We start from the raw sequence: 69,850 nt of genomic DNA on the forward strand, positions 1-69,850 counted from the left end.
TTGAAACCATCTTGGTCTACATAAGAACCCTGTCTCTCTCTTTTTTTTAATGTGTAGTTTGTATATTTTGGAATATCTGAAATTAAGATATAAACATATATATAATCAATAGGAAATTGAATGAAATATTTACTGTTTCTGGTGCTAAGTCATCGAAACCTGATTTGCTGTTTCTACTTAGCACAGACCGTTCTTGCAGGTGACCAATCACATCTCCAACGGGCAATAGTCCCACCTGGGCCCATGCTTGCTCATCTCCTCTCTAGAACTTGATTTGACCCGTGGAGGACAAGGGGGAAGGTCTCAGTGGCCTGTTTCACTGTCTCCTCCCTGCTCCCTTGCCACCCGCCTTTCGGAAAAGTCATGCCAAGGTAGCCTGTGTTTTCTCACCCTACCCAGAGAGGTCAGCCTCCTCCCCCCACCCCTGGCCCTCTCCCTCCCGGAGGCTCACCACCTGGGCCATCCTGCAGTTCCTGCCTATGCCGACTGCCTTCATAAGAGTTTTGAAACTATGTCCGTAACAACGAAGTGTGACATGCCAGGCATTCTGCTAACACAGGAGACACATCTTACCTAATCCTTCCTAACATCTGGAGGGCTGGAACCATTTGGCAAATAAGAGCTCTCCTGGCCAGCCTGTGTCCAAGGTCAGGGGGAGGGGCCGGACTCTCCTTAGGCAAAAGGACGCAGAAGTGGTGACATCCTCGACTCCCACTTGGCTCAGTAAGGGTGAGCTCCGTGAACCTGTCCTTAGGTGAACACTTTAACACCCACTCCACACACTCGCCTACAATCCTACCCTCTGAGTGGCAGAGCCCTGAGCGTGTGAAGACCTGGAGGCGAGGGCCACCTCTTGAGGTCTGGTCACCTCTCTACCCCATTAAGGTAGGCTCGATGACCTGGGGCAGATAAAACAAAACAAAAACAAAAACCAGGGAGCACTGGGTAGGGCGGGGCAGGAACAGGGACTCTCCCTTGGGGCGGGACCAACAGGAGACCAGCTAAGTAAAGCCGGTAGAGGGTGGCAGCGGCTGAGGCCCAGCAGAGAGCACCATGAGCGGACAAGTCGGGGACCTGAGCCCACAGCAGCAGGAGGCCCTGGCCAGGGTGAGGGGTGAGGTGGGAGGGAAGGCACAGGAGCCAAGCGGAACCCAAGCAGCCCACGTTGGCTACAGCTTTATGTAGGGAATGGTTGGTGAAGCCAGTGCTCCAGTGCACTGTTCTCAGGCTACTGCATGGTAGCAGCCCCTGGACTAGACCCCCTTCTTTGAGCAAGCACTGTGTGTGTGTGTGTGTGTGTGTGTGTATGTGTGCTCACGCGTGTGCAAATTTAGCCTTCCAGCACAGCCTGCCCCACCACCCATCCCTGGCCTCTGTTCCCAGCCGGTGACTACTGCCAGGCAGATTTGGAGATCCCTGCCAGATTGCGACAATGTTTGGTTTGCTTTGGTTTCTGTTGCCCGGGTTCCCAGTCTTCTCCTTATCGGACTACTTGTTTACTTTTAGTTATTACAGAGAAATAGAGGGTTGGGGGTCTGATTTTGAGAGCCTCCTGCAGGCTGTACCCGGAGAAGGGAAGGGGGGGCCCAGGTCTCAGGAGTCCCACCCAGGTTCACATTCAACCTTGTTTGAAGGGGAAGTTTAAGAATCGTGACAGGAAGCCAGGTACTGAAGGTGTGAGTCTGGAGTCCCAAGCCTTGTGAGACAAAGACCAGAAGATGGTGAGTTCCAGGCCAGCCTGAACATGGCGACACTGTCTCAAAGAACAAGAGATGAACGGCTTGTTTTCTAGTGTCTACCATGGGGAAGAACCTTATAGGGAGAAATGAGAATCCTGGGTGAAGAAGGAGACCCAGGGATTCAGCCATTAAGGGGTCCTTAGTGGAACAGGAGGGATCTTCTGATGAACCTCCCAGGGCTGATGGTCTCAGGAGGCACCAGGCACAATGTTCATTTGGACCTGGAGACCTGGTCTCTGGGAGTGGGTTATGGTAGAACCCCACCAGATGCTCTACTTTCTCCACTGACTAAAACTAACGAATGCTTGGCATTTCAAAATGGATAGGAAAAGAAAGGAGGAAGGCTGGGATGGCTACGGACGGCCCAGAGCTCGGCACTACCGTGCTCTGGATCACGGTCTTCAGTGTGACACTACAGGGTGGCTTCTCTCCAGGCTGAGTGAGCAGTCACCTGGAGGGGAGGACCGCGAAGCATTATTATTTATTAAGGGATACTGGCCCCTTTCACACCCTCCAACTCCCACCCCTAACAAAATTTCTTCTGGCCCCTGAGGCTGCAGCTGCTTCCTGGTGTGAATCCTCCCTTTGCCTGCTGGGAGTCAGGCTTTAATCCTACCTCATGTGCATCTGAGACCATCACACTGAATGGCAGTGGGACGCTAGCTACATGAGGCGTGGTGGCGGCTACGAATTTACCAAAAAATAAAAAGGCCAAAGAGAAGTTGGATGTTTTATATATATTTTTCTTTTTTTTTTTTTCTTTTTGGTTTTTTGAGACAGGGTTTCTCTGTGTAGCCCTGGCTGTCCTGGAACTTACTTTGTAGACTAGGCTGGCCTCCAACTCAGAAATCTGCCTGCCTCTGCCTCCCAAGTACTGGGATTAAAGGCATGCGACACCACCGCCCAGCCTGGAACTCACTCTGTAGACCAGGTTGGGGTGTTTGTTTGTTTGTTTTCTATAGACTTATTTATTTGTGTATATGAGCACTTTATCTGAATGTACACCCGCCTGTCAGAATGGGGCATCAGACTCATTACAGACCTTTGTAAGCTACCATGTGGTTGCTGGGATTTGAACTCAGGACCTCTGGAAGAGCAGTCAGTGCTCTTAACCACTGAGCCATCTCTCCAGTCCAAGGAGAAGTTGCTAAATACACAGCTGCATGGTGACAATCCCAGAGAAGAGACCATGCCAACTCAGGTGGTGCCGGCCGCGTCAGTCATAGCAGCTAACTGGAAGTTTAGTCTTCTCATGGGCTACTCGTGCGGGGTCATCAGCTGCACCTGAGGCTGGCTGTAGTAAACTGTAGGGCACCAGGTATTTCCAGACTGGCTGCTCGGTGTTAGGCTGCAAATGTTAGTATACGGCACTGTGCAACATCAGGCCCCAGTGCTCACGGTCCAACTGTTACAGGGTGGGAATTTGTACCTTTAGGTTTTTTTTACATATTCCTTTTTAATTATGTAAGCAAAGCCAAGTGCAGTCTCATTTCGTTCTTTGTTGGATTATTATTATTAGGCAGGCGAGGTAGCACATACCTTTAATCTCAGTCCTTGAGAGGTAGAACGATCTCTGCGAGTTCCAGGCCAGTCTGGTTTACACGGTAAGACCTTGTCTCAAAATAACAATTATTATTGCTACTTTTAAGAAATTTGGGGTACCTAGCCCCGGATGGCTTTAAACCCACAAGATCCACTTACCTCTGCCTCTTGGGTACTAGGCCCTGCCCAGGCTTACAGAGGTGTGTGTGTGTGTCTGTGTGTCTGTGTGTCTGTGCCTGTGTGTGTATATGTGTGTGCATGTGTATGTGTGTGTCTGTGTCTGTGTATGTGTGTGTATGTGTGTCTGTGTGTGTGTCTGTATGTGTATGTGTGTCTGTGTGTGTGTCTGTATGTGTATGTGTGTGTATGTGTGTGTCTGTGTGTCTGTGTGTCTGTGCCTGTGTGTGTATATGTGTGTGCATGTGTATGTGTGTGTCTGTGTGTGTCTGTGTCTGTGTATGTGTGTGTATGCGTGTCTGTGTGTGTGTCTGTATGTGTATGTGTGTGTATGTGTGTGTCTGTGTGTCTGTGTATGTATGTGTGTATGTGTGTGTATCTGTATGTGTATGTGTGTGTATATGTGTGTATGTGTGTGTATATGTGTGTGTATGTGAGTGTATATGTATGTGTGTATGTGTGTATGTGTGTGTCTGTGTGTGTGTCTGTATATGTGTGTGTGTATATGTGTGTGTGTATATGTGTGTGTATGTGAGTGTATATGTATGTGTGTGTGTGTATGTATGTGTGTGTGTATATGTGTGTGTGTGTGTAGCTATATGAGTGCACCACATGCATGCCTGGTGCCTGAGAGGGACAGAAGAGAGCACTGGATCTCCTGAAACTGGAGTTATGATGGTGAGACTCGATACGGGTGCTAGGAATCAAACGCGGGTCGCTGGAGGAAGAGCAGTCATCTTTGACTGATGAGCTAGCTCTCCAGCCCTGTAGGTTTTCTTTTTTTCCTCTTTTTTGAGATATGCTTTCCATTCTTAGTCCAGGCTAGCCTCAAACTCACGATCCTCCTGCCTCAGCTTCCTGAGTGCTAGGGTTACAGACCTGAAGCACCAAACCTGGTTTACGTGTATATTTCAAACTCATTCAAGCCTTTGGACAAATTTGACATTACCTTCATTTCACAAATGAGGAAGAGAAACTCAGAGGGAGTAAGTCTTCTCTAATCCCAAGCATCAGGATGCAGTTTCTGGGGTAACGTCTCTAGAGCTGTCAGACTAGCCTTCATCAGAATCACCCTGAAGCGAGGGAGAAAAGGCTGGGGCACTGGTACTTATGTACTCGAACCAGAGGGAAGGCTCTGGTACTAGCCAGAAAGGGAACTTGTCTCCCAAGAAGAGAGTCACATAGTTCTGATAACTCTTGAGACCACCTTGCAGGGCAGACTGGAGCCCACACAGTGACGGGTCAGTGATGGGCAGAACCACCCCTTGCCAGGACTGCTTGATTATATAACCTTTACCCTTTGCTTAAGCCTTATTCCTGGACCACAGACTTGTGATAGCGGGTCACTGGACCTCTTATTTCTCTTTCCATCATGGCCACACTGAGTAAATTTCCTGTCTCAGCTTTTCACTGTAGCTTGCCTAGTAACTAACTGGCCTGCTGAGGACAGGTGGCCACGACTGCCTCCTTAGAGCTGCCAGGGCCCAGGCTCTGACCCAGATGACCAGGAAGCCTCTGATCATCACATCCATCCTTTTCCTCCTAGTTCCGGGAGAACCTCCAGGATGTGCTGCCCACCCTGCCCAAGGCTGATGACCACTTCCTTCTGCGCTGGCTCCGAGGTGAGGTCAAGGGGTCAGGGAGGCAGAGAGCAAGGGAACGGAGAGAAAGGAGCATGGCAGCAAGAAAGTGAGGGGGGCACCTCCGGGAACAGTCTTAACAGTCTTGCTGTGACACAGGCTTCCCGTTGGCCTGCTCTGGGCTGGCAGTCTAAGCCCCACTACCATCAAAAGCACAGCACTGACTCTTCTGAACCTTAGTCTCTCTGTCCTGCATGGACATGAGTCACGTGAATGAAATGGGGACATGACTGTTTGTAGGGATGGGTAGAGGAGGCTCATTGTAGGCGTGAAGGAGAGCATGGGCAGAGGCATCTGGACCAGTCCAGACTGACCTGGGCCATGGGGGTGGGGTCAAGAGAGGAAGGGGCGGGGCAAAGAGAGTGCCTAGGAAGCTAGGGATCTAGAGCACCTAGAGACAGGGTAGGGAAAATGGCTGAGGTTATACAGAGACCAGAGGCTGGGAAAGGGGCGGGGGGGGGGGGGGCCGGGGGGGCGGCATGCCAGCCAGGATGACTAAGTGTCAAGATGGCTGCCAGGACGGCCAGGGTCCACTTTGATATTTTAAATGGGCACCTCAGTTAGCCATTTGTCGTGAGTTAAGACCTAGCCTCACTAAGTATGCAGGATTTTATTTATAGACTTAAAAAGGTCAAATATCACAGCACTGTGGTGTGTGTGTGTTGTGTTGGTGCACGTGGATGTCAGAGATGACTGCCGGGTGCTTTCCTTAATCACTTTATTTATTGGGCAGGGTCTCTTGCGGAACCTAGAGCTTGCTGATTCACTAGTCTAACTAGACAGTTTTGCCCCAGGGAATCCTCCGTCTCCACCTCCCTGGTTTGGGGATTACACATGGGCTGTTAGGGAGGTGCTAGGATATGAACGAGTCCTCGTTGCTGTGTGGCAGTGCTCCACTGAGCCACCTCCCTAGTCCTGGCATTTCCTCAGTCTGTCAGTCAGAACCTGAGAACCTGAGGCCTGGCCCCAGTGACGTGTGGGTTCTTATGCAAACACTAGAGCATAACTCCAAATGATCTCCGTGTCACTCTCCTAATGGTCAGTCTCAAGAAAAGAACTGGTCCTGTAAAATCTGTCCACTTTGTAAGTAGCCTGCTGTTCTGTCTAGATACGGAGCCGGGACGGACAACTAAACAACGCCCTTAGCTTTAATGAAAACCTAACTCCCACTCCTCTCAGGAGGCACTGCCCCTCTCTCAGAGCTCTTCGCCTTCTGTTTCTTCTAATCATGTGTTTTTTCTTTAATGAATCTGTTCCATGTCTGTCTGGGTCTTCTAATACTTTTACCCCAGTGCCTCTGGGTTCAACAGGGCCCAGGGCCTCCCCAGCCCGGCCTTGAACACAATCTGTAGAACTTGGGTCTGCCTTCAGTCCCCCTGGGGCTTTGAACAAACACAAAGAACTGAACTGAAGTAATTGTAGAGATGGGGCTTCTTCTAGAAATCACAGCAGTCTGGAAAAGTAATACCAGAAATGGCACAGGGCTGGGGGGAAATGATTTTAACTCACAGGATAGAGTTTGTGCTTTAGGTAAATCATTCCAGAAGGTGGCACAAGGCGTGTGGCTTAAATAGTTGTCAACAAGACAGGCTTGTGAGACCCAGCTCCACGTGTGCTGGTGGAGCCCTGGTGAGAAGCTGGCCTCTCAGCCTTGCTTTCTTCTGCTGTGTCACGGGGCGGGGCACTGATCCCTGTCTGCAAGATGCTGAATCAAAAGTGAGGTCACCAGGCTTTGTCAGGGAGGCTGCTCCTCCCCTCTCTGTTGCTCCTCCCCTCTCTGTTGCTCCTCCCCCTCTCTGTTGCTCCTCCCCTCTCTGTTGCTCCTCCCCTCTCTGTTGCTCCTCCCCTCTCTGTTGCTCTCCCCTCTCTTTTGTTCTCTCTGGTTTTTTTTTTTAAAGATTTATTTTATTTATTATATGTAAGTACACTGTAGCTGTCTTCAGACACACCCAGAAGAGGGCGTCAGATTTCATTTACAGATGGTTGTGAGCCACCATGTGGTTGCTGGATTTGAACTCAGGACCTTAGGAAGAACAGTCAGTGTTCTTAACCGCTGAGCCATCTCACCAGCCCTCTCTCTGGTTTTTTTGTTTTGGTTTTTTTTTTGGTTTGGTGGTTGGTTGGTTTTTTTCCGAGACCAGGGTTTCTCAGTGTAGCCCTAGCTGTCCTGGAACTCACTCTGCAGACCAGGCTGGCCTCGAACTCAGAAATTCGCCTGCCTCTGCCCCCCAAGTGCTGGGATTTAAAAGGCGTGCGCCACTACCGCCTTGCTCTCTCTGTGTTTTAAAAAAAACATTTTTAGAAAACTTTATTTTAAAACAGCTTTAGGTTTTCAGAAAGAAAAAAACCCCAGGGGCTCAACAAAAACTTGTGGAATTCCTGTATGAAGTAATATCCAATTATAAAATATAATGAGAACTCGGGTACAACTCAAACCAGCCACTAAACCTATAAAACTCCTAGAATTTTTAACTTAGAGCAAAAAGATCCACATGCACCGAACAAACCAAACCTTAAATGCTAATATATTTAAGCTGCCACATTCGATTTGGTAGTCTGTAGACATAATTAAATTACAACTTCAGACCCTCGTCTCCCTAGATGCCTTGGTTCCTCAGTAGCCGCATACAGCTAGTGACTGCCACTCTGAGCAGTTCAGAGATGGTGGGGGACCATTCCATGGACTAGCCCTGATGCCGGTGATGCTAATAAAACACATAGGCGGAGGGAAGGGTGGGCGGCAATCCCCAGCGCTTGTTCTCAGACACGTGTAGTGATGCTCACACTGACAGGCCACTGCTTACGATGGTCTCGCCTGTGGGACTGGAGCCCTTAGGAGGCAGGCTCAGGCTCAGTGGAAGCTGCCGAGAAATGGGATGGGCTGTGGGTGTGTGTGTAAATGCCTTGTCAGAGGAGAGGCTGGGTGAGTGGCCGCTGTGGTCATTTCTTGACGTGGTTCATGAACAGGGGCAAAGGCTGTCTGGCACGAAAGCCACCTTCCACTTGGACATCCCTGATGGTGCACTGCTACTTCAGCTCCGTCAGGAGAGACTTGGACAGCGAGCTAGTAGCATTTAAAGAGGAAGCTGCAAGAAGCTGCTAAGCTGAGGCAGGAGGATTACATGAACTCTCTCTCAGTTTCAAGAGATATAGAACCAGAAATCACATGTGTAGGTAAAGATACTCAAAACATATCCAAGGTCTGCTGGGAGTTGGTATACACCTTTAATCCCAGCACGCAGGAGGCAGAAGCAGCAGATCTCTGAGTTTGAGGCCAGGCTGCCAGCCTCATGAGTGAGTCCCAGACAGCCAGGGCTATTCACAGAGGAGAATATATATGTATGTGTGTGTGTGTATATATGTGTATATATACATGTATATGTGTATATATACATATGTGTATATATGTGTGTATGTATGTATATGTATGCACGTGTGTATGTATGTATGGTATGTATGTATATATGTGTATGTTTATGTGTGTGTGTGTGTGTGTGTGTACACGCACATGTGCACATATTCCAAGACTAGAGAGATGCCCGAATTCATTAGGTATATGCTGAGCAAATATAAAAGACCAAGTTTCTTCTCCCAGCACCATATAAACATCATGGTCTGTGTGTGACTTCAGACACCCAACATCGTCCTCAGGCCTCCATGTTCATGTGCACACACATGCACATGAGCAAAACACATACACTACACACAAAATTTCCATACCCAGAGTGCATTCTGAGGGTATCAGGAAAAATAAGGACACCCTAATTTTGTCCTCATGAGCCTCTGGGACCAGCTCATCCTAACAGTTTTAAATGATTTTTATATTTTTTATTTGTTATTTATTGGGGGAGTGGAGGACTCATGCAATCAATGCACACGGAGGCCAGAGAAGTTTGCAGCTTGGGTTCTTTCCAGAGATCAAACTCAGGTCATCAGGCGTGGTGGTTCAATGAAAACAAAGAAAAAGAAATAGAAATGGAAAAGGAAAGGACACGACTGTTTCTAGCTCTGGTGGAGGAGAAAGCTTACAGAAGGGACAGCAGAGCCAGAGGCAGGGACAACTGGGCGAGTCCAGAATGGATGTGACCCTGAGCCAGGCGTGTGACGAGCCGGGGGAGGGGAGAGTCAGACCAGAGGCCAGGAGGGTAAAGGGTAGACCAAAGGGTCTGGTAACCAAAATAGCTGTATCATACAGAGAAGGGCAGCCCAGCCCCTGGGCTGGAGATTTAGTGTAGGGGCCAGGTGTGCCAGCCATAACCTGTAACAGGCAGGGACTGAGCGATGCTGGGAGAACTTGGCATCTACGTCCACTTTGGGAAGTCAAGTGGTCACCTCAGGTAGCCTTTTGTTCCCAGTTTGAGACCTAACAGTAGGAAGCACTTTATACATCCGGAGCCATCTTGCTCATTCCCTATAACCAGCTCACTCTAGATTTGGCCTCTCCTTCCTATGTTTTTGCAGCTCGAAACTTTGACCTTAAGAAATCTGAGGACATGCTACGAAAGGTAGGATCCCTGTGTCCTGACATCCTCCATCCCCCATCCCCTATCCCCACTCCCACCCCCCACCCCACCCCTCCACCCTCTGGTGTGGATCCAGGTCTCTGGCCAACAAAGGTTGTCCCTTCTCAGATTTCCCTTTCCATCCTCTTGGATCCTGTTTTGAACAAAGCCCGAGCCCCTCCTCTTGAGCCCCTCTCCCACCTCCATCCCCAGTTCTGTGGAGCCTAAAGGGGCTCTGATAGAATCTTATGACTGTGAGCAGAGACCTGGCCCTGTGGCCTAATACTTGGGAAGACTGGGGTCAGATAGACTGCAGCTCCCGCATGTCTCTGCAGCATGTGGAGTTTCGGATTCAGCAGGGACCTGGACCACATCCTCACAGTGGCAGGCACCAGAGGTGAGCCCCTTGCAGTATCCCCTAGGCCTGCTGATTGCCTCCCCCCATCTCCACCACTGGATGGTGCAGTGTGGGCTGGTTTGAGTCAGGACTTTTGTTCCTGTGTCCAGGCGATCCAACTCTATGACTCTGGTGGTCTGTGTGGCTATGACTACGAAGGCTGCCCTGTGTGGTTTGACATCATTGGGACACTGGGGACCCCAAGGGGGCTCTTTATGTCAGCCTCTAAGCAGGACATGATCCGGAAGCGTACCAAAGTCTATGAGATGCTTCTCCGTGAGTGTGAGCTGCAGAGTCAGAAGGTGAGTGGTGCGGCTCAGGTAAGGGGTACGGCGGCCTTAGTGTGTCCAGATGGGACAGGAGGGTACCGCAAAGATTAGCACCTTATCTCTCTAAAACTTACAGCTCTCAGTATGGTTTTCTCCTTCTTTAATGCCTCAGTGAACATCTGTATGTGGTGTGTGTGTGTGTGTGTGTGTGTGTGTGTGTTGAGAGAGAGGAGAGAGAGGAGAGAGAGAGAGAGAGAAGAGAGAGAGAGAGAGAGAAAGGAGAGGGGAGAGAGAGAGAGTCTGTAATTAAGGTCACTAGTGTCCGTTTTCCTTCTAGCTGACTTTGTAAAGTGCCTGCTGAGCAGGCGTGAAGACAACACTCAGATTCCCAGCACCCACACAAAAGCCAGGCCCTGGCGCCAACCCTGGGTGTAGTGAGAGCCCTTAGCTCTGCTCCCAGGGACTTCTTGGGACAGCCAGCTTTGCTCGTGGCAAAGTCAGTCACCTCTGTCGATTCTCTAACTAGGGAAAACTGATGGCCGACCAGTGACTTTGTGCTTCCCACATGGGACTCAAGGAGAGACTACAGAGTTACTAATATATATAATTATATATGTAAAATATGTATCATATATATCATAGGTGTACTATATCATATATCACTATATATTTTGCATATTCATATATTCTATATATGAACATATTATATATATATAAATGTTCATATTTTCATATATACATGTATGTATGTATGTATATAATGTATGTATGTATGTATGTATGTATGTATGTATGTATGAAATCCTAGGGTCAGTGAGATGGCTGAGAGGGTAAAGACACTTGTAACCATGCCTGACAACCTGAGCTCAGTTCCTGGAACTAACATGGCGGGAGGAGAGAACTGACTTCTGCAAGCTGTCTTTTGACTTCCATACAAGCACTGTGGTGCTGTGATATGCACACGCAACACATACCACCTGCCACACAGGATGGATGGATGGATAGATAGATAGATAGATAGATAGATAGATAGATAGATAGACAGATAGATAGATAGGTAGATGGACAGACGGATAGATAGATAGATAGATAGATAGATAGATAGATAGATAGATAGATAGATAGATAGGTAGATAGATAGATAGATAGATAGATAGATAGATAGATAGATAGATAGATAGATAGATAGATAGGTAGATAGATAGGTAGGTAGGTAGATGGATAGATGGATGGACAGACAGATAGATACAGTTGGATCTGGCAGCACATCCCTTTAATCCCAGTACTGGGGAGACAGAGAGGCAGGTGGAGCTCTGTGAGTTTGAGGCCAAAGAGATTCTTTCTAGAAAAGCAAACAAGCGCATATGCATGGAACCCTCAAGAGTGCAGCGTCTGTTCCAAGAAGGCCTCGTATTCCCCTGGACAGGTCTCGCCTTCTGCCCCAAGGGTCCTTTTACCTCTGCATCTTTCAGAGTGAATTCAGTGCAGAAGGCAACCCTGTTCATCTTGTGAATAAAATAGGAGCCCAGCACACACCATGGTGTATGTGTGGAGATGGAGAACCATCTCTCCTTCCATCCAGGGTCCCAGGAATTGAACCCAGGTCATTGGTCTTGCCAGCAAGTACCTTTACCTGGTGAGCCATCTTCTCAAGCCCCGAACCCCCTTTAGTCACACTCCAGGACAGTGTTGAGCAAACTGTGATGAGACTCAGAGGGCCTACCTAGGGCTCACATTCAACATGCCCTCACATCTCAGGTGAATGCTGTCTGTTTGGGGCGTGCCATGGGCTCAACAGGTCCCTCTGCCATGGGTTGTGGGAGGCAAGGAGGAGAGGGCTGGCCAGGGTGCCCTGGGTGCATCGAGATCTAAGCCGTGTGTACATCTGCCCCACGCAGCTGGGCAGGAAGATTGAGAGAATAGTGATGGTGTTCGACATGGAAGGGCTGAGCCTGAGGCACTTATGGAAGCCCGCGGTGGAGGTCTACCAGCAGGTAAGGCAGAGGGCAAAGGCAGCGACGGGTCCAGGCCAGGAGAGACCCATGGCACATAACGGCTTCCCGTCCATGGAAAAGCAGAGACAGCTTCCAGGGGAACCTGTGGACCAGCCTGGCCTTGAGAAGCTGTTTGTGGGACCACCCTAAGAGGAGGAGGAGGAGGGGAAGGGGAGAGGGAGGAGGGGAGAGGGGAGAGGGGAGAGGGAGGAGGGGAGAGGGAGGAGGGGAGAAGGGAGCAGGAGGAAGGGAAGGAGGAGGAAGAGGAGGAGGGGGAGGAGGAGGAGGAAGAGGAGGAAGGACAGCCCAGAGGAGGCTGCACATGTCATGGGGAAGGCCAGGGTGGGTCTCTTGCTGTTGCAGCAGAGCTGCAGAAGTGCAGAAGTCTGGGCAGTCAAGGTGTTGGGCACAGCCATGACCGACATCACTTTGACTTGACAGTTTTTTGCCATGGTGGAAGCAAATTATCCTGAGACAGTGAAAAATTTAATCGTTATTCGAGGTGAGCCGGTGCCTGGGGAAGAGAGACTGAGGAGGGGCAGCGGTAAAGAAGTCTTTGAATGAGAACTTCTCTAAGTCATCTCTTGTAGGGAGCAAGGGTTTGGTTTGTGTTTTTAAGTCCATTCTTTCACAGACTGGAATTTTTGTGATGTGAAAAATCCTGCCCCGGTATGTGGCAGCCATGTTGGTTTCCAAATGTTTGCTGCTCCCCTCGGTGTAGATTGGGCAGGTGGCCACGAGCCAAACCAGCTGACCGATATTCTGTGAGAAAGGATGGTCCCCGTCTCCAATGGCCACCCCAAATTCCCCAGGTCCAGATGGCCTGGGTTCACATCTGGCTAGTGCTCTCATCTCAAGCAAGTGGGTTTCACCTCTCTGAGGCTCAGTCGTCCCGTGTTGTGAAGTGGGGACGCCATGGCACCCACCCCTGTGAGACAGCTGGGATGCTGAACGAGAGGCCTGCTAAATGAGAAGGTTACACACAAAACCTGGCCCACAAAGAGCACTCACTGAGTGCGTGTCCTCGGGGAGGGACAGGTCATCTGAAGCAGATTGCCCCACCTGTGTCAGGACAGGAAGGGGTGTCCTCAAGGAATCACCGTGGCCGGCTGTGGGTCCGGCTTGTGCCCAACTCCCTACAACTAGATTTTGGGACACCGCTGGTTGCTGAGGCCCAGGGACCATGCCGTCACTTTAAGGCTGACAGCCCTAAGACTGAGGTGGAAGTCCTTGACTAAAGCTCACACAGCAGGGCATGGTGGCATCCAGATCTGAGCCTCCTGCTCAGTGTGTGACCCTGGCTGTTTACACAGCAGCGTATCCGCTCGTCCAGCTTTCCAACGCAGGTCTGTGTGTTTCAGCTCCCAAGCTTTTCCCAGTGGCCTTCAACCTGGTCAAATCGTTCATGGGAGAGGCAACACAAAAGAAGATAGTGATTCTGGGAGGTAAGTGTCTTGACCCATGGTCCCCAGGTAGAGCCGGCTCTGTGCTTGTCTGGAAATCAGAGGCTGCTGCTGAAGGCCGCCTTCCACTGGGACATCTTCTTCACAGCCGTGGCCTGGCCTCATCAGCACACTTCCAGTTCCAGGTCATGGCCTAAGAGCCAGAAAGCAAGCTCACCAGACTCTCAGGGGAGCAAGCGGTCCCCGCGGTGGGCTCTCAGTCGGCCTCCTAGAACCCCTCAGAAGTCCCTGTTCCTCCCACAGGTAACTGGAAACAAGAGCTTCTCAAGTTTATAAGCCCTGACCAGCTGCCTGTGGAATTTGGGGGGACTATGACTGATCCTGACGGTAACCCCAAGTGCCTGACCAAGGTACAGAGGGCCCAGAGGATGGGGAGGGAGGAGACCACCAATGCCCCACTACTGTTAGCTGACCCACGTCTGACTCACAGATCAACTATGGAGGCGATGTGCCCAAGCACTATTACCTGAGCAATCAGGAGAGGCCACAGTACGAGCACACTGTGGTCGTGGGCCGAGGCTCCACCCACCAGGTGGAGAATGAGATCCTGTTCCCAGGCTGTGTGCTCAGGTAGGGACAGTGACTACCACACACCTGGGCACAGCTGGGAGGGCCTCCCGGCCCACACAGGAGGGTCAGTGGGCTCTTACCCGCTCCAGGTGGCAGTTTGCATCAGATGGTGGAGACATTGGCTTTGGAATTTTCCTGAAGACCAGGATGGGGGAGCGGCAGAAGGCCGGAGAGATGGTGGAAGTGCTGCCCAGCCAGCGCTACAACACCCACATGGTGCCTGAAGATGGGAGTCTCACCTGCCTCAAGGCTGGAGTCTGTAAGAGCTTCAAGTTTTCCCACAGTTGTCTTTGTGATAGAAAGAAAGCTAGCTATCGTGGGCCAGTCTGGTCTTTCTGGGTCTCAGGGAGGGTGTGGGGACTGTACATAAGGACTCCGGGGTTGCAGTCCTTCGGGTCTTGGATCCAGAGTGTAGACGTGAGGGAGGAGGTGCATTTTACAATAACCAGGGCTCAGAGCTAAGGGACAGCTAACTGGGTACCCATGATCTTTGTCAGAGGTCCCCAGAAGGAGCCTGCCCACTTATCTGAACTCCAAACATCCCAAAGAGGTGGCTAGAACTGAGGTCTAGAACTGAGGTCAGTTTCACCAAAATCAATATGGTCTAGTGTCTTAGCCAGCTTTCCGTATTGTACTCAGATACTCAGGCAATCAGCTTCGGCAAAAAAAAAAGTGGGGGAGGGGATGTTACCACGCAACTCTGGAGAGTCTTGTCCAAGATCCAGTGACCTTATTGCTCTGGGGCCCTGGCAAGGTTGGCACAGCATGGCAAGAACACCCAGAGCAAAAACACTTATGTCCCAGGCCAGGAAGCAAGAGGGGAAGGGAGAGGCCACGTGTGCCAGCGCACGGCGCTAATCCTAGCCCTCAGAGGACACTCAGTCAAGAGGATCAGAAGCTCAAAGAAAGCCTAGGCTGGAGATGAGACCTGCGAGTCCCCTCCTGGGTCCCCATTACCTTCTGACAGTGCTACCCTGGGGACCAAGACCATGACTCTTACCCAAACCATAGGGATGGGGATGGCAACTTTTCTTCAGAGGCTGCTGCAAGGAGGGACTCAGGAACTGTGAAATGCTGCTATAATGCTGAAGATCCACAAGGGGCCACACCCCCTGCTGTAGTCACTATGCTCCCAGGAGGCGGTCACGAGCAGTGGGCCAGGGCAGGGCAGTGACTGATGCACACACCCTAGCCACGGGCCTGGTCAGCATGTTCCCACCCTCACAGGGGCTGCCCTTACCCTGCTTCTCATCTCTCCATCCTTGCAGATGTCCTGCGCTTTGACAACACCTATAGCCTCCTGCACGCCAAGAAGGTTGGCTACACCGCCGAGGTGCTTCTTCCCGACAAGGCCTGTGAGGAGAAGTTGCAGGGCCTCAGGTCAACGAGCCCGCCCCAGGACAGCAAAGACTCTGGCCGCCTCTGACCCTGCTCCATGCAACTCCCTCACATACCCCTTGCGCCCCAGGCAGGGTGAGGCTGAGGATGCCCACAGAGATCTCCAACCCTCATCTCCATCTCAGCCTCCCTTGGGACCACTCAGACACAGACCAGCACTTTCATCCCCTGTGCCCAGAGAACGGGGCTGAGGGTGACATCTCATATCCCCTGAGAAAGGACCCTGCCTCTTGTTCTCATCCTCCTGAAGATCCCCAGCCACCCACCCACCCACCCACCCAGAATTCAGCCATGCCTGGTATCCCAGCTGGGATTGGGTACATGGAATCCGTGTCTGGTTCCCCACAGAAAGCACAGCTGCAGGGTGACTTCTCTCCAATTGGAGGTCAGCAAGGATGGAAGGGCCAGCTGGAGGCAGCTGGGCAGGCTGTGAAGGGGGGAGAGGCCCCGGCTCAAGCAGAGTATCAATACCTTTCAAAATCCACCCCACCCCACCCCCGCCTCCTTTGGAAGGAACAGCAGCCATGGAAAGGCAGGGCGAGGCGGGGGAACCCAGAGGAAAAGCCACACTCAGCCAGGAGGCTGAGCAGGTTGCTGAATCTAAAGAACACACACACACACACACACACACACACACTTGTGCATGTGCGCCCCCCCCCCATACGCACACCTGCTAGGATCCTACTGACACTCAGTTTTGACATTTCCTCTTTCTTAAGGCAGTTGCTCAGGCAAAGCCTCACGGTGTAGCCCAGGCTGGCCTTCTTCAGTGTCTTGAATGCTAGCACTGCATACGGGCACCACTATGCCTGGCCCAGGTGGAACTCAGGACCAAAGCTAAGCAGCAGGGAGGCACAGGTACTTGAGGGCAGAGTGAATCGCTCTGGGGATTTGTCCTGACCTCTAACTTGCTTCTTGGAGAACCTTCTAGCTTTCCACCCATCTGCGTGTCTAAGGAGAGGGTTGAGGCTGCCAGCATCGCTTCCCGGGAGACCCAGGAGGTGGCAGGTGATAGCTTGTTCCATGTGATATCTCAAAGGCTGGCCCTCCTGGTGTACACAGGCAGGCAGACAGCCCACTCCTGCTCCGTTGGGTGTACCGAACCTAACAGCAGATGCTGCTGAGCTTGATCCAGTGTGGCTCTGTGGACCAGCTCTGAGAGGCGGCGACCAGGGGCCTAGGAGCTGAGGCTGTCCTGCACTGCTCCCTCCTGGGCCTCTGGCTGGGACAGAAGACCTGTGTGTCCCATTTAGGGTGGCTTAGACACTGGCTTAGGTTACTGATGTTGCCTTCTTTGTTTGTCCTTCTGTGCTGCTGGGCCAAATGTCCCTGGAATTAATGATCTCATAGATGTTCCTGGAAAGGGAGTCCTTACTTCAAAGTGCCACCAGCCTAGAAGCCATAGCAGACACCGCCTTGTCGAGGCCCCTTGCAAGCAAGAAGTCAGACCCTGCCCTTTTCTGCTTCCAGATCCCGTCTTTGGTTTTCTCTGCTTGCTAGATGTCTTCATTAGCAAAGATATGTTAATGGAGAAAAACAGTAAACCTTGTAGATGAGGGAGCTCTTCGGGGTAGCCCCTAACCATGGTATCTGGACCAGTTGGACTATTTACAGTCAAGGTTTAGAGTCTGAATCAGGGGTTAAATGCCAAGAGGCATTGCCAGGAGAAATTCCTGCCAAAGATCAGCTTAAGCAGATTGTCAAGAGGAAAAAAAAAATCTATGTTTTTTTCTGGATCCAACGAGATAGCCTGGGGCTGTTAGGCAAGGGTCATGGGGCATTTTTCAAGTCTAGGGTTGCTCCTGCACTCGCGATGTGGCAAGCATAGAACCCCTCTTGTTTCTCTGAGGCAACCCAACTTCTTGGGGGTCACTTCCCATCTTCTGGCAGACAGGGTTGTCGCTGATTAGGAAAAGCTCCATCTCGTCTTGCTTCTTGTCTTGCTTCTTGTCTTGACAAGCTCTTGGAATGACTCATGTCATTGAAATAGGAGGCCTCTGGACTTGAACCCTGATCCTTGTCCTTCCAAGCACTCAATTTTCTTCATCAGTACACAATCACTAGCATTTCTTGTTGGTGATGGACACAGTACTGCCCTGTGCACGAGGACAGCTGATTCTTCCATCACAGAGACAGACAGACGACACCGGTTGCTGGGAGCACAGGGGTAGGCAGCAGGCATGAGATGCCAGCTGCAGGTACCAGCGGCTCTGGATCCCAGCGCGGGCACAACACACCTCACAGTTAAGCAAGGAGCACAGAGGTTGCCTGAGGAGGTGAGGCAGAACCGGCCTGGGAAAGGGTCACTGAGAGCTCAGGAAGTCTCGTGGGATTAACCCTCACTCCTGCGGCCTTATCTAATCCTGGGTCACTGCAGTGTGATGCTGTCGCCTGCAAAGTTCATGGCTGAGAGTCATGCCAACGGAGTTACGAGAAAACACCCACAGAAAACACCCGCACCATGTTTCACCCAACTTTATGGGTTCAGTGTTTGGTTAGGTTCCTATCGACTCTGGACCTCATGTGGCTTATAGGGTCAGGTTGGACACCCTGGTAGAGTGTCACTTTGGATTTCTTCCCTTCCCTCCTCCTCCTTCTCTTTCTTCTTCACCATCCTCCCTCTTTTCCTTCTTCGCCTTCTTCCTCCTCCATCTTTCACGTCTCAGTTCATCTTCCTCCTCCTCCTCCTCCTCCTCCATACGCGTGTGTGTTTCTATTGTCAGAACTCAGGTCCTTGCACACAAGGACACAAGCCTTTTGCTAGTGAGCTACGTCCCCAGCCAAAAAACAAAAACAAACAAAAAACCCTGATGCTTTTTTTTAACCAAAAATAGTTTCTGTCTTCCTTCCTTTCTTCCTTTCTTCCTTCCTCCTTCCTCCTTCCTTCCTTCTTCCTTCCTCCTTCCTTCCTTCCTTAGCAGTTACTGAGCATCTGTCCAGCACCTGGCATTGCAGGCCCTGGGGACAGTAGGCACCCTGGGCTGAGCCGACTCTGCCAACAGGAGGCTTGCTAGCACCGAGGGAGGCAGAAGTGACCTTGGCGATCAGAAGTCAAATGTGCATGCTGTCTTCTCGTGTCTTTGAGGGGGTGGGGACCAGATCTGTGGGACACACCCAGAAAAGAATGAGCTTTGGCTCAAGGAACTGACCATAGAAGGGCCGGGGTAGGGTGACCTAATGGGGACACTCCTCTGGGCTGAGGAATGGGGTACAAGTGGCCATAGGGTGTTTGGGCCAAAGGGGAGTCAGGGGAATTCAACTTAGGCAGACATCACATCATGTTAACAGATGTCAATAAATTGTACTTCAATGTAAGTTACGAAATGGCTGTAAGAGTGTGGTGTGTCAGGGGTGGGGTGGCATTTTTGTCAGGGGGTCGTAGATCCCCTGGGAATCTTGAGGCCTCCTCTATCCAGGGGCTGCAGACAAAGCAAGGCCTACTTGTCCCAGGTCACCTCCTTGTGAAAGTCCTCAGCGCCTTAGAAGAAGGCACCCGGTGCACTTATTTATAGGATTGTTTTTGTGACAGTTGAAAAAAAGCCATCTATGCCCATCCACCCCCAGATCCCCACCCAGCCAAGCTCATGAGTTTGAAAAGGGCACAACAGAGCCACCATGTTCAGAGCAGGTTTTCAGCTGTGTCCTCCGTCCATCCCTCCACAGTCTGCACAGAGCCTTGTGTCCTTGTGTGCCACCCTGAGGCTGGCAGAGATGAAGACCCATTTTACAGGACAGGACATGGAGGCTTAGCACCTTGGTAAAAGGGGTGTCTAATGGCAGGCGGAGGCAGGTACCCAGGTCAGCTGCTCCCTGGGTCCTCGTTGCTGCCTGAGAGGAGACAGTGGCCTCTGTCAAGGACTGTGTGGTGGAGCTTCAGTGTGGGACAGAGGAAAGCCTGGAATTTCACGGCCTAGAGAAAGGCCAACTCATTCTGAACTTGCTCTCAACCCAGTCCAGTCTGCAAACCTTATGTCCAGTTGCAGAAGAGGAGATTCAGGCTTGGACAGGAAGAGGCTTGTCCTGAGACACTGAAAGCCAAACTTGAGAGGCAGAGGCAAGTGAATATCTGTGAGTGAGTTCGAGCCCAGCGTGGTCCACAGAGTGGATTCCAGGACAGAGAAACACTGTCTTGAAAAGCAAGCAAACAAGGCAAGATGTGAACTTGATGGGTGGGGCAAGGGATGCAGCCTGGTGCTGGAGCACCTGCTCAACACGTGCGGGACCCTAGGTTCAATCCTAGAACCACGAAAAACAGCGACAGCCTGAAACCACGAACCTTGAGTCCAACTGGCTTGTGGAAGGTGGGAGGGAACAGGCTCTTTAGCTTCATTAGAAAAAACAACTAGGTCAACCAGGAACAGAGACGCGTTCCCATGGCCTTGTGATAGCTACCTTCCTCCACAAGGGGGCGGTGTCGGGCCAGGAGCTCAAGCTCACCACCCCAGATGTTTGAGGCTTCCAGCATGGCAGAAAAAGGCGGTCGATCCCAGTCAGAGCCTGCATCTGTAGCTTGTTCTCACTGCACTGTCTTGTCCCATAGCCTTTGCCCAGTCACCACCTGTAGCTTTAATTTTTTTTAAATCATATTTTTAATGATAGTTTTAAATGCTTTAACCTCTCTTGTAGCCCACCACCTACCAGAGGTAGTGGAAAAGAAAGGATACAGGGGGGCTGGGGAGATGGCTTGGTGGTTAAGAGCACTGACTGCTCTTCTGAAGGTTCTGAGTTCAAATCCCAGCAACCACATGGTGGCTCACAAGCATCCATAATGAGTTCTGACGCCCTCTTCTGGTGTGTCTGAAGACAGCTACAGTGTACTTACATATAATAAATAAATAAATCTTAAAAAAAAAAAAAAAGGATACAGGGAAAGTGGACCTGTTTAGAAAGGTTCTTCGGAGCAACTCCCATTTGTGTTGTCTGGAAATCGGCAGTTCAGTTCACAGGTCAGCAGCGGCAGCAGGTCGATCCAATCACAAAGACTTCACGGATACACCAGCTGTCCAGTTCGGTAGAGTCGGGTTAGCAGCCACAGGGACACACCCAGCAGAGACAGGCAGGCCTCAGCCTTGGCTCCAGTCAGCAGAAGGGACCAGCAGCAATACCAGGAGTTCTCCACTGTGCCTCTCTCAGGGAAGCGAAGATCAGTGAAATCATGAGACCCGCAGTGTTGCACAGCTGGAGCAGCGAACCGAGCTCTTCGAGGTCCTGTTTATACCCTCCGAGCACCACCAGAGACCCTGGTGACGCATCGCAATAATCCTTTGCATGTGAAAGTGTACAGACAGTGGTGCACTGTGGGACACCCTGGGACACGCTGCAGCTGCCATGAAGAGAGGGTTTTTATGTCTTGTTTTATTTTTTGTTTTTGTGTGTGTGTTATTTTCTTCTGTGAAGGAGGTTGCAAGGGTGAAGGGCAGATATGAGGGGACAGGGAGATGAGTGGGACTGGGGTGCATGATGTGAAACTCACGGAGAATCAATAAAAAGTTTTTAAAAAGGAAAGAAGTCTTTCAAAAATTAGAAACTGGGGGGTGGGGGAGGGAACGGGACAGGTGAGCCACAGAAGCAACAAAGCAGCCAGGTGTGGTGGCGCCTGCTTTAGTCCCAGAGTTTGGGAGCCTGAGGTAGGCGGATCTTTGTGAGTTTGGGGCTAACCTGGTCTACATGGTGCCAGGCTAGCCAGAGCTAGTGAGACACAGTGAGACTTTGTCTCAGGGGGTGAAAAGAGGGAGGAGGAGGGAGGGAGGGAGGAAGAAAGGAAGGAAGAAGAAGAGGAAGAGGAAGTAACACAGTAGAGTTGCTCTGCTGAGGAAGGCAGTGTTAGGCCTTTGTTTGCTGTAAATGACAGAGTGTATTTATACAACTGTAAATGCTTAGCCCGTGTGTGGCACAGCCCGTGTGTGGCACAGCCCGTGTGTGGCACAGCCTATGGTTTCCAGGCCTCACCTCAAACAGACGGTAGTGTGAACACTACAAGCTGGTGTAACACACTAAGTGTGTATATCCCTGAATATATCTAACTTAAGGAAAATGTGTAAAGTGCTAGGACTTTGCAACTGCCACCCCCACCCCACCCTTCTGGGACTGCTAACACTCCATGGTCTGTGCCGTAGACAGCCGATGGACTGTTGTTACTGAAGCGCGGACTTCACTGAACTGTCATGTAACTTGGGGAGTCTCCAGACTTCCCCACAAACCAGCATTTGCCCCCAAAATGAAATGGAGGGGCTAGAAAGATGCCTCAGTAGATAGAGTGTGGCTATGCAAACATGGCTTTGTATTACTAGTACCCACATAAGAGGCTTGCTTGGCGTGGGGACCCTCTTCTGTCACCCCAGCACTGAGAGAGCAGAGTGGCATGCTGGGAGCTGGGAGCCATCCAGACCCGTTGAGCTCCAGTTCCAGCAAGAGACTCTGTCACAAAGGATATGGTGGAGAAATGATACTGACCTCTGGATCCACACATACACTCACCAGGCGAGTGTACCTGCACACACATGTACACACACACACACACACACCACACATCGAATACACACAGACCACACATACGACACACACAAACACATACCACACACTACACACATACACACATACACACAACACACACACAACCATACACAGACCACACGTACTGCATACATACACACAAACACACACATGCACACCACACACACTGCACACACACACTACATACACAACCACACACAGACCACACACACTACACACACAACCACACACAGACCACACCCACACACATACCACAGACCATACACACATCACACACAAACACATACACCACACAACCTGTAGGACCGTGAAAGGCAGCATGGTTCCTGGTTGAGCAAAGGCTAGAAACCCTGGTGACCCTGAAGGGACAGAAGGAGTTTTGCCCCGCTCCTGGACACCCAGCTTCTGACACGTAGCTACAGCCCCCCTCTCGTATACACAAACACACACAGAGACCACACACACACTACACACAAACACACACAGAGGCCACACATACCACACACACACCACACACAAACACACACACCACACACTACACAGACAGGTACACACAAAAACATGCACACAGACCACACACATACTACATACATATACACACACAAACACGCCACACACAAACACATACCACATGCACACACATATCACACAAACACACATACACACACACCCCCCACCCCACACACCCCACAACAGAATTGGTGAGACAGAAAAGGATTTGCTATCCAGCTTGACTACCACGCCATCCTCTAGGACCTAATAAGATCCTAAGGCTTACAAGGCAATAACAAACTTGGAGGTGGGTAAAGAGGTATGCATATTACATGGGTGTGGCACAAACTTGCAATCCCTGCACTTGGGAAATCTGGGAAGGTTGGTCAGGAGTTCAGGGCCACCTGTGGCTACATAGTCAGTTCTGGAGAGCCTGAGCTACATGAGACTCTATTTGAAAAAGTTATGTATTCATAGTTAGGCATTCTCGGTTAAACTGTGATCTGTTTGGTTATTGTCTTGGCCTAAGTTCTGCCAGGTTTTTCTGGCTTTAGAACAATGTTCATTGCTTGAAGGGATACATAGCTTCCCTTGACATGATTATTCTTTCTTGGTGGAGGCAGCTTCAGTTCCCAAGACAGGCTAGCCAGTGGCACTCTGGGTGAGGGGTAGAAGCACCCTTGCTTGAAGAAAATAAACTTTGTATTGCCAGTTTTTAGAGACTCTAAGATTCTTTCTGCTGTGTATGTGTGTGTGTGTGTGTGTGTGTGCATGTGCACATGTATCTGTGTCATAGCATGTGCACATGAGTGCAGGTGTCCTTGGAGGCCAGACCCCACTGGAGTTGGAGTTATGGGCTTTTGTGAGCTGCCCAGAATGGACACTGGGCACCAAACGTAGGTCCCCTGAGCCTTCTCTCAGCCCCTAGATAGAAACAGAGCTATGGAGAGGATGAACCAGGGTTCGCCCCAGGGGTGAAGTCAGCAAAGAGTCCAGCTGCAAGACGAAGGCACAGATGCAGAGATGCAGAGATGCAGAGATGCAGAGATGCGGACAGAGACACTGTGTTTGCCCACTCATTCAAAGGCACTGAGTAAAAATTTCATGGTTTTTAGTCAAAGCAATGTCTGAATCTGTGTTTTTTTTTTTAAACTTTAAATTGATTCTTTGTGAGTTTCACATCATGCACCCCAGTTCTGCTTATCTCCCCGACCCCTGGTATCTGTAACCTCCCCCCACATTGAACACACACACACACACACACACACCAAAACAAAACATAGAAAATATCTCATTGTGGAAGCCGTAACGTGTCACAGTGTGTCCCACAGTCTATTCCTCTGTCCATACGTCTTGGAAATGTCCATTGCAGTGAGTCATTGGGTCATTGGTCTGGTTCAAGATCTCTGGAGTCTGTGACACCATCAATATTGGATCGTCACTGGGACTCCTCCTGGTTATCCTGTTGCTGTCCTGTGTCATGGAGATCCTGCAGTTTCAGATTGGCAAGACAGGCCATTTTACATGTCCCAACAGTGTGCAGATGACACAGATTTGGGGTTAGGTCAACTCAAGTCCCTGGACCTGGGCCTGGGTGGTAACCCACTGATCAGCCCCTGGCTCCCCCTTATCCTCATCACCAGGGTGATCTCTGTAGCACCGCTCTGGCTAGCCCACCCAACAATGCCACCACAGGCAAGAGGCCGGGTCATCTCACCTGCTCTCATGCCCACCCACACCTCCAGAGCCGCCCAGTTGAGGCACAGTGCCCACTCTCTCAAGTGCTGCGGCAGGCATCATGGGGTCTGTGGCAGCTCTCTCTCTCAGACCCTCAGGGTTGGCTCGCTATGCCTTCGCCATCAGGGCTGGCTTCACCATGTTGCTAGGTGAGGTACTGGGCCCCTCGGCCTCTGGATCTTGGTTGCAGTTAGGTTAGATATTTGCACACAACCCTGTGGATGTCCTCAAAGCCATGGAGCTGTGTATGAAGAGTGAAGCACTGTGTGTGTGGATCACGTTACATTTTCTTCCATTTTCCTTAACGAAAGAAGCTCAGTAGTGGAGCGCTCTGCTAGCACGCACTAGGCTCTGGGTTGGATCCCTAGCACTGGAAAAAATTATAAAGAGCTTATCTGTTTATATATAAATCCACCCAGGGTACAGCCAGGGACTGCCAGAGGCCATGTGGGAGCACCACCGGATGCAGCCACACCCTACTGTATTTCTCCCTCCCCTTTTCTCTCCCTTTCCTGTGCTCCGAGCTCTCTCTGCCTGCTCCTTGCTAGCACCGGTTGCCCACCATGAGGCCTCTGCACTCCCTGCAGACTCCCATGGCTGATTTCAGCATGATCTACTTAGGCAAGGCAGGCAGGAGTGTGTGGACACTGGAGTGGGAGGGGGGGTATGGGGGGCGCTTTCACATTGCCTGGAAATCTAGGAGGGTTCTTGGGAGAGGCGAGGCAACTCTCTCAACTCCCCCACCTGTGTTTGCTCGTGTGTTGTTGTGGTTGTCACCTTGGTCCCCCTGAATCCTTGACACATGAATTGATCAACACGGCCTGGGAGTGTTTACCTGGGGAGCATAGTTTTGGGTGTGTGCAGGTGGTCGCTCCTTCCCCAGGCCTTTTGTTTGAAAGGAAGGGAACTTAAGCTTCTGTTGGGTCCACATGTTCTGCAGCCCAGAGTGGGGTGTGTGTGTGTGTGTGTGTGTGTGTGTGTGTGTGTAGGCCGGGCAGACCCGACATGTCCTAACCTGTGATGGTACTTCTGGCTGTTTACTGAGCTCTTGCTGTGTTAAGTCCTGGAGTGGAATGGGAACAGGGAGGTGTGTGTGTGTGTGTGTGTGTGTGTGTGTATGTTGAGGGAAGGTTTGCTCCAGTCCCACTGTAGGTAGCGAAATATGACAGTCTGGGCTCCAGTTCTGGCTGCACAGCTTCTTGAGCTCTGAATAGCATTGCATTGGCTGGGAAAGGGAGGCCTGTAGCCGCCTCGCTGGGAATGATGGGGATGCGAAACTCTCAGCCCAGAGGAAGTGACCAGCAAATGGGAAGCCAAGTGTTCTCTGCGGAATCCCTACCAGCACCCCCACACCCCCCCCCAAGAACAGCTCACTGTCTTAAATGTTCAGACATGAGGTCCCCATTCACAAGGCTGACATGTGGAAGGCCTCGGCCCCAGCTGGCGCACTACTGAAAGGTGATTGGACTATCCAGGTTAACTTCCCCAGAGGCTCCATGCATTAATGAGTCAATGCTGAATGGGTTACTCACAGATGGGGCCGGATCAGAGGAGGTGTGTGCGGGGTGTGTGTGGGGTGTGCCTTTGAAGGCTATGTCCCTGTCGCCCCACCTCTCGACTTCCTGGCCACCAAGAGATGAGCACTCAAAAGTCACTTCTCACTGGGCGACCACCCTTTGCCCAGGAGATGCTCCTGGAGCTGAGACCGTGGGATAGCCAAGTGGGTGATAGCACAGGCTTGTCCCAGGATGAGTTATTTAAATGCTCTGTGCCGTGCCTCGGTTTGCTCATCTGTAGAATGTACTGAACAACGCTACCCTCCCCCAGGAAGGTTCTTAACGCTAACAGACAACGTGCTCGGGATTCGATTTGGCTTGAGACAGGACTACACTAAATGTGTAGCTATAAGCCACATGGTGGATTAAAGTCCAATGCAATGTCAGGCCTAATGGTATGGACTGTGGTCTCGGCCACTGGGGAAGCTAAGCAGGAAGCTAACAGTGCAGGGCTTGCCTGGGCCTCAGGGTGGCCAGGCACCTTCCTCCCGATGTCTACCCGGGACCCCTGATATGGGGCCTCCGGTTAGGACAACTCCCATTAGCTCTGAGAGTTTAGGTGGGGCAGGAGCATGGTGTCTTTGGGGGATTTTCACATACAACCAGCAAAAGGCATCTGGGCAATTTAATGAAACCCTGACTCAAAATAAAAGGATAAAAGAGGGCTGGGGAGGGAGGTACTATAGTTCAGTGGTGAGACACCTGCTGGGGGAGGGGTCCTATGAGTCAGTGGTGGGACACCTGCGTAGCCTAGTCTAAGGCTCACTCCCCATTACCAGAGAGAAAGAAAGAAGGGTGGGAAGAGAAGTCAGCTAGCTCAAAGGACAGCTCGACCAGCCACGCTGGCTTGCACTGGTATTCAGCAAGCCTTCAGCATCAACCTGGGCTGCAGTTTCATAAACTGGGCGTGGCAGTGCGCACCTGTGAGCCCAGTACTTGGACATAAATCAGAAGGATCTTGAGTTTAAGGCCAGCCTGGATTACACTGGGAAACAGTCTCAAAACAACAATAGCAAAAACTGGGACTTCAGCTATTCTGCTATTTCACACAGGGGGAGTGGTTACTAAATGTATTAACTGGGACAGACAGATCCAGGCCATGGCCACCATCACGGGATGGGGGTCCTGTTGCCTGGCCTGTAGACACTGATGGCTCCTGCACATAAACTGCTTGGTTGGTTCAGTCAGAAGGGCTCAGAGTTCCCATGACATCACAGCTCCCGGAAGGACCCTCGCCTCTCTTCTAGACCTTCCTACCCAGCCACTGGGGTCTGGGGTGCCTCCTATTAGAGGGATTAGGAAGAGAACTGAGACTGGTGAGAAATGGTGGGATTAGCAGCTAATGAGAGAGCAGCTGTGGAACCTGATCTCCGCAGGCCGCCAGCCTGAGGGAAGTGGGTGGCTGGAATGTGAAGTGGGGTGGGGTTGGGTGTGGAGAGTTACCTAACTGTTCCAGAGTCGTACACCAGGTGCCCCAGACAGAGGGAAATGGCCCAAGGTGGCCCGTTTTCCTATGGTCCCAACCGTATCAGGGGCACAAGTCAGGCAAGATGCCAGCAGGCAGCATCTGGAATGTTCCACATCCACCTTCAGAAAGAACCCTGAGAACATTCAGAAAAGAAGCCTGGATTGCCCCCAAAACTGAACTTCTAGGATGTTCTCGGTTAGGGAGAGTGGACCTGGGGCAGTCTTGGGTAGAGTGGCTTAGGCTAGCCTAACTATGCTAACCAACGCTGGCTCAGGATAGCTTCTGCTAATTCTCTTGAGGCAACTTTGTTTGCTTTGAGACAGGGTCTTGCTATGCAGACCAGGCTGTCCTTGAACTTACAACCCTCCTGCATCAGCCTCCTAAGCGCTGAGATTACAGGTACATGCTGGGTTGGAGGCTTTCATGGAGATGATAATTGACAGTTTGGTATTCACCTTACCAGTATTTCTCAGAACGGGAAGAAAAGATTCCCCCAGCAGCGCACAACCCCAGGCAGTCACTCCTCTCATGCTCATAAGAAGGCGGAGCAGCAGCCCTCTGTTAGAAATGGCAGACTCAGGAGACAGCAGGCTGAAAAGTTTTACAAGAAAATCCAAAGCAGTCCTGGGCCTCAGGCCCACCTGGTGTTCGAATGTGGAGATGGGGGTGGGACAGAAAGTGAAGGGCTTAGGGACCGGCTGGGCTTCCCTAAGTACCCGCGGCTGACCCCCCAGCTGCTCCACACCTCGGTGGATGCCTCTTGCTGGTTGTATGTGAAAATCTCCAAAAGACACCATGCTGCTGCCCCACCTAAACTCTCAGAGTTAATGGAAGTTGTCCTAGTCAGAGGCCCCATATAAGGGGTCCTGGGTAGACATCGGGAGGAAGGTGCCTGGCCTTTCCTGATGTTCGAGTCCATAGGACCGGCTCTTTGCGATGGAATCTGAAAGGCATCAGGAAGGGTAGCGCCAGCCCCGTGGAAACGACCAGCCTTCACCAGGGAACTTTGCGGTCCAACTTCTGTCCCTGTTTGCTTTTTCCCCTCCCATTTCCACAGTACCAGGAATTGAACAGAATTCCCGCTGGATAGGTACACTAGGCGAGCTCTCTCTGAAGTGCGTCCCACCACACAGCCCGTCTGCCCCTCGACTCTGTGTGCTTGCTACATCTGAAGGGTATGAACTTCTCCTAACTTCTAACATGGCTTAGGGGCTGGTCACAGCCAGATCTTAGACTCCCATCCTGCAGGAACCAGCGGAGGCTTTTGGGACAGCCTTCATTAGGAGGACAAGGAGATGACACTTAGGGAAGGCTGAGGCCTCAGGAGCAGAGGACTCATGGGACACTCCCTTCTCCAGGCCAGTGGTCACTGGAGGCTAGAGAGCACTGAGAGGGGATCCCAGGGGAGGCCAGTCCCTCCTTTACAGCTGCCACATCTGGCAGAGGCCCTCTGGGTCTGCCATTTCCTCCAGACCTGTCCCAGAGCCAAACACGGGCCCTCATTTAATCCCAGTTATGTAATGTGCAATCTAAAGAGTTGTCCCAGGGGAGGCGCCTGAGCCACACCCAGGAGTGGGGGAAAAAGGGCTCCAGCTGAGGCTGGGCAGACAGGTGAGGCTGGGCTTCCGCCTTCAGTGGTCACTCGCTCACTGCTCCTCCGTCTCAGTCAGCACCATGAGCGGCCGAGTTGGAGACCTGAGCCCCAAGCAGGCAGAGACCCTGGCCAAGGTGAGAGATGGCCCCTTCCCTGTGGGATCTCGGGAAATGGTTGGGGCATGGGCTGGAAAGGGTGGCAGGACCCTGCCTCCATCTGCTGACTCTGCATGTCCTTCTGCTGTCACCTCCAAAGGGGGTGACATCCTACACAGCTGAGTGACATCAGTCTGACCAGACAGGTGGTAAGGGGAAAGCCCCACTCTGGCAATCATGTGGATGACGTGTGCAGAGTGGGCTTGAACCCACCCAGGAACCAGAGCAGACAGCTCTACCCGGCAGTCGTCCCCACTACCTCCTCCCTCCCTGCCCACTGGTGGACTGGAGGATGCGGTCCCTACCCTCTGATGGATTCTTCTTCCCTGGGACCCTGAGAAGAAAGCTAATCTGTAAAAGCCAGATCAGAGGAACAGAACAGAGTGTTTGATGTGCCCACAGCTGAAGGGAACAAGGACCCTTGATCATGAGCCCTGTCCTCCCTCCCTCCCTCCCTCCCTCCCTCCCTCCCTCCCTCTCTCCCTCCCTCTGTTTTTTCCGTCCTTTCTCCCCCTCCCTCCTCTCTCTCTCTGTCTCTCTCTCTGTCTCTCTGTCTCTCTCTCTCTCTCTCTCTCTCTCTCTCTCTCTCTCTCTCTTGGAACCATGTTTTTGTAAAGAATAGGAAGATTAGCAAATGCACCAAGTGAACCAGGGACGCACCCAGTATCCTACTCACCCATTTATGGATTTCTCCTTCTATCTCTCTAACCTTCTTTTCACTTACCTATCTTTCCTTCTCTCCATGTCTATCCATCCACCCATCCATCCATCCACCCACCCATCCATCCATCCATCCACCCATCCATCCATTCATCCACCCATCCACCCATCCACCCATCCACCCACCCATTCACCCACCCACCATCCATCCACCCACCCATCCATCCACCCACCCATCCATTCCCCCACCCATCCACCCATCCACCCACCCATTCACCCACCCACCCACCTACCTACCCACCCATCCACCCATCGATTGATTGAGCCTTCATTTTCCTTTCCACCCACACAATCATTCTTCCCTCCAATCTGACTTTGCTCACACACCATTTTCCACCCGAGCACCTGTGCCACAGCCTGACTCTCCTACCCATCCATTATCCCACACTTCTCTCAAGCTGGGTCAGACTGAGTGACAGACGGAAGGAGAGATGGTTGAACCTTTGAGTTGGGAAGTCAAGGCTCAGTGTAAGAAACACATTAACGGGAATATCTCTTTTCAGTTCCGAGAAAATGTCCAGGATGTGCTGCCCGCCCTGCCAAACCCTGATGATTATTTTCTTCTTCGCTGGCTCAGAGGTGAGGGGAGAGGTGGGGGTGCTGAAGATCAGGGGGCAGCAAGAGGACCTGGGTCTCCAAACACAGACTTGTAACAAGCTGTGGCTCTCAGAATCTGGCCGCACCAGCTTAAGTTTTACAAGTCTAAGGAAGGTGGGGGGAGAAGCCGAGCCTGACCAACCCCCACGGTGCCCCACTGCTCTCACCAGAGGCAGGACAAGGCAGTCTTGTCCTACCTTTCCCTCTTCTTCCCTCAGCTCGGAACTTTGACCTACAGAAATCGGAGGCCATGCTCCGCAAGGTAAAATACTGTTCCGGAGATTTAGAGACAGTATTCAAATGGGGGGGGGGGATAAATCAGTGCCTCATAACCCAAATTCCATGCCCTATTCAGGGTGATGGGAGCCTCACAGGGCCTCACCAGCCTTTTCGTTTTCAGTACATGGAGTTCCGGAAGACCATGGACATCGATCACATCCTTGACTGGCAGCCCCCAGAGGTGAGCCCCAACCGGAAACGCCTCAGTCTCAATTTACATATCACCTAAGAAGCCTCTGGTCACTGGAGACCATGAGGGAAAGACAACAGCAGAGATGATGCCCTTCGAAGCCATAAGTCCCACGGGGCCTTTCCTGTAAGAACAAGAGATAATTCCTGTGTTAAGAGTTCCAGCATTGGCCAGGCGGTGGTGGCAGACACCCTCCATCCCAGCACTTGGGAAGCAGAGGCCGGCAGATCTCTGAGTTCAAGGCCAGCCTGGTCTATAGAATGAGTTCTAAGATAGCCTAGGTTACACAGAGAAACCCTGTCTTGATAAACCAAAATATTTTAAAACTCCCTGCATGAGTTCATATAATCACCGAAATGCTAAAAGACAGGCGTTACCATCCCTTTGGTCCAGTAAAAAATCTAGCAACTTGCCCAAAGTCCCACAGTCCCATCGTGGGCCCGGGGTTTGAACTTAGGCCTGTCTGGCCTCCCAGACTTGTATCTGGGCCACTATAAGCCGTCAGTCCCTCTGTGCTCCCACCCCAGAGTTTCGAAACGTCCTGTCTAGGTAGAAAGCAACCGCCTATCAATGTACACCACTGGTAAGGGTAGGACCGACACTGAAGTCACAGTAACATGACAATCAGCTGTGGAGAGTAAGTCATCTTTGCCAGCACTGTCTTGGAGACAAGTATCTGAGCCGTCCTATGCAAGAGGAGGTGGGATGGAGCTCCGCCGTGTCACTTGCTCAAGGACATGGAACATGGGAACAGCAGTGCATCCACTTGAATTATAGCTGCTGGCTTCAGAATGACATTCTCCATTACTAAACCAGACCCGGAAGACATTGCAGGCAGGACCAATGTGTCCCAAAGCCTAAAGCCAGGTCTGGCTGATACTGGGCCTTTTGTATTCACAGCTGTGAACAAGGCCGTCCCTTGCAAGACCCTCAGTGTTTTCACTTGGGACCAGGCAAGCCAATGTTCTGACCTGTGGCAGGATATATATAGACTTGGGTATGATAAGTTAGACAGATCTGGTGACTCCCAGGGAGGTGTGTGATTCCAAGGGTCATGTGTCTTTCTATGCCCAGGTGATCCAGAAGTACATGCCTGGAGGCCTGTGTGGCTATGACCGTGATGGCTGCCCTGTGTGGTATGACATCATTGGGCCACTGGACCCCAAAGGGCTGCTTTTCTCAGTCACCAAGCAGGACCTGTTGAAGACCAAGATGAGGGACTGTGAACGTATCCTGCATGAGTGTGACCTGCAGACAGAGCGGGTGAGGGTCTGACTCGGTGGGGTGCGTGACTAGAGGTAGGAGAGGCTGCCAGGGCCTGTGGGCTCAAGAACACATCGGTGTTCTCTCTACCATGGTTAGAGGGCTCGCTGGTCAAAAGCCCCACTGCCTATCAGCTGTGTGGCCTCAGAAAGTCCCTTACCCCTCTGAGCCTGTCTTCTCCACCTTGTCAGGGTAGTCTGCACTAAGTAAAGAGATGACAGGATGCTCCTCAGCTATTATGGGGTTACATCCTAATAAACCATCCTAAGTAAAAAAAAAATACCATTAGTTGGAGATACACCTAACCCACTCAGCATCATAGCTTAGCCTAGCCTGCCTCACATATGCACAGAGTACTTTTATTAGCCTACAGTTGGACACTGGAAGACAGCATCATCATGAATATCATTAGCCCAGAAAAGAATTAAAAGTCAGCATCCAATCTAAGGTTTTGAGTGAATGTGTATTGCTTCACACCATCATAAAGTTTTTGAAAAATCAGTAAGTCCAGCTATTGTCAGTGAAAGGATGAATAGATAAATGATGGGGGGTGGATGATGGGTAGGTGGATGATGGATGATGGGTAGGTGGATGATGGATGATGGGTAGATAGATGATGGGTAGATAGATGATGGATGATGGGTAGATAGATGATGGATGATGGGTAGATAGATGATGGATGATGGGTAGATGGATGATGGATGATGGGTAGATGAATGATGGATGATGGATGATGGGTAGATGAATGATGGATGATGGGTAGATGGATGATGGATGATGGGTAGATGAATGATGGATGATGGTGGGCGGATGATAGACAATGGGTAGGTAGATGATGGGTAGGTGGATGATGGGTAGATGGATGATGGGTGGGTGGTTGATGAGTAGATAGATGATGGATGATGGGTAGATGAATGATGGATGATGGTGGGTGAATGATAGATGATGGGTAGGTGGTTGATGGGTAGGTGGATGATGGGTAGGAAGATGATGGATGATGGGTAGGTGGATGATGGGTGGATGAATGATGGGTGGGCAGATAATGGATGATGAGTAGGATGATGGATGATGGGTGGATAAATGAGTGTGGAGATGCATCTGTTCTTGTCCACTTGCTGCTCTGGGGACAGAGTGGAGGGTTGGAAGCGTCCTGAGGAGTCATGTACTTGAGCTGCCATTCCCAAGCCTGTGCTTGACCCTGGGCATTGCTCCTTGCTCATCCTCACAGCTGGGGAGGAAGATTGAAACCATTGTGATGATATTTGACTGCGAAGGTCTGGGACTGAAGCACTTCTGGAAACCTCTGGTGGAAGTGTACCAGGAGGTGAGGAGGCCCAGGGGTGGGCACACTCACACTCACACATGCATACACACGTGTGTACACACATACGTGCACACACCTGAACACATACGAGTTCACACCATATACACATACCACACACACATACACACACACACACTCACACACACATGCTCTCTCACACATACATGCACACACACATACACACACACACTCTCACACACACACACACACTCACACACACACATGCTCTCTCACACACACACGCACACACACACACACTCATGCACACACACATACACACACATGCTCTCTCACACACGCACACACACACACTCATGCACACACACACACACATGCTCTCTCACACACACGCACACACACACACACACTCATGCACACACACACACTCACACACACACATGCTCTCTCTCACACACACACACACACACACACATACACTTGGCCTGCTTTGCCCTTACAGTTCACTTAAAGCACAAATTAATAAAAGGTGTTTCCTTCCTAGCCCCACCCTGAAAAGAAACCTTAACAGGACTCCTGGGAGGTGCACAGGAGAGCACAGGGCCTGTTTCCACAGACGGGCCCAGCCCTGTCACTCCCCTGCTCTGAGTCCTGGGCCATCCTGATGTCCGTCTGCCATCCCTCCTGCCCCTCCCCCTCCGTGCTCCTGTGCTTCAGCTCCCCACACCCCTGCAGCTTGGGGACAATCAGACGCAGGAGTGAGTCTGTAAAGCACATGACAGTGCAGGCCCGTTCTGAACGCCTGGCGAAGTGCAGTCACTGTGGTGACCGTCTGTCATTAGAGTGGCTGTGTGGTTACTATGGGCATTTGGTTCTAACCGCCTGAAGCGGATGCTGCTCTTCAGAGGCCAGTGGAGGTGATACCTAAAAGGGTATTTCCACTAAAACCTCCAGACAGGATCTGGCAAAGGAGGGGGAGGGAGAAGGTGTGGGTTCTGAGGGACTTTCTTGGTTCCACAGTTCTTTGGCCTCCTTGAAGAGAATTACCCAGAGACCCTGAAGTTCATGCTCATTGTGAAAGGTGAGTGAGATGTGACCCCCTCCTGGGGCCTCCATACCCCTATCTGTCACCCTTAGAGTCTTGATGCCTCTTCCTGGGGCAAACCACCTGGTGTCTAGCACAGAGGAAGGGCTCAGGAAATGCTAACATCTGGTTTCACTCCAAGAGGGGTGGCTCCAAACTCAGTGCCCCCAGAAAAGCCTCATCGCTTCCCTACGACCATCTTTCCATCCTTGGGCTGTGTGTGGCCCTAAGCTGCCCAGGCTGGCCTTGAACTCACTCCACAACACACATAGGCTTGGCACTTGCAATGTCCCTGCCTCGGCCTTCAGAGTGTATGGGATTATAGAGCTACACTCCTATTTATTCTCTTTTTCTTTCTTTACTGTTTTTTTTGGGAGGGGGAGCATTGTTTTGTTTTTGTTTGTTGTTTGTTTATTTGTTGAGACAGGGTCTTACTATATAGCTCTGACTGTCCTGAAACTCACTATATAGACCAGGATGGCCTCAGACTCAGAGATTCACTTCCATATACCTCCCAAGTTCTGTGTCTGAAGGCTGACCACCATGCCCAGCTCATCCTGCTTTTCTGAGCAAGTTATCTTCTCTTTGAAGGCCTCTGAGCCTATGCCTATGGTACATGTTCCTGGCCTGGTACTGTTCTGGGGCCTCACTAACCATTCAGGTTGCTGTTGCTCAGGTATGCTGTTGGTAGAAAGATGACTTGTTTGATAGTTGATTAACTCATTGCTTGGCTGGCTGTCCAGTCAATTGGCTCTCTGGTTGTCTGAATAGCTAAGTAACTGGGGATGGGTTGTAGAGTTGACTGGGGTGGCTGACTGGCTGACTGGCCTTTAGCTTAGCTGGTTGTCTGGCTAGCATTTCAATGGCTGGATGTATGGGTGGTTGGCTGACATGTCGGCTGGCTGACTGGTTTTTTCTGCAGCTGAATTTGCATGGTCAGCTGGTTATTTGGAGACCAGCTCTTTGTGTGAGTGGTTGGTAGGTGGGGAGAGAAATTGATTAGCTGCCTGCCTGGTGGCTGCTTAATTTTCTGTTTAGCCGACTTGTGAAGTTTGGTGAATTGGTAAATTGTTTGTTAGCAGGCTACCTAGTTTGTTGGCACTTGGCTGGCTGTTGGTAGACTAGTTAGCTTATTGGTTGTTTGGTGAGGAGTGGATGACTGGCTCATCTGTGCAGTGGGTAAGTGGTTGACGGCTGGCTGGTTAGTTGGCTATTTCTTGGGTGACTGGGTCTGAGCTGACCGGGTCCATTATGACTTCTGTATGATGGCTGTGCCCATTGTGGGAAGGTGTCCCAGTGGCTTGATCTTTCCCTGTTCATCTTCTTGCATTTTTCCAGCCACCAAACTGTTCCCTGTGGGCTACAACCTTATGAAGCCATTCCTGAGTGAGGACACGCGAAGGAAGATCGTAGTGTTGGGAAGTAGTAAGTCCTTCCCGTGCTCTGGCCCCGGGATTCACACCTAGGTTGAGAGTAAGGCTGGTCCATCCCTGGCTTCACACCTAGGCTATAGAGTAAGGCTGGCCTATCTCTGGGTTTCACACCTAGGCTGCAGAGTAAGACTGGTCCATCCCCAGCTTCACACCTAGGCTGAGAGTAAGGCTGTTCCATTCCCGACTTCACACCTAGGCTGAGAGTAAGGCTGGTCCATCCCTAGCTTCACACCTAGGCTATAAAGTAAGGCTGGTCCATCCCTAGCTTCACACCTAGGCTGTAGAGTAAGGCTGGTCCATCCCCTAGCTTCACACCTAGGCTGTAGAGTAAGGCTGGTCCATCCCCGGCTTCACACCTAGGCTGTAGAGTAAGACTGGTCCACCTCCAGGATTCACACCTAGGCTGTAGAGTAAGACTGGCCCATCATCCCTTCTGGAACTCAGCACATCACCTGCAGCCACAGGCTGCTTCTTCCCCTCAGTGAGACAAGGCTCGTGGTGTAGAACCAGGACACTTCCTAAGCCCCATTCCTTGCCTTAGCCTTGGGGTGAGTGAGGCGTCAGGCCGCCCTGCCCCCTATGTTTCATCCATTGCTTCTCCACCTCGGTTTTATGTGCCCTGGCTTTCTTTCTGCACTTGCAAACCCAGTGCTTTCAACAGCACCTCTGACTCTGAAGAATGCCACCGTAGGCTATCCTCTGACCTCTGTGCACATGCACACATGCGCATGTTTATGTGTGTGCTCATGTGCACCCACACACAAGCCATATGGACAATATAATTTGTTTTTATACAACCAAATGTACTGGGCCAGAAGGATGGCTTAGCCCCCACCAAGTTTGATGGCCTCAATGTCCCCAGAGCCTACACAGTAGAAGGAGAAAACTGACACCCACAAGTTATCCTCTGGGCCCCCACATGTATTTTGTGATGTGCAACCCTCTCACACAGACAATAAATTTAATTTTAAACATAATAAATTAAAACATATATGTAACATAGATTTTTAGAAGGAAACACAAACAGAATAAGTCATTTTTAAAAGTATTGTCTGTGTTTCCCTATTTTCTCAATTTTTCATATTACTATAAGTAAAAAAGTAATAAGAAAAAACATACTACTAATTACTTTTTTGTTTTGCATTTTAATATGCAGTGGCTTCAACCTCACCATGCTCCTGCCTCAGTCTCTTGAGTGCTGAGACTACTACCATTGTATGCCATTCCCTTGACACGAGTTGTTTTTAAAAGTGGCAAAAGTTGTGGGCATATTTCAGTAACCAAGGATTTTCCCAGAACACATGAAGCCCTGAGTTCCATCCATGGCACTGTAGGATAGGTAGATAGATAGATAGATAGATAGATAGATAGATAGATAGATAGGAAGGATAAGATGAAGAACACTAATTCTCGACCCCAGTGCTTAGAGGAAACCATCCCTTAAGCAGTGTTCAGTTCTTCTAATTGTGAAGGAGGATCTAGAAATAAGGGCTGGAGGATCTAGAAATAAGGGTTGGAGTCTTACGTTCCTCGCTTTCTCTTTCTCCAATACCTCCACCTCTGCCCATTTCCATGAGGAGTGAGAGCTTGATGGGTGAGAAAGCAACCTGGCTGTGGGGAGGACCAAATCCTGGAGCAATATGGACCCAAGTCCTCTCTTCCTCTGGAGCCCACAAGGCTCAGTACTTTGGCCCTAGTTTTTCAGGCACTATGCTGTTTCCCGCTTCCCACTGGAGGGAAGGAATATTCCACTGCCTGGGGGTTAATTAAGGTTAACTACAGGGCTAGGACCACACCCAGGGCAATCCCCAGCACCCAGGACCCCTAGATGCTCACATATGAATAGCAGCAATGGCATACCTCATGGTTGTGATGATGAAAGAGGCAGAGCTGATTCTCTAGACAGAGCTGCTCCACCACAAGATCTTACTGAGTAATCTCAACAAGGCCCTGAACTCTTGGACCTTTAAAGTCCCCTTGAGATATTCAAGCAACTCTTAGCTTTACTACTCATGACCTGGAGACCTTCGAGAATGTCCAAACCCATCATCAAGGGAAGGGCAAACATGTCTGCAGAGCAATCAGGTGCTAGGAATACCATTTCCTGTAGCCTAAGGTCTAGGTGACTTGGGAGTTATCCCTGGTAGCCTAGCTCCCTCAGTGTTTGGAGACACACATTCAGGGTGTCCTGGTGGGTATGGGAGGCTGTCTGGTCCCTTCCAGGTGTGATAACCATCATTGATTCTTCCTCCTCCTCCCAGACAGCTGGAAGGAAGGTTTGCTGAAACTCATCAGCCCTGAGGAACTGCCTGCCCATTTTGGGGGGACTCTGACTGACCCAGATGGGAACCCCAAATGCTTAACCAAGGTACACAGAGCCTGGGGCCAGGAAGGGATTGGAGGAGTATAGCTGGGTTTCTTTCTTACCCACCTATCCATTTCACAGACAGCTCCAGATAGACCACTGGGTATAGAGACCGGATGTTGAACTAGATGTGTCCAACTTACTGGGACTTGATAATGAGAAGATATGTAGAGAAAGATGAGATAGGGAGTTTTGATTTGGAATTAAGCTAAAAGAAGCTTCCAGAGGATGCACTAGCCCTTCTAGAGAACCAAGAAAGGGTTTGGGGAAGGGGAGTGGGAATCTTCCCAATAGTGATAAATGTGCCTCTGGCAAGAGAAATGATTCCAGAATCTGTTGTAGATCAACTATGGTGGCGAGATCCCCAAGTCCATGTATGTGCGTGACCAGGTGAAGACTCAGTATGAGCACTCGGTGCAGATCAGCCGTGGCTCCTCACATCAGGTGGAGTATGAGATCCTGTTCCCAGGCTGTGTCCTCAGGTAGGAACGAACGACCGCTCCTCCCACAGCTGGGCTCTGGCCCTTCAGGAGCCCGTCACACTGAGCGACAAGCTGTCCTTTCCCAGGTGGCAGTTCTCATCTGATGGTGCAGACATCGGCTTTGGAGTTTTCCTCAAGACCAAGATGGGGGAGAGGCAGAAGGCAGGGGAGATGACGGAGGTGCTAACCAGCCAGCGCTACAATGCCCACATGGTGCCTGAGGATGGGAGTCTCACCTGCACTGAGGCTGGTGTCTGTAAGTCTACCGAGCTGTGCACTGGCTCTGGAGACAGGAAACACCTTCACATGGTTTAAAGGATTAACATGGGCAGTGGCCCCTTTCCTGAGACACATATCCAAGGACACGTAGTCCAGGTTAGACCCTTCACTCATTCTCAAGTCACACTCATGAACACTTATTGTGCGCCAACAGTCAGAGACACAAGGACCCCGAGGAATTGAGGATGCTTGGATCACAGGACACAGGCATGGGACAATAGGGCAGGTGGCACTTTCCGCATGAAGTCATGAGAAGTAAGCCAACCTACATGCAGCCTCAAAGCTGAATGTCATGCTACCCCAGCTCCATATCTGCCTCGATGTAGTGGCTCAAGGGCAAAGCAGTGCCCAGTCTGGGAAGGACCATTGTTTGGGTCATCCATGGTCTGAGGATTAAATCCATCACCTCAGGCTTTGCCCAGCACCCACTTTGTCCAAGAGGGCTAGGAAGCTTCTGTTGCTCTCAATGTATGTGAGCATCCAGGTGTGACGATACCTGAATTAGCATAAGGAGCATCCATTGTTCTCGCTGTCTGCTGACAGGCTGGGTGATTGCCAAGAGGAGGTAATTTCTGTTTTCAGGCTCTGCTCAGGGCGACAGATCCCATGGGGAGGTAAAAGGCACCATGGGGAATTACAGCAGCTCGGAGAGCACAGCCAGCAGGAACTCATCTCTCCGTCTGTCTCCTAGATGTCCTCCGCTTTGACAACACCTATAGCTTCGTCCACGCCAAGAAGATCAGCTTCACGGTTGAAGTGCTTCTCCCAGACGAGGGCATGCAGAAGTACGATGAGGAGCTCACCCCTGTCTAGGTGGAGCCTCGCGTCTCAGAGACCCCAACCCTCTGTTTCTTCTCTTCTCTCCTTTCATTCCTAAAACTGATCATTAGACCGGCTTACTCTGCAACACCAGTGGTCGGAGAGAGGTTGCCCGGAGAAGATTTATCTGTTGTAATCAAAATTTAAAATTATGAAAGGTTGGAGGTAGAAAGACTGCAAAAGAGAAAGAAGCACGAGGGAAAGACAGGGGACAGGTGTCCTTGGGGCCCAAGAATAGGGAAATAACTCTACTTGACCTCATCTCTCCTAAGACGTTTGCACTTGAGTCCCTCCCTGTGAGCTGTGAGCATCTTGAGCTGGAGACTATCAGAATCCCTTTATTTCCATTCACTATCTAGTAGATGCTTACTGCATTTCTGTAAGTTAAACAAAGAACAGAGGCAGGGAGCACAAGGGTCACAGGAATGGTAGAGATCAGACAGCAGATTTCAGCACCCTGGACAGAGCCACCCTTGGCGAAGACCCAAGCAGTGGTTTCTTTTGGGAGGCTCAGATACAAAAGCTCTATACCTCTAGCAGGAGGTGCCCGCTTCTGACTTGGCCTGATCCAAGGGTACATTATCCTCATAATCACCTCCTTCCTTTTGAACTCACAGCTCATATTTTAAGCCATTAAAAGAATTTGCCCCGGGGCTGGAGAGATGGCTCATAGGTTAAAAGACTGACTGGCTGCTCTTCTAGAGGTCCTAGGTTCAATTCCACATGGTGGCTCACAGCCATCTGTGATGGAATCTGATGCCTTCTGACATGTAGGTGTACACGCAGACAGAGCACATAAATAAATCTAAAAAAAATAAATTAAAAAACATTTCCTCCAAAGCAAAGAACGTCAACATCTACTCTCAATGTTGCAAAAACAAAAAAACAAAAACAAACAAAAATACAAAACAATAATAGTGGCTGCTGTTTGCTGAGGATTGTCACTGTTCCAAGAGCTTTACAAGGTAGGCTCATGTCATCCTGACACCACCAACAGTACACCTTATCAGAGCCACTTTATGAATGAAGACACCGAGCTCAGAGAGGCTAAAGTAGCCATTCGATGACATAGTCTTAAGCAGCAGATCTAGGACCTGAAGGCTTTGTTGTCTATTTAGTCAGAAGGCATGGCTCTAAATTGCTCCATGATGCCCCCTCATAAGATTCTGCTCTGACAAGAAGATACGGAATGTTTTGATTGCCCTGCATCTTTAAGTAGAGTTATTGGATATCCCCGTCCCGCTAAGCCCTTTTTATAGATGGAAGAGATAATCCCCCAAATTGTGCAGCCCAGCTAATGGAGACCCACAACATGTAGGGAAGTTGTTCAAGAAGCCTCACAGAGCTGGAAGGGCTTGTGCCCCTTGCTGATGATCTGTCATCTGCTCACACAGATGCAAGGATGATCACCTGATGCCCACCATGCCCCTGGGGAACTGGGACAAGGCACACAAGACCAGGGTTCCAGTTTCTTTCTCAACTTCCTGACCCTTGCTAGGTGCACAGATACTGGCTTGAGCCCCAGCCTCCGACATAACTCTTGCCAAGAGATGATTAATTAGTCCAGAGAATGAAAGGAGGGCAGAACCCAAGGGCTCTGCTGGTTCCGTGAGATGCACCGTGGGAACAGATGAAGGGCTGAGTGCAAGGCCTGATGCTGCCCAAGCTAACGCCATTCTGGTGGGGGCGGAGTCATGCACAGACCTGCGCCTGCCTTCAGGGCGCAGGCTCGTATGCCCATCTTATATACAGGGACTGCCTTAGGGTTTCCATTGCTGTGATGAAACACCATGACCAAAAGCAACTTGGAAAGAAAGGGTTTATTTCTCTCAGCTTTACATAACAGTTCATCATAAAAATCTGTAAAGGCAGGATTCGCATAAGGCAGGATCCCGGAGGCAGACGCCATGGAGGGTGCTGCTTACTGGCTTGCTCCTCATGGCTTGCTCAGCCTGTTTTCTTATAGAACCCGGGACCACCAGACCGGGGTGGCACCACCTACAATGAACTGGGGCTTCCCCAGTGATCACTAGTTAAGAAAATACCTTACAGTCAGCTCTTATGGAGACATTTTCTGAACTGAGGCTCCTTCCTCTCTGATGACTCTAGCTTGTGTCTAACCATGACAGAAACTGAGCTTCCAACACCACGGGCCTCATTTTCTTCAGCCAGTGGGCAGTAGAACTGAACCAGAGCCAAGATGCCCTCTTCACTTTATGACCTCCAGGTTTCTGTGTGATGTTCCGAACAGGGTGAGGCTGCCTCCTCCTTTCTGAGCAGGCGGGGTGGGGGGAATAACTGGAATCCCAAAGAGGAGAAGAAAGACAGGAAAGAAAAAGCTGCCAGACTTTGAAAGACTCTTTTTGAGTGATATTGGATGGTCCTCAAAATGTATTCATTACCTGACATTAAAGTTTAACTGAACACACCATATCTTGTCAAAACTATTTACCCATTCCTTAATAATTCCACACATGAATATCACGTGTTTATGTCATAGTTACTCCTCCCCCCATTCCAGTGCCTCCCAGAATCCCCCACATACACATCTCCTCAACTCCATGTCTTCTTTTGTTTTCCTAACCCACTGAGTGCAATCAGAGCTGCCCGGATGCTCGATGCTCAAGGATATAGGACTCCAGCCACTGTAGCATGGGCGACCTGCCACGGGCCACACCGTCGGAGAAGATAAACTCTTCCTCCCAGAGGCCACCGACTGCCAATATCTCTCCCGCTCGGTGACAGGCTTCACGAATCCCTTCCCTTTACACACTGGAGTGTTGAGTGATTGACATTGCCTGATTGATGGTGTGCACTGACAACCGCAGCTACTGCGAGACTGAGTGCATTGGTCCACCACACCCAGAAGACTCCCTAACCTCTGACTCTTCAAACTTTCTGTCCCTTTCTGTGCCTTGTTCAGGGAGTGACAGGGATGTGCCATCTAGGGCTGCGTACTCCACTCATTCTCTGCACTCTAGCCAGTCGTGAGTCTGTCTGGTCAGGTGTGAGTCCGTCTGGTCAGGTGTGAGTCTGTCTGGTCAGGTGTGAGTCCGTCTGGTCAGGTGTGAGTCCGTCTGGTCAGTCATGAATCTGTATTCACCACCGTGTGCAGAGGAAAGATGATCCTCTGCCTTGGGTGAGAGTTGCATCTGGGCATAAGGTTAGAAACTTAGAAGGCACTGTGATGCCACATTCCCTTAGCAAAGCAATAGCGGTTGGTTCTATGAGCTCTCCAGTCACGTGTTCTTGACCAGGTTTACAGCACCAGGTATGAGCTGCCTCCTGCTGAATAGACCTTCCTTCCAGTTAGTACGCGTTGGTCACTCCAATATCATCTATGTCATTATTGGGCTGTGGGCATATCTTCCCATGCTGGTCATTACTGTGGCTGACACCATACAGTCTGGGTAAGATTCTTGATGGCTTTTCTGTGCCATCAGCCTGCATAGCCCCCTCCTGGCACTGGAATCTTGCCATCCGGGAGGATGCTTTCAGGTCACAAGGTTGATTTCTATGTGTCCTGTGATCAGGGTCTGTAGTGTCTTCAGGAGTGGGGTTTTACCTATTCCAGTAAGGTCTGTGTAACCAAGAGTGATGGTGATCGTCTTACTGTTTTGGGGGTCTGTGGACCCCACACCAACACCATGACAAAAGGTATCCCACGCCCGGCACTGGAACTTTTGTTTAATTATCTATCACTTCTGGGAGAAGCATTCTGCGTAAGGTAATGCTGGTAAGACCTTTTAAATACACATTTTTAGGAAGTTTATAAAACAGTAATTTTCATAGAGCTTTTCTTTTCCATATTACTGTTTCCAAACATCCCTCTCCCTACATCACCTTTATCTGGTAAGTCTATAATGAAGAATGAGAGAGAGAGAAGCAAGAGGGAGGAGGGCTGAAGTTCAGAGGTCAAGAGCACTTCCTGGAGAACCTGGGCTCCTTTCCCAGCTCACAGTACTTCAGTTCCACAGGAGACAACTCCCTCTTCTGGCTTCTATCAGCACTGCACCCCCGTACTAAAAATTAAAATGAAGTATTTTTAAAATAAATAGGAAGGATAAAAATAATTAGGGAGGAAGGGTGGAAGTAAGACGGAATAAATAGGCCCCAGGAATACAGCGTGGCAAGCACCCATTTGTGCAAAGCTCATTATGAGAACCTTGGAGAAAATGGCTGAGCACCAGTGAGACACAGCTGGAGAGAGGCGATCCCCCCACCCCCTACCCCACCCACACCCACCCCCTACCCCCGCACACGCCCACTGAGGCAGCAGAGTCAGAAGACAGAGTGTGGGCTCTCTGCACACTAGGGCCTGAGGAAGCTGTGAGCGGTAGTGTTGGTATTTCTTTGTTGGGGCTCCTCTCCCTGCAGCTGAGCAGAGGGACTCACTAGCAGAAAGCTGGGGCTGTGCCATGCAGGTGTGAGAGAAACCCGAGTGCCTGTTTCTTCTTCCTTCCCTAAGAACCCATTGCCATGGAGACAACACCAAGGGTCTACCTCTGTCTCCTAACACATCATGCAAGAGAACATGAGAGCCACATGAAGTGAAGGTTGGGGCAGACCTCTAGAGAGAGCGGAATCTTCATTGTAAATCTATTGAAGAATTGCTTGGAGCTGATTGTGGTGGCGTATACTTGTCACCTGTCCCTTGGGAGGTGGGGACAGGAAAAATCAAGAGTTCAAAGTCATATTTGGCTCTATAGGCAGTTTTGGGCCAGCCTAGGCTACACAACTATATTCCATGCAACATTCAGAGTGCATTTCTAAGAGATCCACCAGAAGCAGGCAGGGCTTGGGCTCCTTATTTTGTTTGGTAAACCAGTGTATCCAACGCCCGGTTCCTGAGGTGACTTCTAAAGAGCCCCGGGGAGGAAAGCAGAGTGACAAGAAGAAACTTCCCAGCAGAGCCTGGGGCATGCCTGTAGCTCCTCACCACATCTTTTCCCGCACTGCCAAGCAAGAAGTCGGTGACGCGACCCTCAGTGTCTCGGGTCATCCTGTGCTCATGGATGGGACTAGACCTGGGAACCAAGACTCAGGGAGGTTAGGTGACTTGTCCAAAGTCCCACGGATTATGGAGTTGGTCCCTCTGACTGCTCCAGGCTTCAGCTCTTTCCTTCCCCAGCTTGAGACTCCTGGGGACATTTTGAATCCTTCAGAACCATTGTTTTAACAGCCTGACAGTCAGAGGGAGAGCACATATCTCTGTAGAACAGTGGCTCTCAGCCTTCCCAATGCTGTAACCCTTTACCACAGTTCCTCATGTTGAGGTGACCCCCCAACCATAAAATCATTTTCATTGGTACTTCATGACTGTAATTTTGAAACTGTTTTGAATTGTAATATGTGTATTTTCCCATGGTCTTGGGTGATCACTGTTAAAGAGTCATTTGACCCCCAAAGGAGTCGTGGCTTCACATATTGAGAACCGGCTTCTCTAGAATGTCTTCTCTCCTGCCAAACAGATCACAGTGGCAAAGCTTTGGGCTTGTCGCCATCATGACATTTCCTGGAAACATTTGATTTGGTTGGTTGGTTTTGTTTATTTATGGTTTGAGGCAGGGTTTCTCTGTGTAGCCCTGGCTGTCCTAGAACTCATTATGTAGACCAGGTTAGCCTTGAACTCCTGAAGGCATTTACAGTCAGTGTGACCCTGTTATATTACTGCATACCTGACTTCCTGTTCTTGGGGCACTCAGCTCAGGAAACTGTAATGAGGACTCATCCCCACCCCATCTCTTTCCAAGTCTCAGTGTGTAACATAGGCTGGCCTGGAACACACCATCCTCCTTCCTCGGTTTCCTGAGTACACAGATCAGAGACCTACCCCGGTTCAAGGCAGGGGATTCACAACATGTCATTTAGTGCAGACCTCTATGGCCGTCACTTAAAACCGTCATACACGAGGTAAAAGGAACAAGTCAGGAGAGGTTTGTGGCACGATGACTTGAGAAGGTGGTCTTGGGGCTGGGCATTGAAAGGCTGAGAAAGAAAGAAGAGTGAGGGTCGCATTCCTGGCAGGAGGCCCAGCCCAAGCAAAGGCATGGAGGCATGGAGGGCACATTCAGAGAACGCTGGAAGTTGGGAGAAGCAATTATGTGGACACTGGTGTGTCATGGGGAGAGAGAAAACTCCATGGATGGTGGCTCTGAGGGGCCATCAGAGATCATGGAAAGTGTCCACCAAAGGAGGGCTTGGGAAGATTTAGCCCCACGTGAGCTGGTTAGAAGACTCTTCCTTTAGGCATAGAGCAGAAAAAGTGACTTCCTACATATTTATGAGTTTATGGACACACACACACACACACACACACACTTCTGAGGTCACACAAACATTTTCTCCAAATAAGCTATTTCATTAAGGGGCAGAAGACGACAAGGTCTTGCTATGCAGTCCAGGTTGAACCTCAAACTCACATTCTTCCTCCCTCAGCCTCTCAAGTAGTGGACTACAGGCCTGAGATAGCATGCGTGGCTCAGAAAATCCTCATGGGTGGAATCCCTCAATGCTCTGCTAAGAATGGCAAATCTCACAGCTGGTTTAGCCATCAGGTAGGACAACCCAATCATTTTAAAGTGGACATCTTTTGTTACACTAGTGAGAGCCAGCAGCAGTGGAGTCTCCACTCAGATAAATGTTTTCCCAGTCATTCTCTTATAATCTTTTCAGTTGCTTCAGATAATTAAGAATTTCACACTGAGGGAACAAAGGCTCAGGAGCATTAAGTGACTTGTCCAAAGTCACACAGCCTATGGGGTGAGTTCTGCCATGACTGAAGAGTGCCGCAGGCTGAGTGGTGGCACGTGGGTGGCCTTGTGAGCTTGTGCCTGCCATTGCAACTCAGGAGCAGCTCAGGAAGGGTTCACCAGGAGACCGGCCACCATGAGCAGTTGGACCAGCGAACAAGCGCATGTCAGGACATGTTTCCCCCTAGTGACGATTTTGAGTGTTCCCTAAAACTAGCAGGGCTTCCCAGGGACCCAGCTGCCAGGCTGCTTGTTCTAGGACACAACGCCACAAGGCCTGGGGAGGGGGGCTGACTGACCGTCCCTACTCACTGTAGCCTCTTTCCTGAGGATGTCTGGGGTCCGTCTTAGCCCTGCTGGCCTCTGTGGGTGTGGACCTTACCCTCATTGCTGTACCTACCAACTCCTTTGGGTGGGGAACCTCCTAGGGATATTCCATGTGAGCCTCAAGGAGCCCAAAGGGGCTCCCCTGAATCAAATGAGAGTCCTGCTATGAGGAGAACTTTTCTGCGGAGAAAGAGTGGCCGCCAAGCTCTTGCCAGCTCCTGGGATAAGGGAACGACTTGCTTACCATACTGCATCTTCTGGACTATTAGGTGACTCCCCAGCCCATCTTTGTCAGCAAATACCTCAAAAGTGCTGAGAGGTGGGAGCAGGCAGACCTTAGCCTCTCTCCTCTGCTCTGCCTAAAGCCACAAGTCAGGTGTGGCTGACCCTGGCCTAAGCCCTTATAATCTAGGTTCTACCAGAGGCAAACTCATCATGGGGAAGCAACCTCTACCTGTGTCTGGATTAGCAGTCTTTGGGGGTCTCGTGGCTGATGGTGAGGCAGCAGAGAGGCTCTGGAAGCCAAGACAAGCCAACTATAAGTTTTCATTTTCTTCTCGTAATCCCTTGAACTCAGAGATCTGCCTGCTTCTTCTGCCTTTGAAGTGCAGGGACTAATGGCTTTAGCCACTATGCCTGTCTCAAGTTTGTAAACCCAAGAGTTTGGGAGACATGTAACTCTTTGTTCTCCTTACACTCAAGAAGAGTATTAAGTGCTGGCCCCTGTGCTGTTAAACACTGGTCTTTGCTGTCTGCCTGGGGCATCTATTGTTTGGTTTAACTCTCCTAATAATCCCTCCCCTAAAGTCCTCTGTAGCAGCCATAAGCAGGCCTACTTTGCAGATAAAGAAACTGAGACTTTAGGTCACATAGTTTGAAAGGCAGTAGTAGTACCTCCTTAGTATCCACAGAGGATTGGCCTCAGGACAAAACCGGCACTATGATATTGAAATATGAGGACAGTCAAGTCCCTTACATAAAGTGGCATCGTGACGGTTTGAATCTGAAGTGTCTCCCACGGGATAATGTTTGCCTGCTTGTTCCGTGGTCCTATATGGATCCCTTTAGGAGCTGGGACCTGGCTGGGACAGGTCTTTCAAAGCTTTGCCTGAGCTCTGCTTTCCGCCTTTTAATCCACTGGGGTATGAGGGGTCTCTCACGCTCCCCTAGCCTCTCCTGCTGTGATAGTCTAACCCCCCCCCCCCCCCTGGAACCATGAGACAAGTAAACCTTTCCCCCTTAAGTTGTTTCTGTCAGATGTTCTGGCCAATGGAGAAGCAACTAATCCAGGCATGACAAGATCTTCCAGCAACAAATCTCTTGGTCACACTGAATACAAAGCAAATGCCCTTTGGTAGTGGTGGGGGTATGTGTGAGACGGGGTTTCTCTGTATAGTCCTGGCAATGCTGGAACGCACTCTATAGAACAGGCTGGCCTTGAATTAGGAGATCACCTGCCTCTGCCTCTGCTTCCCGGGTGCTGGAATTAAAGGTATGCATAAATGTTCTTAAACTGTGTTATGTATAGAATTGGGGCAAGATGTCTGTATGCATACCGTTTGTTTTCCAAATGTTTTTCATTTGTGGTGGGTCGAATCTGCGGATGTGAAACCTGTAGATATGTGGGACCGCCTCCCACCTGAGCTGTGTCAGCCAGACTCCTCCCTGTCCGGCGGTTATACTTTCTGTCTCTCCAAGCTCTAAGTGGCCTGGTATCTTACATAGCTCACTGACACTGATGACAGGGTCTGCTCATGGTGACACCTACATCGTCAGCTACTGTGGGTGAAACAGTAGGGTCTGAGGAGCCCTTACCACCCACCAGGGTTTTACAATAGTGATGCTTGATCACTCAGTCTTCCTAAGTCTTACCTGTGGAAATGAGGCCCTCAACACTGGGACCCCTGAAAGGGGAACAGCCCTGTGTATAGAAGGCCTGTGTCTACTGTGTGGACTCAGGCTGTAGGGTTGTCCCTTAAACCTGTGGACCTAGGAACGGCAAACCACTAGGGCAGAGGTTGTCTTCGAAAAAGAACGGGCAGCCCATTTGAGATCTATTTGCCCAGCCTCTTGCTTGTGGAGCAGAGCTGGCTGGTTAGGAACTGGATCCAGAGCCAGCTGCTGATTTTTCAGGAATTAATGAGCTGTCAAACAGCCATGTCAACCTTCGATTGTGGTGACAAAAAATGCCCATCATAACCCGAGGGAGGGAGGACTGGTTTTCATGGTTTCCGGGGTTTAGGTTGTATTGATCAACATCCGTCACCGTGAGCCTGGAGGGAGGCAGAGAATCATGGGGGAAAGGATGTAAGTGGGCAGAGACGCTCCCCAGAGAGACTGAAAAGGGCCGAGCAAGAAGTAACCTCGGAGATGAAGCTTGTGGAGGGAGATGGTCATCGCTGTGGGTACTAAAGGCCAAGATGATTGGAGCGGCCATCCCCTGAGGCAGGAGCAACCTCCCTGGGGCCTTTCCCACAGGACACTAGAAAGCCGTGTCCTTGCCCAGAGGCCAGGGAGGGGCAGACCTGCCTCATGGACAGCTGTATCCAAGGCTTCTAGAAGCCATTGAAGGCCAGAGTTCCTCAGGCTGCAAGTGGAGCAAGTGGAGAGTGCTATGATTCGAATGCACGTTTTCATTAGGTCTTATCAGTCCCGGAAATGAGGGGCTAGAATGGAGCAGGTCAACAGCATCGGGCAACTGTGACAGCTCAGCCTTCACAAAGGGGCCCAGGCAGACTTCAGCCAAGAGCTGGTCTGAAGCTCATTGGAAGTTGTACCAATCTGGAGAACCTGACGTCAGTAGGATGCTAGAGATTCATTCGCTTGCTGTTTCGTTTTGTTTTTGTTTGAGATGGGATCTCAGTATGTAGCCCTGGCTAGCCTGGACTCTGTGTAGATCAGGTTGGCCCTGAGCTCACAGAGATCCACCTGCCTCTGCCTCCCAAGTGCTCAGATAAAGATATGTACCACCAAGCATGGATAGCAGTTTCTGTCTCATGACCCTTCCTCAAGTCGTCCTTTGATTTTCCTCTATTACTTAGAGCATGAAGCCATTATTACACACGCTCTATCCCATGGTGCAATGTTAAGGTGAACTTTAGGACAATCTACAGGGCCTCCAGGACTGTAACTGCTTTTAGCCCCTGAGCCATCTCCTCATCCCTATCGGGATTATTTAGATCTCCCTTCAGCAGCCTCGTTGTTAGTCTTCCTTTCTATGCAGCAGTTACCTGTAATAAGTTGTGGTCTAAGCATTAAGTGGAAAATTCCAGACACAAGCAGTGTGTAAGTCTTGAACAGCTCTTACTATAGGATGGGATTCCCATCATTCTAGATTATTAGTGCCATAGTAGTTCATCACACAGGACTCTTCTGTAGCATGTAGTTTTAAAAAAAAATCCATGCTAATCCGGCTAGGCACTGGCAATGGCGGTCTCCCCCACGGTCTGTGGGGCCATGCTCCCTGTGGCCAGCTGCTGCCAAGATACTCCAATCCTCCTAGGCCATCCTCCCCCTGTGGCTAGCCTGCAGAAAGACAGCTTCCGATAGCTCAGATCCTCCTAGTCCCTGTAAAATGATAACACCAGAGACTTGCAATATACCAGCCAGACTTATAATGGTAAATCTCCAACCCCTAAATGCCTACACAAAGAACACAAAACTCAATTGATATAAATTCAAGCTACACAGCTAGATGAGGCAAATGTGCCCTACATTACTCTATTTCCCATCTGTGGAATCCCTAGCTACTTGCGGCTTCTCCAGACCACGTGGGTCAGCCCCACCTTCTCCTTATGGCTTCATTTTCTCTCTCTCATCCGCTGTCTCATCTGACCTCTTCTTTCCCCTCTCTAAAACATTTGGCTCTGCCCCCTCCTTCCACTGCCCAATCACAGGCTCTAGCTTTATCTGACTAATTAAGATTTCACCCCTTTTGAGAGAGCAGAAAAAACAGACAGCAACCCACAACACTCTCCTAAGTCAAACTGCCCCCATCCTCATGAGTTCAACTGTGTCCACTCATGTGTCACAGCTGGGCTTTGTCGACCTGACCGTTTCTTCATAGGACAGTGTCCAACCAGTCCTCTCAGCCAGGTCTGTGCAGGCCTGTTCTAATGGCATGAGGCCTCAGAGAACAGCTAGACATAGCTAGGTCGGGAAGGGCTAGGGAGGTGGAGTCATCTATATAGCCATGGGGAAGCCATCATCCAAGAGGTGTGCAGGCCTTCCTGTGTGCTTTAGGGTCACTGGTGCTCCTGTTTGCAACTCCTCAGACATGCTCTGTAAGCCTAATGAGATCACGGCTCCCAAGGGTGAACCTCAGTGGAAACAAACTGGTTTGTTGCTGGGATCGGACGAGGTGGGTAGATGTTGCCTAGTTTTCTGCAGGGGTGTGTGTGGCTTTCAGGACATAATTATTATAGTTAATCCCTATTCCAGTATGTTCCAGATAAGATACGGTATAGAGGGTCTGCCTGCATCTGTGGTCTGAGGCATCCTTTGAAGGAATGGCTTCTGGCAGTCAGCTACATCACAGGATTTGCCCACGAAAGGTCATTTGTCCTCTAGAAGCCAGCCAAAGGATGGGTGCATTTTCACCATGGAAGTGAACAACAGAGTCTTCCTATCCTAAGGCAGCCAGTGGTTAAACACTGACCAGCAACATACTGCTCCGGCTCCCCTGCTAACCCCGGAGCAGGGTAGATGGCATGACTCTCCTTTCCAGATCTACATTCGAAGGACCAGAGAGGGCAAGTGGCGTAGCAGAGGCCTCACAGCATAAATGGCTACAGGTAAGACTCAGACAAGCTCTGTCTTCCACCCATTTCCTTGAATTTTCATTTCCTTGTTCATTTTCCTTGTTAAATGTGTACCACATTTCATTCTCCACTCATCTGTGGGTGACCCAGCTCCATTTCCCAGCTATGTGAAGAGAGTGGCAAAGAAAACGGATGTGCAAGTGTCTCTCTGAGTCTAACCCCAGGAGTGCTGTGGCTGGGCCATCTCTTTTTAATTTTTTGAAGAGCCTTCAAACTGATTTCCATCATGGCTGCACTAGTTTGCATATCACTAGCAGCATATCTTCTCCAAGATTTTCCAGTCACTTCTTACAAGATCTAGAATCTAGTTCAGACCACGAGGTGGGTAGATGTTGCCTAGTTTTCTGGGGGTTGGGGTGGGGAGGTGGGGGTGGGGATGGCTAGTTCAGACTCCCTGCCACAGCTCTTGAGAGCCCCCATCACTCGGGCAATATGACTGGTGGTGGTTTAAATACGCATTGCCCATAGAGAGTGGTACAGTTAGGAGGTGTGGCCTTGTTGGAGGTGTGTCACTGTGGAAGTAGGCTTTAGAGGTTTCCTCCTATGCTCAGGCTCCACCCATTGTGGAAGAGTTGGTCTTGTGGCTACCATTGGATCAAGATGTAGAACTCCTAGCTCCTTCTCCAGCACCATGTCTGCCTGCGTGCTGCCGTGCTTCCTGCTATGATGATAATGGACTAAACCACTGAAACTGTAAGCTAGCCTCATTAATGAGTTGCCTTGGTCATGGTGTCTCTTCATAGCAATAAAACTGTAACTAAGACAGAAGTTGGTACCAGGGACTGGGGTTTTGCTGTGATAGGCCTGACGATGTTTTTATTCGGAGGAATGTGAATTTGGAAACTTTGGATTTGGGAAGCACCGGAATGCTTTAGGTGGGGCTCAGTGGGCCATCCTAGTAGGAATATGAAAGACATTGGTGCTGAGGGTGATTTGAACATAGGGGCCTGGCTCTAGAGGTTTCAAAGAAGAGGAGTTTTAGTATGTTACCTGGAGATCATTCTTAGGATGTTTTGGTGAGGAATGTGGCTGCTCTTTGACCCTGTCTGAAGAGTCTGCTTGGGACTAAGGTGAAGAGATTCACATTAATTGCATTGACAAAGGAAGTCTCAAAAAGGCCCAGCATAGATTTTATCCTCTGGTTTACCCTCTATAAGAGCAATTTGATCAAGTGTAGCAAGCTTAGAAAGGGGACATAAAAAAAAAATGTATCATTCAAAGAGTAAAGGGGCACCAGGAAGTGGAACTGAGCTAAACCCTATGTTCAAGGACATGAAATGGAATTAAGGGACCGGTGACCTCGGGGCACAGTCTCACCCAGCTAAGCTTACTCTTTCTGTTCCCATTTCTCTCCACCTGAATCTTCATTTCTGACTCCTTCCCCTCCCCCTTTCCTTTTCCTTGGATCTGATATTGTTCTTGAACAGGTTTGGACACACCCCTCCCTTGTTCTCCCCACAGGCCTTCCTGCAGAGCCAGGAAGCCAGCCCACTTCTCCCTCAGTTTACCAGTTCCAGAAAAAACACCATGCTGTGGTCACAACCCTGCTTATCCTCAGGAAGAAAGGAAGAAAAGAAGAGGCCATGTTTGAAAGTTTTATTAGGCTAGCACTTGGGTTGTGATTGTCCTGCCTCTCAACCAGGCCCCAGCAGCTCCTGCAGCAGGGATGGGCTGGCCAGAGACTCTGTCCTGAGTGTCCCAAATGCTGTAGCCTCTGTATCTTTCCCTAAATCACTCAGCCACATTACCACAAAGTGACTTAGAATAGCTGGAAGCCTGGTCCTCACTTGTCACGTGATCTCAAGAGTATTTCCCACCCTCTCCGGCCCGAACATCCTTCTCCTCCATGGGAGGATATAACTTTTCCATCCAAAGACTGGCCCGGAGGCTACGAGGTACTTTAGTGGTTAGAGCACACTGGCCGCTCTTACAGAGGAACCAGATTCAGTCTCAGCACCCACCCACATGGTGGCTCACAACCATCCCTAACTCCAGTTTCAGGGGGTTCTCATCACCTCTTTTAACCTCTAAGGGTGCTGCACATACATACATGCAAGTAAAACACTTATACACATAAATACTTTAAAAAAAAAAGGTTTCAAAAGACAGGCCAACCAGAGTCCGTTCCCACTCAGCACAACCATGGCTACTAATACAGACGGGGTTGGGTCCCACCTGGGACTCACTGCCCACCACTCCTCAAGGCCTTCTGCTCTAAGCCCCATCAATTCGAACCCACCCAGATGGCAGCACCATGGACCCCAAACAGCCACATATCCACGTTCTTTGATGTGAGTGGGCCAATCCCGGGCAAGGCACAGGAAGGGTCAGGGGCTGCTGGGCTTCCCCACTGACGGGTAGAGCTTGCGCAGGCTAGAGTCCAGGAGGAAGTCCACTGACCTACAGAGAGAGAAGGCCTGGTGAGCAGGCAGACAGGGGTGAGGGAGCGCAGGACTCACACGGGCTGGGGGAAAGACTCCTCCATACAGGGTAACAGCAACCGCGTCAGACCCATTTTATTATTCTCCTCCCTTAAAGAAGCCATGCTTACACCCCTCCCCCAAAGATAACAACCATCTTCCTTTCCTTTCTACGGCTGGAGAAACTGAGGTACAGTGGGTAAAGGACTCACTGTGAGGCTCAGGGTAAGTTATGCTCCTCTACCCCCTACTCCTGCCACCAGTGGGACTCTCTCTCTCTCTCTCTCTCTCTCTCTCTTAGATTTTTTTAAAATTTTATTTCTGTAGCTGGGCAGTAGTGGCACACACCTTTAATTTCAGCACTTGGAAGGCAGAGGCAGACAGATTTCTGAGTTCGAGGCCAGTCTGGTCCACAGAGTGAGTTCCAGGACAACCAGGGCTATACAGAGAATCCTATCTCAAACAAAACAAAACAAAATTCTGTATTTTTTATGTACATACATGTTGTATGTGCATGTACACCTGCATGCAAGAAGAGGGCATCGGATCCCGTTACAGATGGCTGTGAACCACCATGTCATTGCTGAGAACTGAACTCGGGACCTCTGGAAGAGCAGTCAGTGCTCTTAACCGCTGAGCATTCTCTCCAGCCTGGTCTACCTCTAGTGCTAAGAGCGAGCACATGACACAGGATTGGCTAATCAAAAGGATGATGGCTCGGACATGGGCCCCTCATCTGAATGAGCCAATGAGAATCTTCCTTGGGATCTCCGCTATCGTTATGGAGACGTTTTGATGGGCCGGGAGATGTTGGGAGGGACAGGACACCATGAGTCACTGGGACATGGCAGGAGGGTGAAACCCACAAGGACAGGATGGAGAGAGAAGCTGAAGGACGCTGCGTGGCAGCATCGCTCCGATGCCTGGGTCCAGCCGTGAGGAAAACATCCCAAGACTTTTATTTTGTATTTACCTAGCAAACTGGGTTTGATTCATGTTGCTCTCAGCTCCCTCCAATCCAGCACTCCTGGCTACCTCTGCCTATTTCACAGCCCTGGTCTTTCATTCTGGGAACTTACATGACCTTTGTCCAGAACCCACAAGGCACTCTGCTTCCTTTTCGGCCGCTCTGCCTCTCCATAGGATAAAAGCACAGATGGCCTCTCTGCTTCGACCCTGCCTCAGCTGCCCCGGCTTTGCACCCACAGCTCGCCCACAGCTCGCCCAGCCTAACTCTACCTGACTGGTCGCTGAGACCAGAACGGCACCTACCTGTCAATGGGGTGGATGATGACAGGGATGGCCAGCAGCCCGAGCGTAGTGGTGGTCCACTTGCGGACAGTCGGGGGCCAGCGGGTCATAGTGCCCAAGACATAGAGAGAGGCGGCACACAGACGGTTGATGGTGAAGCCGGGGATGACCACAGAGGCCAGAGACTGCCACACAAAGGTGTCTACCATAGCCAGGGCCACTCTGGTGCTGCGGCCTGCTTCAGGGCTTGGCACCTCTCCTGCCTTCTTGCCTTTGTCTATGGCATCGGCCAGGACATAGGAGCTGGACACGCCGTAGCTCAGCCACACCACCGCTGTAGGAACCAGGGAGCGGAAAGCCTCCCCCACCTCATTGGCGTAGCCTGGAGGGAAAAGGCAGTTAATTCTCCGGCCTGTTCCACAAGGGGGCGCTACACAGAGCACTCCTTCTAACCCTAACCTGCTAAACTACATACAGGGCGGCAGGTGACCTCAGTCAAGTGACTTTACCTTTTGGTTTCTAGGCCCGTGGACTGACACCATCAATGAAGTTCATGGCTCACTGATCAAAGTCCCCAGCCGTGGTTCTGGGGATCTGCACCAGGGAGGCCAGCGAATAACTGAGTGTGGGCTCCACTGATGCGTACCAACCAAGTGCAAGGTCTTTCAAGGCCTTACCTCAGCCCGCTCTTACAATCAGCACCCGACAAGAGTCCCTCGCCTTCAGCCCTTTTTACAGAAGAGAAAACTGACACTTAGGAAAAGCCAGGGGAAGGTAGGCTGCTCTAGGAGTCCAGATCTTCTGACCCCGGGGCCAGTGTACCACGGTCAAGGCAGAGGGCAACCCACGCACTCGGTCTGTGCCTCCGGAAGAGCCGCGTGGACAGAGCTGAACCCACAGGGTTGTGTGACCTTGGACAAGTCCCTAGCCTTCTCCTGAGCCCGGTCTCCAGCCCGAGCCGAATAATAACTAGGCCCCTTTTCAGACTCCAGATCCGCAACCCAGGACCACTGTGTTGTGTTTTTTCCGGAGTGGTGGGGTCGCTGCGTCTGTCACCCCCACGCTCACCCAGGTAGCGCACCCACGTGTCCCGGTAGAGGTCGCGCTCGGCGCCCGGCCGCTGCTGCTCCGACATGACGTCCTCCGCAAGGTTGGAGTCACTGCAGATTAGAGTCTCACCACAACCCTGTCTCCACCGGCACTTGGCTAACACCGGGCGAGAACCCGCCAGTAGTCCGAGGCTGAAGGACAGGTCGGGCTATCGCCACTGCAGGGAGTGTCTGAAAATTGCCTTATACGCCCAAGCCCCTCTCCCTAGGCTTGGGATTTGCAGACAGATGGTCGTGTTTTCTCTGAGCAGTTAATGCAAAAACTCTCCCAGACATGATTAGTTTTTGGAGTTAAATAGGTCAGAGTTCCAATCGGAGGATGGTATCTCCTTAGGTGTGCGGCTTCTAGGATAGGTGTATTTCTCTGAGCCTCGGTCCGTGTGTAACTGGGAGGCATGCCAGCGTTCACTGCCTTACACAGCCACAGGACTAATTAATTATATCCGTCATCATCTATTCCGGAGACTCGGGTTTGCTTTCTTAAGCTCTGGCACTAGCGTTGGGTCCTATTTTATAGTAGGGAAATAGAGACAGAAAGGGCAGTCACTCTCTTGACTCATTAAGAAGAAGGGAGTTGGGGAGTTAGTACAAGAGGGGAAAGCGCTCTGAATCCTCTGGGATTTCAGAGGGGCAATGCTATGTCCCCTGGAGACAAATCCTACTTGGGCCGCTTAGTAGATGTGAGCCACTTCCTCCCCCAGTCCCAGAGCGTACGTCTGTAAAACAAAGTGGATGAGACTGGAGAGATGGCTCAGTGGTTACGAGCGCTTACAACTCTCCCAGAGGACCCGAGTTCCATTCCCAGCATCTGCACAGGTATCTCACAGTACCTGTAACTACACCTCAAGGGAATCTGACACTTCGGCTTCCACAGGCGGCACCCCGCGCCCCAAAACCACGCGCGCACACAGCACACACACACACACACTTATACATTCGCCCATAGAGGCATGCAGATAAAAACAAATAAATATGGTCTTAAGTCTTTTTATAAGCCAGGCATGGTGTTGCATGCTTTAATCTCAGAATTTAGGAGGCAGAAACGGGTAGTATGTGCGATCGAGACCAGCCTGTCTACACACGGAGTTTCAGGCCTGGCCGGGGCTACACAGTACAAAAATTCCCAACTAGATAAGAACAGAGTTTCTGCACAATTCTTTTAGATTCTTTAGATCCGGGAGGTGTATACCGATTCCCTACGAAAGCCGCCGTTTTCAGCCTGTGTCCTCTTGAAACTTGTGGGTCGGCGGGGACAGGGCCCGGCGCGGATGGGGAAGGTAGATCCGCCTTCAGGACCTAAACACCGGTAGGCTGGCGCGGAATTAGGAGACGGTCCCTAAAGCCACGTGATGCTAATCCTCGGCCTCCCTCCCATTTAGTACCCGTTGCAGACGCAGTTCACGCCCGCCGCGCCGGTCAGCGCGGAAGAACCACCCAACACGTCTTGAACCACCGAATGGGGCGGGGCCTCCGCCCTCACCGTGAAGGCTCTCGGGAGCATCCGAGTGCCATGAACAAAGATGGCGGACAACACTCACCGGCTGAACCAATCGGAAGGTGACTTGTTAGGACCTCGTAGAACGTTGTCGCGATAGGAGAGGAACGGAACGCCTCTGTCTCCGTGTGCGTGCTTGTTCGTGTATCGCGAGAGGAAATAAATAGAACGCCTGTGTGTGTGTGTGTGTGTGTGTGTGTGTGTGTGTGTGGTGTGTGTGTGTGTGTCTGTCTGTCTGTGATTTTTAGGAAAGAAACAGAACGCGCGCGTGTCTGTGTGGTGTGTGTGATTGTGTGTGTGTGTGTCTGTCTGTCTGTGATTTTTAGGAAAGAAACAGAACGCGCGCGTGTCTGTGTGGTGTGTGTGATTTTAGCCTGCCGCTTGGCATCCGAGAAGTTTGGGTCTAGTGTAAGAAAGTTCGGAAGCCGGCGATGGGCAATGAATTCTGCTCTTTGCTTTGAAAATTGATTACTTTATTCATTGGTTAATGTACCTAACAGCATTGTAAACCAAGGCCAGGATATGCTCCTGAGATATGTGACTAAATCCTGGGTAGCCTCGGCCCTCTCTGGTTGCTAGCCCTGCACCTGCCCAGAGCTCCCTCCGCAGGCTGGGCTGAGGCCTTATTCCGAGGAAAAGGGGGACCCCCCGCAAGGGCCTGGGGCTTCCTTCCCGAATTCTGGGCAGCCCATAACCTGGCTCGCAAGTTGTATGGGGTCAAGAGCTGCTATTACAAGGTCACCTGTGCCTGCCCCCCTCCCTCCCCCCCTTCCCCTGCTCAGATGCTTGCCCAGCCTATGGCCACCTTCCCGGGAAACCACCCACCTTGGCTACCTGCGAAGCCACTGCTGCCATTCCACGCCTCCACAGAGAAGGGTGTGCCAAGCCCTTGCTCTTGTCAGTAGACTGGTTCTCAGGCACTGTGGGAGACTAGACTGGGAAGTGCACTCAGTGCTGTTTCAGTCCCACTTGGCATTTTTGCGTAGGGTTGCTCAAGTGGAGGTTTACTTAGTGAGAGGCTTGGAGCCCACCCACAGCCGCCTTCGCCCTTTCCTATCTATGATCCCTGAAATTAATTACCCTTGTGCTTGTGGTAGGTTTCTGTCACCGGAGGACAGTGGCCTGGTACCAAAGTCCCACACAGCTCTGGGGTACTGGCAACCATTAGCAATTAAACAGGCAGCCAGTGGAGCCCAGGAGTTAGTGAGGTTCTCAAGAGGAGAGAGAGGCCCTCTGTTAGCCTTCCAGTGCAGACTTAGGCCACTCCTGAGAGTGGGACTAGGGAGGGGTGAGGAAGACGAGATATTCAAGGATCATGACAAAAAGTTTCAAAGAGCTGCAAGATACCCACGACATCCAGCAGCCTGCCTCCTTGCACCCGTCATTACAATCATGGAGGGTGTGTCCATGTTCATTTAGGAGCAAGTTTCTCCCCAGCAGCTGGCTTCCCTGAGAATGACATCCTAATCTCTTCACTTCTCCCTAAGTTCTTCTCTGCCAACATCCTGGGTACCCTTCCCCTCCCTGTCTCAGCTGTCCCTGGGCAGGTGGAGTTGACAAGGCCTACAGGGCAGACACCATTACAGTCGGTCTCTGGAGACCCCTTAGTATTCTGATGACAAGGACCCCTCTAGCTATATCCTCTTCTGATTCTGAACAGGAGCCCTGTCCAGTCTGAAGTCTTCCCTCCAGCCCAGTTTCTTTGGGCTAATCGGTTGTAGGTAAATGACTATAAAGAAACTGACAAGGAAGACGTTGAGGGGCCAGGCCTGCTGCAGGGGGAGATGTTATTTGGGGGTGCCTGCCCCCTGCTGATTCATCTTCTCTTCTGCTGCTTTGTCTGGAAGCAGGACCTCCACAGTGAAACTGACCTTCTTGGCATGGATGAAGCTGTAAGTGTTGTCAAACCGCAGGACATCTGAGGGAGCAGAAAAACCAAGCAATCAGGCAGTTCCCGCCAAAGGTGAAGGCTGGTGAGTGGGACTGCTTTGTACTGACTGAGCGAGGTGGTGTGTGGTAGGAGATGGAGGCCAGAGTGGCGTAATAGTCCTTGGTCTTCTGGAACGCAAGTCTCGCTGAGTGTGTTCGGAAAGCGGAAAACCATGTGATACAGAAGAAGCCTAGTGAGACGAGCGAGGGACAGAGACTCTCATCTGTGACAGCTTGGAAGGGAAAGGTCCCCAAGGCCAAAGCCATGGCTTCGCTATACAGGCAGAAGAATGTTGGCAGCTACAGTGCTCGTGAGGAGCCCGTCTGTGTGAAAGCATGGGTTTGAAGTCTACACGTGTGATCATATTCTTCCTCACTGCCATTCTGAAGTCAGCAAGAGTCCGACTTTAGCTCAGCTCGAAGGGTTTTAGGTCACACTGTGAGCGAGCAGTGGTGGGGTTGGGCTTTCCCTCTGGGTTGCATTCCTGACCATAGTACTGCCTCGTTTGGACCCTGGGAACCCCAAGCCATCTGCTTCTCTGCAGACTGTGTGAACCAGGTGCTTACCCTCTGGGGAGATTAATGCGGCCAGGGGATGCTCCCTGCGTGCCCGCCCATAATGACAAAAGGATGGGCTGCTCATGGAAGGAAAGTTGCCCGAGGAACCTGTGCTGCAATCTGTGTAGTGGAACACTTTTCTGACATAAAAAGAAAGAGCTTATCCTGGCATGATGGTACACCTGTAATCCCAACACGGGAAGGCAAGGATCCCAAGTTCAAGGCCAGCCTGGACTCTATACACTGTCTGAGTCCAGACTGGCTACTTGGACAAAGGAAAGGGTGTTGGGAGGAAGGTTTAAGATACAGGCAGAGGCCAAGTAAGATACATGCAGAACAATTTGTAACATTTTTGTTAATTTATGTATTAAGAACAAAACTCTTTTTGGCCTTTTTGCTTGTCTACACTTAGAGGCTCTCTGATACTAGCACTCGGGATAACGCTGCTGGAAGGGAAGGTTTGCTCCCGTCCTGTGGTAAATGTGTCTGTGCAAGCACTTGCCAGGCCTGTTATGGAAATGTGTCTCTAAAGGGACAGACACCCTTTGGTAGGCTGGCAGGTGGGAAGGCCATTAGCCGTGGTTTCCTCTGGGAAGAGGGTGGACTCAGTTGGCAGGGACAGCTCCTAAGCCTTGGCAACTGAACAGGCTCGCTTTTACTCTCGGCCTGTTTCTTTGCAGGCTTGTTCCATTTCTCTCAAGCGCCCCTTCAAGACAGCTAGGCACAAGAACAAAAGCAGCAGGGCCTCCCTCCTGTGTCGCTCTCTGGCTCTCTCAGGGACTTTCCCTGGATAAACTGCGTGAGGCCGGGGCAGTCGGCACAGCACCTACCTACTCCTATTTCCTCGTGTCTACCAGAGGCCCTGCAGATGCGGCACTCCCTTCTCTGGGTCCTGAGGACAGCCTTGGCAGCTTTGAGCTCCTTAAACCAGCATTGAGATGCATTGCTCAGCAAACTAGCTGCCCTCCAACACAAGGAAGCGCCTTAGAGCAGGCACAGAGGAAGGGGCGTCACTGCCACTCCAGCATCTGAAGGTCTCAGTGTGACACGAGTCATGTACTCACAGGCTCATGGAGGGCCTAGAGGCCTTCAGGTCTAGGGCTTCTCAACGAGTGTTGGGTAATTAGCCCCTTTGGTTATCAGGGGCAGCTTCTCAAAGGGAAAGATGCTGTTCTTTAGGGAAGCAGGACAAAAAGTATCCTCTTGCCCTCCCACATAGGTAGTGGAAAATGTATAAATTACAGATCTGGGGCCAAAGGTTTGGGTTAGAGCACTTGCCTAGCATGCAGGGAGCTCTGGGTTGAATTCCTGCTGCTTCATACTTATTATACTCACACTGGCTTCCTTATATTCCAGATAGAGTATTGATTCTAAAGCTGTGTGCAGGTATGTTACATCATCTGTGAGTTTCATTTCAGAATAGTAATGGGGACAATAGACACTACTATAAGAGGGAAATACATGTTGGTTCTTAGATTCAGAACCACTTCTCTGGGGAGTCCGTGGACCCCAGAAGGAAATCTGCTCTAGCCCACTCCTCTCATATTATGGTGAAGGAAAATGAAGTTCGTTCTTTAATGGTACTTGGTTCTGAACACTCCAGAAGAGTCAGTGGCAAAGCCAGAGGTTCTCAGCAAGCAGGCACTGGTGCCTAGCTGGCCTCTTCCCCTGGTGCTGTCCAGCCCCTTCCTACAGCGTTTGAGAGCTTCCTAACCACACTATACCCTCCAGCTCAAAGCCCAGATTTTTCTTCACTCTTTCCAGCCTTAGTTGAGCATTCTACACAGTAGGTGATTGATTGGGAAGAAAAGGTGAAAGCCATCCAAATGTTTAATACACTGAACATGGCCAGAGAAGCCCAGGAGGGTGGTGGTCATACCAGAAAGCCGACACCCATTCTCTGTGGGGTGACAACATTCCACTTTGCAGGGGTTATCTGGCCCTCAGAAGCAAGGCTCTCCCAGAGGTAAGCTTTAACTAATCCATGGTCTCAACAACCCCGCCTCCAGATGACACCAGATCCTACCTCTCCTACCTCACTGCCTTTCCATCTGGGAAGGGGACTTAATGCTGTGGCCTGACTCTGCTCCTCCAGCAGATAAGCAGATCCTGGGCAGGTAAGTGTTCGTGTAGGGAACAGATCCAAGAAGGAATTAAATAAATTGAGGATTTGCAGTTCCATCCTGGTTGTATTGAAAAGCTGTTTATCCTTCAGATATGAGAGCGAAGCAACTGAGTTGAAGCCCTCCATCATCTCCATGGCTTTGTGGAAGTACTTCCTTAATCTGAGACTCTTGTCACATCAAGAATGTCTTAATTGTTTCTTGGACAGTCTGTGACTAGAAGCCTAATATCATCTCAGTGTCTACATTAGCAACATAATGTGAGACAGAACATCTCTTATCTATACCATAGCTTCTTCATCTCTTAAAAATGTATTTATTTTAATATATGAGTCTGTCCTCATGCACATTAGAAGAGGGCATCGGATCCCATTACAGATGGCTAGGAGCCACCATGTGGGCGCTGGGAACTGAATTCAGGACCTCTGGAAGAGCTCTTATCTGCCAAGTGGTCTCTCTAGCCTCCAGCTTCCTCATCTTTTAAAGAAACATCAACCTCGAATGTATAATGAACTTTCTCCTTTGTGGATGACAATGTCTAGCCTGTGCTAAGCCTTGTTCTTGTGCATGCATTCTCCTGAGACATGGCTGCTCTCTAAAAAGGGTGATCCCACTCCTCAGAGAGCCGGATTGTACACAGTGGACCAGAAGGTAAGGAGCACCAGAACTGCAGCTTCTGGATAGAAGGGTCTCTGCAGGGCTGGTGCAGACACCCCTGTGGTGCTGCCTTAGCAACCGAGCCAGGGCGTCTCCCATCTTCCCCATAGTCTCTGGGATGGTCCTGCTCTCCAGTTACCCTAGTAATAATAACACTGATGGGCACAGGTGCTGAGCTGTGTGATGCCATCGCTGGCATCACGCCCATAGCCTCACAGATCTTATCACATGTGAGCTGGCATCTCTGTAAGATCCCAGTTGCAGCAATCAGGAAACAGACTTAGGAAGGCTGAGTCATTTGCCCAAGTCTACACACATAGGTAGCAGGCAAGTCCACTCAGATCCGAGTGCAAACCCTGGTTTGTCACTTTTCCATCCCTTAGCTCTGTTGGAAAGGAAACTAGAAATCTGCCTGGCTAGTGTGTAGCTGCCATACATTTGTTCTTTCTATACTGCTATACTAATACTATACTATACTATACTATACTATACTATACTATACTATACTATACTATTACTATACTATACCATACCATACTAATTAGTACACTAGTATACACTAGTTAATACCATACCATACTACATAACACTGTAGAATATAGAAACAGAGGAGGAGAAAGCTCTCTGTAAGCGTCCTAAGTTAGTGTAGTTTCCCAGAGTTCCCTTCTGTATATACCCTTTCCCCTCAACCTCAGTGACCATGTACCACACATGCAGCAGTTCACATTTGCCTGCTTAATGTGAATTAACATCTTAGGTGTCAGTGTGTCCTCTTTAATGGCTCCATGGTGCATTGTTGTAATAGATGGACCTCCTTGTGGCCATGTGCTGCGCCTCTGGCTTTATCAGCTGCTAGGAACTTCTTGGTCCCTCTAGCTTTATGTATTTGTAAAGGTTTCTGTTGGACACATTTCAGGACTATAACTTCTGGGTTGAGGGGATTTAAGCCAATACCAAATGACCTTCTCTGAGGGCTTCTGTCATATGTGAGCTGCCTTCTTGTGTCCTGAACCTGTTTTTTGGTCAAACTGGAGGTGAGTGGTGCTCAGAGTTCAAGGCTGGCCATTTTTGGCATGCTGTGCCCTGTGGAGATTCCATCCGCCCACACAGTTTTGCATCTCCTGCTTCTAACTGTCTGGCTGCTCCCTCGGACCTAGTCAGCCTTGGACAAAGCTTGTGTACCTCAGGCTGGCTTCAACTTGCAATCCTGTCTTAGCCTCCTAAGTGCTGGCATCACAGGTGTGCCCCACCATGCCCAGCTCCCAAAGGTAGATGTTCTGAACCCCTGTACTCACCTGTTACAGTGATTCACCTCTGCTCGGGAACATCAGGGGAGAGCCCCAGTCAGCTGTTAGCTACCTGGGCCCCCTTAAGCAAGTCACTGCACCTTTCCAATTCTACTGATCTGTGCCATGACAGGTGACCCCAGAGAGTGCCCCTTCCTGCTCTAACACTGTGAGGTGACCAGTCCACTGAGGAAGGTGTACGTCATAAGCAGAAAGATAATGCCCTTCAAGTGTTGCCAAGACCCAGATACTTACAGATGCCTGGCTCACTGCAGGTGAGGGTCCCATCCTCAGGGACCATGTGGGAATTGTATCTCTGGTTAGGCAGCACCTCCGTCATCTCCCCTGCCCGCTGCCGTTCCCCCATCTTGGTCTTCAGGAAAATCCCAAAACCCACGTCTGATCCCTCCGACATAAACTGCCACCTGCAGAGGACACCCACCTGTGTGTGTATGTGTGTCTATGGCAACTGGTTTCTTCCACCCCAGCCTACCCACTGGCATTTACAAAAGCTCAGGACCCTCGGAGCACCCAGTCCTACCTGAGGACACAGCCAGGGAAAAGGATCTCATACTCCACTTGGTGGGAGGAACCTCGGGAGATCTGCACGGTGTGCTCATACTGCTGCTTCACCTGGTCTCGCACGTAATACTGCTTGGGGATGTCTCCCCCATAGTTGATCTAGAAGCAGAGCACAGGGTGAGCTGGGGTGCACATCTGAGCTAAGGTCCCCCCCATTGACATCCAGCTGGTGGCCCCATACCTTGGATTTACACTTGGGGTTCCCATCAGGGTCGGTCATGGTGCCTCCGTACTCCACAGGCAGCTGGTCAGGGCTGATATGTTTAAGTAAAACCTCCTTCCAGTTTGCTGCAGAAGAGAGAAGGACAGAAAGGTATCACTAGGCATCACTTCATACCTCGGGGTCAGCCCTGCAGAGGCAGGAAGGGTGGGTCCTACCCTAAAAGGGAATATCATATGCTGGGCATGGGGCACAGTTGCAGGCAAGAGAACCATTAGTTTGAGAGCAGCCTTGGCTCCATAGTAAGACAGTGTCTGCGGGGGTGGGGGGTGGTGGTAGGGGGAGCACTTCCTGAGCATGTGACATATGCTCATGGAGTCAGGCCACTACCCAGAAAACAACCCCGCCTCCTTCAGGATTCAGAAACCAGGGGCTGCTGTCATCATGGTGACTGACCACGACTGGCCGGCTCAACAACCTCAGGAACCTGCTTCATTCTCAGCTGCCTGCCGTGCAGGATTGTGAAGGCGGCAGAATGAATTGAGGATATGTGAGAGGGCTTTGTAAATTAGTACATTACCTCTCCCAGGAAAGGATACTACCATTAAAATAAAAGCCAAATGGGGGCACAGGCGGGGACTGTATTCCGTGCAGAGGAGCACAAGGAAGGACCAGAAATCTTGAATCCACGGGTTCTCGCCCTGTGATACTGATCTCCCATCTTCTCTCACTTCACTGGGCCGTGTCATGACTCGGTACTGAGGAAGTACCTCACTGCAGAATGACCCCTTAAATGGCCTTGTCTGCACCCTGCCCACTTCACTCATGTTCTTGTTTTGGGCTGATTGGCTGCTTTCTGTCATTTTTCTAACTGATTAGAGTAATTATTAACTCTCGAGTTAACTCTCAAGGCTGAGAGCCATTCTCCCAAGAAATACTAGCCTGGCACGATACCTTAATGCCATAGTTCTTATAGTTTACTATAATACTTATAGTTCTACTTGAACTATATAGACTATCAGCTGACCATAAGTCAGCAGTTCCAGGCCAGGATAGTCAAGTATCCTCTGCACAAGATGACTGGAACCCTGACCATCCTGTGTCTGCCCACCCTCAGGTATCTGTGGCCTTGGGGTGATTTCATTGGCATGACTAAACTCCAGTGACCACCCTGAAGTAACTTTTATGTCTCCTCTGTGGGGATCTCGTTTCTTCCCAATGTGCCCAAGGCACATTTGGTTGAAAGAATTTTAAGTGTGGGTAGGAGAACAGACTGAACCTCCTACGTAGCTCTGCTGCCAGGGAACCAAACCGCCTCACACACTTGGTGGGTGGTAGCAGCAGTAAAACCAGAAACCATAAAAACCTATTGCTCTGACGTTTTATCTTCTCCAAGCTGAGCAGGAGAGCTGGGTTGAAGAAGAGGCCTTCCCATCTCTAGGAAACATCGGCCACAGCCAAAGCTAGGACTCTGGTGCCTAAGTCCTAACGTCCTTTTGTTTGAAACAGGGTCTCTGTAACCAAGGCTGGCCTTGAATTCACTATGTAATTTCAACCTGCTTCTACCTCCCTAGTCCTGGAATGTCATAAATGCATTTTTGTTCTTTTAAAAAATTCTCTTGCTGTCATATGCCTGTGCAGTGAGTGTGTGTGTGTGTGTGTGTGTGTGTGTGTGTGTGGTGTGTTGGGGATGGTGCATATATGCAACCAAAGGACAACCTTTGGGAGTTGTTTCTCTCCTTCCACTGTGGGATCTGGCATCAAACTCAGGTCATGGGTATCAAGCCTTGGGTAACAAGCATATGTTTACCTGTGGAGCCAACCCAGCCCACACTGTTGTTTTGAGACAGGGCCCCACTGTGAAACTGGGTCCCACTGTGAAGCTGGCCTTGAACTTAGAACACAGCCTAGAAAGACCCAAACTGGAGCTTCTCACCACCTTCCCAGCCACAAGTTGCCACTCTCACTTGACCAAAGGTCAAGAAGCAATCCACAACAGCCACTTGCAGAGCGTTATTTAAAGGCAGCCTTGCTGACACCTCCCGAATCTCTGTTACCACTGCCAGCTCAGCTCCAGATTCTGTCTCAGCCCACCTTCATGGCCCATCAATCCACTCCCTGCTGCCAGGGGGCCTGGTTCCTGTGTGTCTTCCAGGTTGGTCGGGGAGGGGGTCACACGTTCTCTCCACTTCTCTGCACATCCAATCCCTGTTATCCGTCACTGTCACTAATGACTCCCCACCCTTCCCAGTGGGTTCTGCTTACTCTGCCTGCCCTTGAACTTAGAAACTCCATGAAGTTCACTTCAGACGCCTGCATCCTCAGCATAAGTAGGTCTCACTCACGTGGTCAGCCCCAGTGTGCCCACAATCATCCCGAGAGCTGTTTGCTACTATCCATTCATTCCGTGCAGCCCATTGAGTTCTGATGTTTTGCTTCCCAGGTAAGGTGTAAGTCCAGCCAATCTTTCTTCCCTTTTCCCTGAAGCTGCTGCCTCAGTTTACACCATCTCTTACATGGGCAATAGCATGGCATGCTAACCAGCATCTGGCTTTCACGGCCTCGTTGGTAAGTACATGCCGGTTGAAAGTCTGACAGTGGTGCTCTCTGCCAAGCACGTCTCTGGTTCTCGGGGCCTAAAGAGTCACGCTCTACCCTCTCAACATGGTGTCCTGGTATCCATGTGGCCTGGCGCCAGCTCCTCTCCAGCCTCACCTCTTGCTGCACCCTGCCTGGTAGTCTTTCCTTGGTGTTCCTCTTTCTGCTTAGTTTCCTGTGGCCAGCTCACTCACGGTGCTGTGCGAGCTTGGGCGGACATGGCTCTCATCTCAACTGTGGCGGGATGGGTGTCGCGCCTCAGTGTGACTGTACTGTGGGTTCCTCTTTCTTCCATGTATCATTACATCATGCTGAGGAGCACGCTGTAGCTCTCTTCCCTGAGAGCTAGCCAAGGGACTCTGTCTTAATAATCCTGGAAGCCTGGATCTGGCACAGAAAAGTTACCTGTCCCAAAATGATCTCCAGGGCACCCTCTTGATGCTCTTTCTAGTGCCTTCTGGTTTGTTCCATAGCCTTTTCTCTGCAGTCCTCTCTCCCCTAACTTAAGCCCCTTAAGGATAAGCACTGGAATCCCATTCCTCTCTGACAGCATGGTGAGCCCAGGGCTTGCTTCTAAAGTGTGTGAGAAAAATGTCCTTATACAACCAGGCCCTGCGGGAGCCACTGGTTACCACTCAGACACAGCCAAATCCAAGAACCACACCACACACAACCAGTCCCATAAATGGTACAGAAATGGCACCAAGAAACCCTGGGCACAAATACTCACAGGAGCAATAAAGAAGGCAAAGTATGGAGCAGAGACTGCCCTACCTGGGGAATCCATCCTGTAAACAGTCACCAAACCCAGACACTATTATGGTTGACAAGAAGTGCACACCAAAAGGAACATGTCAGGGTTGTTTCTGGAGGGGCCCTGCCAGAGCCTTACAATACAGAGGCAGATGCTAGCAGCCAACCATTGGACTGGGCATAAGGTCCCCAATGGAGGAGTTGGAGGGTAGTCTGGAGGAGCTGAAAGGGTTTACAGCCCCATGAAAAGAACAACAATGTTGGCCACCCAGATGCCCCAGGACTCCCAGGGACTAAACCATCAACCAAGGGGTACACAAGGTTCCAGCCAAAAATGTGGCAAAGGAATGCCTTGTCTAGCATCAGTGGGAGGAGTGGTCCTTGGTCTGGTGAAGATTCAATAGATGCCCCAACAAAGGGAAATTGAGGGGAGAGGTGGGAGTGGGTCGGGTAGAGGGGCATATATGTGGAGGCAGGGGGTGGGAGGAGGGGTTGGGGGTTTTGCGGGAGGAGATAAATTGAGAAAGGTTTTAGCATTTGCAATATTAATGAAGATTATATTCAATTTAAAAAATTGAAAAGAAAGAAAGAAAAAAGAAACCCCGGTCACAAAGACACCGATCTCTTAAGGGGGTCGACCCCAAGTTCTTGAGGAACATGCGCCTTGCCAAGAAGCACAACAAGAAAGGCAGAAGAAGATGCGGGCCAATAGTGCAAAGGCAGTGTGTGTACGCACAGAGGCCATCAAGGCCCTTGTGAAGCCCCGGGCCATCAAGCCCAAGATGCCAAAGGGCCCCAGCCGCAAACTCAGCCGCCTGGCTTTCCTCGCTCACCCCAAGCTTGGGAAGCAGATTCGAAGCTACATGGCCAAGGGGCACAGGCTCTGCCAACCAAAGCCCAAGGTTCAAACCAAGGCAGAGGCCACAGCTCTAGCTAAGGCTCCCAAAGATGCCCAGGCCCCTGTGAAGGCCCCATAGAAAAGGCTCCTGCCAGTGCAAAGACAGATGGACTGCTGTGACACACCTACCACA

At 50.6% G+C, this 69,850-nt stretch overlaps 4 protein-coding genes across 6 annotated transcripts in view; 2 read left to right on the plus strand and 2 right to left on the minus strand.

Annotated features, from left to right (window-relative positions):
* Nucleotides 1–1,053: 1,053 nt before the first annotated feature.
* Nucleotides 1,054–15,719, plus strand: LOC127696776 (SEC14-like protein 4). Its single transcript, XM_052199710.1, is given in 14 exon segments — nucleotides 1,054–1,107; nucleotides 5,005–5,080; nucleotides 9,560–9,603; nucleotides 9,936–9,959; nucleotides 9,961–9,981; nucleotides 9,983–9,997; nucleotides 10,108–10,299; nucleotides 12,165–12,260; nucleotides 12,702–12,762; nucleotides 13,622–13,705; nucleotides 13,967–14,073; nucleotides 14,154–14,293; nucleotides 14,383–14,552; nucleotides 15,562–15,719. Coding segments are annotated over 14 exon segments (1,242 nt in total).
* A 13,412-nt stretch (nucleotides 15,720–29,131) lies between these two features.
* LOC127696103 (SEC14-like protein 3) lies at nucleotides 29,132–40,660 on the plus strand. 3 transcript variants are annotated; one of them, XM_052198599.1, is made up of 12 exons: nucleotides 29,132–29,185; nucleotides 30,430–30,505; nucleotides 30,742–30,785; nucleotides 30,924–30,983; nucleotides 32,067–32,255; nucleotides 33,484–33,579; nucleotides 34,558–34,618; nucleotides 35,960–36,046; nucleotides 38,316–38,422; nucleotides 38,762–38,901; nucleotides 38,988–39,157; nucleotides 39,872–40,660. In XM_052198599.1, the coding sequence occupies exons 1-12, from the start codon at nucleotides 29,132–29,134 to the stop codon at nucleotides 39,991–39,993; spliced, it is 1,206 nt and encodes a 401-aa protein (XP_052054559.1). In that variant the 3' UTR covers nucleotides 39,994–40,660. The 3 variants fall into 3 exon arrangements, with proteins under 3 accessions (XP_052054559.1, XP_052054560.1, XP_052054561.1); XM_052198600.1 differs by having other exon boundaries at nucleotides 35,960–36,043; XM_052198601.1 differs by lacking the exons at nucleotides 30,924–30,983; nucleotides 32,067–32,255 and having other exon boundaries at nucleotides 35,960–36,043.
* Nucleotides 40,661–53,480: 12,820 nt separating this feature from the next.
* Nucleotides 53,481–58,196, minus strand: Mtfp1 (mitochondrial fission process 1). The gene is made up of 4 exons (XM_052199232.1): nucleotides 57,868–58,196; nucleotides 56,638–57,184; nucleotides 55,591–55,951; nucleotides 53,481–54,298 (listed from the first exon to the last, which is right to left on the minus strand). The coding sequence occupies exons 2-4, from the start codon at nucleotides 56,702–56,704 to the stop codon at nucleotides 54,226–54,228; spliced, it is 501 nt and encodes a 166-aa protein (XP_052055192.1). The 5' UTR covers nucleotides 56,705–57,184; nucleotides 57,868–58,196; the 3' UTR covers nucleotides 53,481–54,225.
* A 428-nt stretch (nucleotides 58,197–58,624) lies between these two features.
* The window catches only part of Sec14l2 (SEC14 like lipid binding 2), a 21,223-nt gene continuing 9,997 nt past the window's right edge, over nucleotides 58,625–69,850 (minus strand). Inside the window, exons 9-12 of the mRNA XM_052198593.1 lie at nucleotides 65,490–65,596; nucleotides 65,268–65,407; nucleotides 64,982–65,151; nucleotides 58,625–60,091 (exon numbers count right to left, since the gene is read on the minus strand). Of these exons, the coding sequence (XP_052054553.1) occupies nucleotides 59,961–60,091; nucleotides 64,982–65,151; nucleotides 65,268–65,407; nucleotides 65,490–65,596 (548 nt within the window). The 3' untranslated portion in view covers nucleotides 58,625–59,960. The remainder of the gene's footprint in view (nucleotides 60,092–64,981; nucleotides 65,152–65,267; nucleotides 65,408–65,489; nucleotides 65,597–69,850) is intronic.

This window comes from Apodemus sylvaticus, chromosome 11 (genome assembly GCF_947179515.1).
Source record: "Apodemus sylvaticus chromosome 11, mApoSyl1.1, whole genome shotgun sequence".
NCBI lineage: Eukaryota > Metazoa > Chordata > Mammalia > Rodentia > Muridae > Apodemus > Apodemus sylvaticus.

Excerpts from the sequence above, each read along its gene's own strand:
- LOC127696103 (XM_052198599.1), top strand. The coding sequence starts at position 29,132 with ATGAGCGGCCGAGTTGGAGACCTGAGCCCCAAGCAGGCAGAGACCCTG. Across the intron at positions 32,256-33,483 it reads GTGACCTGCAGACAGAGCGG|CTGGGGAGGAAGATTGAAAC; the intron begins GTGAGGGTCTGA and ends TCATCCTCACAG. Across the intron at positions 33,580-34,557 it reads TGGTGGAAGTGTACCAGGAG|TTCTTTGGCCTCCTTGAAGA; the intron begins GTGAGGAGGCCC and ends TTGGTTCCACAG.
- Mtfp1 (XM_052199232.1), bottom strand. The coding sequence starts at position 56,704 with ATGTCGGAGCAGCAGCGGCCGGGCGCCGAGCGCGACCTCTACCGGGAC. Across the intron at positions 55,952-56,637 it reads CACGTGGGTGCGCTACCTGG|GCTACGCCAATGAGGTGGGG; the intron begins GTGAGCGTGGGG and ends TTTTCCCTCCAG. Across the intron at positions 54,299-55,590 it reads ATCATCCACCCCATTGACAG|GTCAGTGGACTTCCTCCTGG; the intron begins GTAGGTGCCGTT and ends CTCTCTCTGTAG.